This window comes from Lactuca saligna, chromosome 3 (genome assembly GCF_052625555.1).
Source record: "Lactuca saligna cultivar CGN05327 chromosome 3, ASM5262555v1, whole genome shotgun sequence".
Lineage (NCBI taxonomy): Eukaryota > Viridiplantae > Streptophyta > Magnoliopsida > Asterales > Asteraceae > Lactuca > Lactuca saligna.
Genome location: NC_136419.1, coordinates 74,835,775 through 74,907,863, shown reverse-complemented (window position 1 = coordinate 74,907,863; position 72,089 = coordinate 74,835,775). Strand labels below are relative to the sequence as shown.

Here is a 72,089-nt window from a genome sequence, read left to right as displayed (position 1 = left end):
TAATCATATGTAAATGTCACATAGAATTGATTGCCAACCCTTGTGGTTGATATGAAGGGGCCACACACATCTGTGTGTACGAGGTCCAACAAACCTTCAACTCTTTCAAAAGATCCAGTTAAAGGTGATTTTGTCATCCTACCTGAAAGACAAGACTCGCATTTGTTATTCGACCTTAATTTAAATGATTCCAACACTCCATCCTTTTGGAGTTGGGTGATGCGTTACTTGTTAATGTGTCTAAGATGACAATGTCGTGAGCATGCTTTGTCTATACCATTAAACAAATCAATATTTAACACACTATTGTTTAAGCTATCAATACAAATCATTGTAGCATACACACCATTACAAGGTAAAGCTTCAACCATAAAAACACCATTTATATAAGCTAAAGTTGAACCATTCATATCATTAAAAGAATATTGAAATCATTGTCTAAATAATACATGAAAAGAAACAATGTTTCATATCATTTCTGACGAGTAGCAACAATTTATAAAATCTATCCAAACATTACTACTAAGCATAAGACTATAAGTTCCAATCTTGGTAACAGGAGAAGATCACATATTTCCCATGATTAAATTTATTCTTCCATGTTCCACCTCCTCACTTTCTCTTAGCCCCTACCGATGATGGTTTGACCTTTCCATTCTTGATGTATTGTAAGTATTTAGGGAAATTTCTTTTCCAATGGCCCTTATCATTATAGTAGTAGCAAGTAACCTATTTGGGGTTACTAACAGTAGGAATATCATAACTGGGCTTTTTCTTTGATCCATTGCTAGACGATCTAGCTTGGGTCTTGCTCTTCCAGTTCGATTAAGGTGTAGTCTTTCTCTTCTTTTCTCTACTTTGCCTAATGGAAAGGACGAGAGTACTTCTAGTAGAAAGGACTTGATTCTTTTTCATCTCTGATTTAGGTTTCTGCAACAAGTTATGGAGTTGGGCCAATATGTTCTTTGTACTTTTCAAATGATAAGTCAGTATGAAGTAATCATAATAAGATGGAAGAGAGTTAAGGACTTTTTCAATAGCCAACTCCTCGTCAAAGTTCACATTGATCCTTTCAAGATGCTCCATATATCTCTGCATTCTCTACACATGATTGCAAACAGATTCCCCCCCCCCCCCCCCCCTCAACTTGCAGGCCATTAACACTTTGAAGACCTCATACTTTTCTTGATGTGCTCTCTTGTGGAACTTTTCTATAAGATCCAAGCCCATCTCGTATGGCCAATAGTCATCATAGAACTTTTTCAACTCAAGTACCATGGTTTCAACCATGATGCAAGCGATCTTTTTTGCATCGTTATAGTGTTTGTTATAGGTAGCAATCTCTTCTAGAGTAGCAATTGACTCATCGATCTCAACAAGAGCTTTGTCGAGGACATATTCTTTGCCCTCGTATCGAAGAGTCATCTTGAGATTACACATCCGATCCATATAGTTTGTACCATATAGCTTCTCTTTAGAGAGTATTGATAGTAGGGTGAAGTTATCATTGGTGGATGATTGCGTAGCAGAAGGATCTCCTGGATTAGACATCTATATGAAGGAAGTAGTTTTAATTAGTTGATATAATTCCTCAATATTTTAACCCATAATTAATATTTAAGGCTAGGATCCAGGATAATAATTCACAACTAAGAAGAGGGATCGTAATCTTATTATGAATTTATAAAGGAAGGTAAAAACAATTCACCAATTTCAAACTAAGAAACTCCTAGATCTTTGAGTTCCATTGAATCTTATCAATGACATGTTTAATATCATATTACGCTCTTCTATTTGTAAGTGGGATGCCTTGGATCACAAAAAAGATGTAAATAACCATACAAACATGGTTGGCACCTTCAATGTCATTTATCATATCCAATTAATGTGTCGGTTAACCACATGTGCTCCATTAAAAATGATAATATTCGAGATACCCATCATTTCTCTTTAAAGTTCGTATTAATGTGCCAGTTAACCACACATACTCCATTAATGATCTATTAAAGTATGGAGTGTATTTTTATGGATTAGCATACTATTTCATATTCTTCCTAAAGTAACTAGAGTGGGAAATTTTTATAAAATAGTTTTGTTACTTTATATCATTATACTTATTAATGAGATTATGTTCTATGAAACCCGTTCGGCTAACGAACCTCCACAGCACATGAGAGCGGTAGGTGATAGTGGATACTCATTCAACGACTATTTTATAAACCGCTTCCTTATACCTTCTTTATAACATGCATTCATGAATGAGGCCTACTATTTATTTGACTTACTTTTCTTATATATATAGTAGTTAAATTTTAATTTATATATATATATATATATATATATATATATATATATATATATATATATATATATATATATATATATATAAGGTATATTTTAAAACCTTTTAAATATGAGGTTCAAATATTAATTATTTAAATTAATATTTTTAATTAATTAAGATTAACCAGTTATGATTTATCTATATCTTTTAATTAAAAATTGAATTAAATAAATTAAATCTGTTGTGGATTAAATAATTATTTACAATTAACCATTTAATAAAATAATTCAAAATTAATCCTAATCCAAAACACCTTAATTTGCGAAACTAGGGTTTGGGTTTAATAGGTTTTAGTTATTCTAATTTTAAGGATCTTAAAATAATAATTAAGGAAACTAGATAAATCCTAATAGGGCTCCCTAATTATAAATAAAAAAAAATAAAAAAAAAAATTTGAAGGACGCTAGGGTTTGAAGAACCCTAGCAAATTTCGTAAACCTAAGGATGGAGGCTAGGGTTTCAAGAACCCTAACAAGTTTTGAAAATGCCTCCATAGGGTTTAATTTCTATAACCCTAATTTTTATCTATTCAACTTTATGGAAGATTAATTGAAAACATTGGCTCCGATACCACTGATAGGTTTTATAGGTTACAAATAAAAGTATAGCGAAAAAACTTAACGCTAAGTTCACATGCAACCTATTGGATCTAAGTTTTCTTTATTGATTTGCAACAAACAATTTAATGTCAATAACACTTGGAGTACTCTACTATTTTCGAAATTCAAAAAGGGTATTAGAGTTTACATACCTTTTGACTATTGTAGTAAATAATTAAAAATTCCTTCTTGATCAAGCTTCATACAGCAAGCACTAGAAATCTCGTGCCTCTAATAGTTTGTACCCAAACCCTAGGAATAGTAGACTTTAGAGGAGAAAATAGAGGGGAAGGAATTTTGGATCTAAGGCTCTTTGAAAGGGATGGCCAAAATTATGAACCCATAAGGGATTTATATAAGTAAGTAAGGGGGCTAGGATAAGGCAGGTTTCATTGGTTAATATTTATCCTTTTTCTTGCTCCTTAAGGTTTCCTAAGGCTCCCAATTAATTTTTTATTAACTATTAATTCAAAAATATTATTTCTAATTATTATATTCATCTCATAATATATTAATAAGTCATTTATTACTATTTATTAATCTTATAATAAACCAATAAATCAATCTCTTTCTCCAAAAGTCATTATGCTAATTACTAGTTTTGACGGAAACCCAAAGAAACTTTGATTTTAATTCAAGTACAGACCAATTTAGTTATTGGTTTAGACAACTAATCAAACAATGATGATGTTGGTACATTTCTTAATGATGTGGGTGCATGTGATGCTATTGAATGCTAAAAACAAACTAAGGTTAATGAGGTCGATTAATTGGATGAAACTACAAGCTAACAAATTCCATTTCTAAATAATGATAATCTAGATGGTTACAAGGACCGTGCAGATGTTCGTTTAGACATATTTGACCTATAAAGTAATTCTACTAGAGAAATTCCAAATAATAAATCTAAACATAGGTATTTAGTACTTTATTGTATGGTATGCCCCATTTACCGTCATTACATAGTATTGGTAATGTCAAAATTCCTCACATACGATGGACCCTAGTCAAAAGATCGAACTACTGCCAATATGCTGAAGCAAATATGATCTTAAAGTGGTGATTCGAGAAAAATGCCTTGAAGGAGGTTTTCATTGCAAGACAAGAAGATCGACTAAAAGCAAGGTTTGAGGTTGTTTGTTATGAGAAAAATGTTCTTCATGAATAAGGGCAAAGGGAATCAAATCTTGTGATGGACTTTTCTAAGTCACAAAATTTTTTGATGAACACACATGTTCTTTAACATATTTGCACCCTCGACATTGAAAAGAAAACAATAAAATAATGGGCCACTTGGTTGTTGGGGTTATGTCTATAGATTATAGTAGAGCCTACCGGGGAGGTGAGATTGTTAAGGATATGAAGTCAAAATAAAAAGTTAATATCACATACCAATAAGCTTGGTGGGCGAAACAACAGGCACTCATGTTGCGAACGGGTACTAAAGATGATTCATTTACGAAACTCCAACGTATTTCTACAACTTGGTCAAACATAATCTCGACACGTTGACACATATTAAAATAGACGGTGATGATTAGTTTGAGTTCTTATATATCGCAGTTGGTTGCTCGTTAAGTATTACTACTTTTTATAATTAAATTTTCGATGTACTGACAAGAATAAGTAATTGTAAATACACTTTCAATGTTTTGTAGGTACGCTCTTTCCTTAATTACTATAGTTTGACCCTTGTAGTAGATGTTGTCTACCTAAAAGGCAACTTTAAAGATACGATGTTACTTGCCGTTACCATGTATGGATAGAACCAAATATTATCGGTTTCATATTACATATGAAAAAGTGAGTATACAAATTCTTGGTCATGGTTCCTTCATAAACTGTATGATTATGTAGGTAATGTGTATCTTACATTTATATTTGTTATATATCCATCAATCAACATCCATTGCTAACATTTTTCCTCACGCCCATCACGGAATATGTGGTGTTCATTTGTATTTCAACATAGCAACTAAATACGGAAGTAGCGACATAGTTAATGGATTCATTTTTGGAGGGATTCAAAACCTATAAAGTTAAAGATTTCAATGATGCCATGTGTAACAACCTAAATTTCCTGTCATTGACAAGGTTAGTGTTGCATTTAGTTTTCTTCTTAAAATAACATTTTCCTTGCTTTAAATATGATTTTATGCGGGCTAAAGTGTAATAAAATGAACCTTGAACCTATACATGGGTCAAGGGGTCTTTTTATAATACTTTGAGGGCCAAATATGTAAATTATAAATAATTAATTGTGGATAACCCTAAAATCCGGGTTCGCAACCCTATCTGCAGCCAACAATTTCTAGATTCAAAGTTTTCTTGTAAGAGAGCTTAATTTCGCCTTTCCTGCTCTAGAGGTGCTTACGCTTTCCCTTCTTCCTGACCCAGTGCGTGTTGTAGCCATGTGAAGCATCTCCCCGCGACCTGGTGAGAGTACCACCCGTGCTTTCTTGCGTGCCTATCAACCTTATGCTTAATACTATCTCTCGGAGTGTCATTTAGCTCATCATAGGCTCTTGCTGCTTCTCTTCTATAGGAACGCTTGCGTGCTAGGAAGAGTGGCACTCTGCCTCTAGTTTTGGTGCTCCTGGTGTTTATCTTCCTTATTCCACAAGATTTTGGTTCACGTTTGACATTGGCCAAGGTGTGCTTTGAGTCCCAAATCGCTCTTTGGTTGGGCATGACTCGGCCATCGATTGTGGGCTAGAGTGGAGCCCTTGCCTGCGAGTAGGCACTTCTTTTCCTTGTGATTTTCGCTTCCTACTATGGTTGATCCATCCTTAGGTCCACGCTTGTTTCCTTTTGTGGGAGAGATGATGTGAGCTGACTGAACACATCTCTTTGCCTTTTCTTGGACTCGTGGGTCAGCACTTGTGCTATTGCAGGTCTCCACTGTGGATCTTCCACCTTCGTACAAGTTTCACTTCGACACAGTTGGGTTCTTTGCTTTGTTTCTCAACGGGCATCACATCCATTTTCTAGCTTGGTTGCCACTACCGATATTGATCCTTCACTTGCACTGAATTTGAGAATACCGTGGAGAGTGGACGAAATTGCTTGTAGCTGGAAAAGTGTTGGCCGGCCTAGTAAAATATTGTGTTCAGCCAGTTGGTCGACGACCAAGAATTCGAGCATCCTTGTGATCTGCTTTGCCTCACCATGACTGATCAATGTAAATGGGAGCTTGATTGTTCCGGTTGGCCAGATGTCGTGACCGGTGAACACGACTAGCGGGCCCTAACGTGGTGGTTGGAAGTGTTTTTTCTATTCAATTGGTAACCACCGAAGGCAGTGTTCATAAATTAACCTTGCTTCCGTTATCGATGTACACTTGTTCGACACGGTTTGGATGAGGAAGCCAAAAATGTACAATGGGTTATTTAGGTCTCAGTGTTCTGGCCTGGGATCATTCATTGAAAATGCTATGTTGAGTACATTTTGATGGTATACATTCGCACCCATGTGTTGGCCCTGCTGATTGCTGAATGGGTTGGGCGCAGTGATGGTAGGTATCTCTGCCCTCCGGTCATGATCCTTCCCCCATCCTTTCCGTTTTTAGGTTGGGGTTTATCCTCGTCAAATTTTGCCCAGAGCTCTTTGGCTATGTCAACGATGTTTCCAACTAGTTTTTTCTCATCGATTTCCCGCTTCAATATTGTGCATTCGTTGGTATCATCAGTTTTGCTTTTATGGTATTCGCAGAACTTCGTCTTGTCCTTGCTCTCCTTTGTTGGAGTTTTGTTGATTGCATGGACATTGTTGTGACCATTCCTGTTGTCATCTCTATTGAACGGTCGATGTCTCCTCGACATGTGCCTGGAGTGGCGATTGTGCCTTTGTTGGTTTCCATCTTGCCTCTCTTGCTGGGTTGGGCTCGGCCGAGATGCTGCTTCCTCCTACTTGATGTATGCATTGGCCACAACTTTGAGATTGGCCTCCTTTCGCTCTCCCCCCTCAACTTGTATCAGATATTTTCCACACGAAACTTTATTTTGTCCCTGGATCTAGGAACTGTTCCTTGCATTTTCCTTGATAAGTGTGACATCCCCATTTTCACGGCCAGAAAAGACCGATTTTGTTTATGCTTTATAAAAATCAGAGTACTTCTTTTCATAAAAATGTTGCGGAATTTGTTCCCAGAAAAATACGATAAATATGTTATCAAAATATTTTCGAAGAAACGTATTTTATTCATTTTAAAACGTTTGGGATGTCATCGTCAATACAGAAACATAAGCATATACAGAACTTACATTTATTTACACTAGTGATCTACATCTCTTTAATCTCTCAGTGTAATGTGACTTCATATCAAAACCTATGATATAAATAAATTGAGTGGGTCCGGTTGGGAAACCACAATAATATAATTATTATGTTTAAACAATCAAACAATCAACCCAATTACCCATCCCCATTATCTTCTTTAATCTTAAGGATCTATCCTAAGAATCAACTATTTCTCGTTCATTCATTCCTAAGGAATCGGCACAAAGTCCATCATTGCCACGGTTTACACAACGGGCACTAAGTCTGCATAGTCGTCAGGGTTTAGGCATCAAGTCTGCATGATCACCAAGGTTTAGGCATCAAGTCTACATGATCACCAGGGTTTAGGCATCAAGTCTGCATGATCACCAGGGTTTAGGCATCAAGTATGCATGATCACCAGGGTTTAGAGTACACCGGGTGAACACATCTTTCACAACACCTACAGGTTGCGAGCTTGCTAGTGTTCCACTGGACTATCTAGAATAGTTCGTGGTTGTCATCCATACTCTGCTGAATGACGGGGCCATCATTTGGGAAAAAGGCTTCTCACATCGTCCACCTCTCACCATCACCTCGTGTTCTATAACACCTCTCAACTCATCATTCAACTCATATTCCAATCTATTATATCTACCCATGTTTACCCCAATATTATCGTAGATATAAAATACATATACAGTTTAAATCATTTAAAACATGTATAAAATCGTTCATTTAGCATAGACAACAAGTACTCAGATAATATCCACACAGAGCACATAATTTATATAAAATACTTCATATCTATATGTAAGATGAAAGTAACTATGCACTCACTTGAAAAGGTGGTGATTCCCAACTCAGACAACGCTTCACTTCTTGAAAAAAAATAATTTCCTTCGACGAAACCTAGTATTATTACCACTAGAGTTTAGTCCATTATTCACCAAGACTAATTAATAGTCTAGCTATTATTACTATTATATAACCGTTAAATAGTACTTATATAACCCATAATAATAGCCCAATTACTTATTATATGTTCTTAATAACGTTAATATAATTAAATAAAAGCTATATTAAAAATAACGTAGGCGTAGCTCACTTACAGTGGGTTTTATAAAAAACCAGGATTTGCTTGGAGCAGCATTCCCGTGCGGAAAACCTCTTCTTCTCGGAGCCGTCGAGCACTCAGGGGCTTCCGCCTCGTGCTAGGGAGGTTCCCTAGGCCTTTCGGGGGGTTTCGGGGTTAGAGAGAGGTTCTAGAGAGAGAGTAAAGAGAAGAAATAATGAGAAAGGTGTGAAGAAAATGAGGGTGGGAGAGGTTCTATTTATAGGGTGAAAATGGCTGAACTTGGTGCCGCATGTCACCATCTAGTGACAAGACTTGGGGAGAAAGCAATGGCCAAGATTGTGCCACATCACCCATTTTCGCACATCACACTACCGACTTCTAAAATCCGTAACTTTCACATACGACCTCCATTTTTGATGTTCGTTATATCCATACGTAGGTAAAAATAAGATCCAAAACTTTCATTTTGACTGTGTCGTCTAATTCTCGACCGATCTTAAATTTAACACTACGAGGCGTTTAGACTGTTAAATGACCACGAAGAATTTGTAACTCCTTCATATGGACTCTGTTTTCGTCTGTCTTTTTACTGTTAAGTTCCTATTAATGAGATCTTCAACTCTCATTTAAGTCACGTAAGCCAAAAATCACTCGAACTAAAATTCGAGTTTTCGGTCGTGCACTGCTAAGCCGAATCTTAGAAAAATCATAACTTCTTCATACGAAGTCAGATTTGGGCGTTATTTTTATGGATTTTCTCAGTTTAAAATATTCTACGACTTTCTTTTAGATCACTACGGCTAAAAAGTCTTCCATCGTAAAATCACTATTTACGCTTCCCGGTGCCGTGTCGGTTCCGTCGCGAAACTTCGATGAGTCATAACTTCTTCGTTATAACTCGGATTTTGACGCTCTTTATATGTACGGAAACCTTGTGATATATTCTAAAACTTGGTTAAAATTATTTATTCTAAATAATCGTTTGTCAAAAAGTCATTTTCGACCCCTATTACCTCTAAATTGACTAACCCAGATCTACGGCCATTACAATAGGGGTCCAGGGAGCAGACCTTGGGCAAAGACACCTGTCACTAGGAACTCTTCATGTCTTGGTACATTCAAGGTAGCTAGCGTGAACCGTTCGTAATAGTTACGGATCGACTCTCCTTCTTTTTGCTTACACGCCATCACATAGTTGGCATCCCCTTCTCCTTTCCTCAACTGCATGAAGTTGTTGAGGAAAAAGTATTTCAGCTGCTCAAAACTTGAGATATTGCCTGGATTTATAGACTTGAACCACTTGCTTGCGTTTCCTGTTAAGCTGTAGGGAAAATAAGTGCAAGTGAAAAGATCATCCATCTTAAGAGATACCATCGTCCACACGTAGTTATTTATGTGGTCGTCTGGGTCTGTATTGTCGTCATACTTTAGCATATTTGGTATCATCACAGTGTGCGGGATCTCATACTGCAGCAGTTCATGGCTAAAATTGTAGCTTATGCTTCACATGGGGTTGTCCATGTACAAGTATGACATACCTCCATAAGCTATGTGTTGCTACATCTGGTAGGGGCTCGCATACATCTAGTTATGCTTGGCTATCGGGGAGATATACGGTTAATACTGATGTATGTTTAGCGGCAAACCAAATTGTTAGATTGCGTATTGTCCTATCACGGGAGGCATATTTAGGCTTGCTCATGTGTACTGTGGCATGTACGGATTGAACCGTTGAGAGGCTGTCATGAAGGGGTTGAATTCATGTGTTGCTGAGAACTAAACGTCGGGCCCATAGGAACTGGATCCTTGATTGGTCGAGGTCTACACGCTTGTGACTTGTGGCTGAGACAGTGCATGGGTTGAATTTAAGTTTTGTTGTACAAACGGGTTGAAAATCGGTGGTTGTTGTACGAATAATGGCATGTCAGGAAAGCCTGCCATGGTGGCGTGTGGGAAGACCATCGGGGGATATTGTGGTTGCAGCTGAATTTTGTGAGGGATCCAGGTTCTGGTACCAGAAGTTTACAGGAATGATTGTTGCTGCGAAACAAGGATATCTGTTTGTTGCGTTGCGATAATCTGCGGAGTTGTGGTCACGATTTCTACTTCTGGAACTGGGTTGGTTGTTGGGCGCCATAGATTGGTTATGTAAGTTGCCTCTGTTTTAGCTATAGATTTGGACAGTATCTGTGAGACTAGTGTGCGGTTTGAAGCGTGTTCTTCCTGAACGGAGGTTTGCCCTACATCTAGTGGTTGCATTGGACGCAACAGTCTTCTCTTAGTTGTTCCTGATGCCACTAGGATGTTGCCTGCCATCGTTGCTATCTGGGTTTGCTTCGTGGATGTATCATTCTAGAGATACGCCCGGATGGTGTCAAATGTTGTGATATGTCAGATATGGTTGGGTTGAGGGTACATATGAGATCCGCGCAGGTTTCTTCTCCAGATATCACAGTGCAAAAGAGAAAGATGATCGTTAGTCGACGTCCGGGAGGAATTCCCGGGACGAAGCTCCGACGATCAAGTTAGTATGAGGTCTGACAGAAATAAGAGTAAATCACAGGAAAAAGACTTCGTTAGATGGGCAATTTGAACTCTCTGATTGGTCCCACATTTTTTGGGGTGTAATTCCTTAGTGAAGGGGTTAAGGCGCAGTTATGCACCTTAATCACCATACATGTTAACTCCGTGTTGGCAAAAGCCTGGCCTTGGCCTTGGATTGGGTCCGACTGGATTCTGACCAAGCCAAGCCCGGTGTTAGTTTGACTTCTCCTTTTTTGACATTCTCCCTGAGGGATACTTAGCATTAAACATATTTTTAGGGATATTTTTAACACTTTTATGAATTTTTTAATGATAGAAATAGGATAGCGTAAACATAATAGTTTTTTATTTATGTTTTGTAGCTATAAAGGATATATTGATGAAATAGACGTTGAAAAGGACTTTATTGGAATATTTCTGTGAGGCCTCAAACAAGAACAATAGTTGGAGTTTAGCAAGGAAAGAAATAAGAACATTCTAAATAAAATTATCAAATTTATCATATTTAAGTCGGTCATAAAATCTATAAGCTGAACCATAATATTGGTTAGAAGCATCATATCAAGTAAGATACATCAAAATTGAAGAGAAATCTAGAAGATCACTACCAATGAGGGCCATTTTAAGGGTCCGAATTTGATATTAACCGGAAGGTTGATATGAAGTAGAAATCTGAAGATCAAGAGAAGAATCATTAGGTTATCAGTTTGTCTATTTTTTTGTCTATAATTAGCCAACTTGTTGATTTCTTCATTGTTCTTGTTGACATTTGGGATCATACCCTATATGAATATGTGATTTTTATGAAACCCTAGTTTTATTGTTGATTGATGATTTGGATATTGAGAAGCTGTTTAATCGATTATATTTTTGTAACATCCCGAAATATCAAGAGTAGAGTTGAAGGGCTAAAAGAGTAAATTGGGAAAGAGTGACTCGGCGAGTCCATGTGCGGACTCGGCGAGTAGAGTCGCGACTTGGTCGCGTGTTAAGTGGCCGACTCGGCGAGTCAGGGTAATGGACTCGGCGAGTAGGCGCTGAGTGGAGAAAACCTTAATTCTCGGGGTTGAGCCTTATATAAAGATCATTATGTTTCCCTCCCAACCTCTTTATCACCCCTTGAGCCCCAGAAACCCCTAAATCATGAAGAAGCACCCTTGTTGGATGGAGTGGAGCTTGGAGAATGTATTTGTGAAGGAATTTTGGGAGATTGAAGGCTTGGAGCAAGGGGCTTTGTTTGAATTCGAGTCTCATTTCAATTAGGGCATTCCTTTGAGGTAATATCTTGTTTTTTGAGCTGCTATTTCTTAGATGCATCATTTTGGGGATGTTGGAGATCATATCTTTGGATGTATTGGAGTTTAGAGGTTAGATCTGAGGTTGCTACCTCAGATCTAGAAGGGAGAAGGTCTAGAGTGCATGAAAGTCCCTGTTTGTGAGTGGTTGATGGAGTCATCTTGTCCCAAATCCTAGCCCAATGTGCAAATGGCTTAGATCTCTTTGGATTCACGTAAAGTTTGCCACTTTACGTGATGGATGGGTTGTAGGAGGCTAGATCTATGTTTTGGATCAATTGCATGGCCTAGAGTGCTTCTGAATGGATTCAGAATGGTGGTACTCGGCGAGTCACATGGGTCGACTCGACGAGTTGCTTGCAGATGGCCTGGAACTCGACGAGTTGGAAGAACAACTCGGCGAGTAGGTTGAAGATAGCCTTGGACTCGACGAGTCCATTTGGACTCGGCGAGTCTTGTCGAAGAGTCCCAAATATTCTCTGGTAGAGTCGAGAATCGGTGAGTTGAGGGATGACTCGGTGAGTCGAGTGCGAGTGGACTCAGAGTTGTTGGACTCGGCGAGTCTTGGGTTGACTCGGCGAGTTAGGTTGCAGATTGAATGAAGTTCTGATTATGGGAACTCGACGAGTCACAGAGTTGACTCGACAAGTAGGGTCAGTCAGGGGTTGACTTAGACTGAGGACTTTGATTTCGACCAAGGGTTGGTCGTTGACTTTTAGGGTTTGGTCAGCGATGTGGCCTTTGGGCCAAGAGAGAGGTAAACTAGTCTTTTACCCATGAGAGGGTGTTATGAGAGGATTTATTCTAGTCTCGAGAGTTATATTCATGAGAGTATTTGCTTTACGTGTTAGGCGGTGGCGAGTTTGAGATTCCAGTGTGGGGATATCTGCTTTCTGCTTGCCAAGTGAGTCTTCTCACTATACTTTACCTTGAGTAGGTAACCAGAGTTATGTGTTCAGAGTATTTGTATGCTATATGTACGTGATGTGTTGTACTGCATTATTTCTATGTGATTTATGTTGTGCATGTTTATAGAGTTGGAACCGGAAGGTTCCCAGAGTTAGAGTCTGAGGGTTCACAGAGTTTGGGTGCACGGACCCATAGAGTTATAGCCTCGAGTGGCTAATATGTGTTATGTGTGGTATTTTGGGGAACTCACTAAGCTTCGTGCTTACAGTGTTTTGTGTGATGTTTTTTTCAGGTTTCTTTCAGTATCACGGGACGGCACCGGCTTGATTGTACACACCAGAGAAAGAGTCATATTTTGGAGGATCCTGGTTTTCTATGCAAGTGAAAATGGAGTCATGTTTTGTAAATCGACTATGAATGAGATTTTAAACAAGTGTTTCTAAGAATAAAATGATTATTTTAAATGAAAATTTTGTCTTGAAATTTACGGTGTTACAAGCTGGTATCAGAGCCTTGGTTTGAGGGATTCGGATGCGCCTTCGGGTAAATCTGGACTCAAACTGAGGAAGTAAGAAAAGTTTTAAGGAAATAATTTTCTAAAAATGAATAAGGGTTCAAAGAGGAAGCAAGAAAGAGCAGTGTGTACAATCAGCCTGAGCCCGAACGGTGATTTCCCAAAATACCCTTATTTTTTTTTTTTTGTGTTATGAGATATTTATGATGCACCTTATGAGATAATATTGCATGCTAGAGACAGTCTAGGTATTTCATATGTTAGGACATGAGTGGCCTGATTTGTGATGCCTTAGTCTAGGACTCGTTGTTATATGTGTTATGCTTTTGAGTATGTGATGAGTGAGAGTATCCAGTTAGAACCCATGAGGGGTAGAGTTACAGAGTTTGGTGGTACTTTCGAGGATGAGCCGAGAAGGTGGAGTTATCACAGAGAGGGAGTCCTATGTATTCTTCGATGCTCGAATGCTGCTTGCTTTGTGCTTTGTGGAACTCTCGATGATGGGAGTCAGCTACCAAGTGAATATGACGATATTAAGGAGGTAGATGGCTGGCATCATTAGGAGCTCTTCAGCAGCTGATAGCAAAGAAGTGGGAGGACAATGAAAGAGCTTAGGGAGTAACCCGATCCAGGTGAGTGCGCTTGTAGAATAGAGAATTTCGCTGGGGAGCGAGCACGCGCGATGGGATTGGTGAAAGAGCAGGTCGAGCAGCTATTTAGAAGCTCTGGGATGGTCCGTGTGGAAAGTATGGGTAGATGTGGCAGGTAGTATGGGCCCGTACTACTAAAAGCAGAGGACCCATACTTGATACAGGGAGCATTCTGAAGGTTCTAAGGAGCGGATTGAGGAGTGATGTTATGGTTCGGGTACCATACATCAGAGCAGATTGAGGAAGTGATGTTATGGTTCGAGTACCATACATAAGAGCCGATTGAGGAGTGATGTTATGGTTCGGGTACCATACATCAGAGCAGATTGAGGAAGTGATGTTATGGTTCGGGTACCATACATCAGAGCCGATTGAGGAGTGATGTTATGGTTCGGGTACCATACATCAGAGCCGATTGAGGAGTGATGTTATGGTTCGGGTACCATACATCAGAGCAGATTGAGGAGTGATGTTATGGTTCGGGTACCATACATCAGAGCAGATTGAGGAAGTGATGTTATGGTTCGAGTACCATACATCAGAGCAGATTGAGGAGTGATGTTATGGTTCGGGTACCATACATCAGAGCAGATTGAGGAAGTGATGTTATGGTTCGAGTACCATACATCAGAGCCGATCGAGGAGTGATGTTATGGTTCGGGTACCATACATCAGAGCAGATTGAGGAAGTGATGTTATGGTTCGGGTACCATACATCAGAGCAGATTGAGGAGTGATGTTATGGTCCGGGTTCCATACATCGGAGCGGATGGAGGAGTGATGTTATGTTCCGAGTACCATACATCGGAACGAATTGAGGAGTGATGTTATGGTCCGGGTACCATACATTGGAGCGGATTGGGGAGTGATGTTATGGTTAGGGTACCATACACCGGGGCATATTAAGAAGAGATGTCATGAAATGAGTACCACGGGTCGTAGTGAAGTATGTTTGTGGTTCTCCGGTTATTCGGTCATGAGTAAGTTCGTTGAGGCGTCCCTTGAGAGGGAGATCGAGAGTCCCTCAGAGTATTTTAGTAAGGAGTCAGTGAGAAGGGAGAATTTCGATCTGTGTTGGGCAATCAGTCGATAAAGGAGATGTCACCTCCTATGATCTGGGAGGTACTGATTATGCTCGTGTGAAATATGAGAAGCATGATGTTTTGGTTTTGGGTTTAGGGGTAAACCCTGCAGGTCGTCATTGATGATGATTTCCCACCAGAGTATCAGGTAGCAGGTGTGCCGCGAGGCAGTGATTTATCATGAGCAGATAGTCAGTTGGGACTAAGATGTGTGAGGACCACACTACACCTATTTGAGCATAGTAGGAGGTATTGTAGTGGTATCAGTGGGGAGTTCAGTCGAGTTCAGCGGTGCAGAGAGTTTTCTATCCATGGGGTGTTGAATCTGGGAGTGAGTACCTGTTCTTGGGATGAACACGGTGTTGGAGTGTTGGTTGATGAGTTGAGGTGAGGGGTACGATGATTTTATGGTTCAATCTATGAGCCAAGGATGTTATCGAGCAGTTGAGCTGTTTGGTACTAAATTGGTACGAGATTTGGAATGACTAGAGGCAGACGTGATGAGAATTTCTTGAGGAGTTCACCAGAGGTTCAGAGTATATGAGGTCGATTCATTTCCTTAAGGGGGGGGGGGGATTATCGGGCGTTGTGTAGCACCTTCCGGGGGCCGGTGCGATTTTGCTGGAGAATATAGTTATGGGTTAGTTGCGTGCTATTTGGTGATGGTTCGAACCCTAAGTGGGGGAGAACCGGGTGTCGTATGTAAGAAAGCAGAGATTTGTCAAGAGCAGTTATAAGTGGAGTATAGAGATATGCGGTACGAAATCATGAGACCAGAGATGTCGGTGATTGAGGAAAGGGGTCAGAGTGAGTTAATGCGGGAAGTACTTGTTTGAGAAGGATGAATGTCTCCACGACAGGTGTTTTTTAGTCAGGAATCTGGTATTGGTCAGTGTTGGGGCAAGTAGATAAAGAATGATTGGGCAGCCAACTCCCGGGTCAGTATGCGTATCCTTGTTTGGATTTTGAGTGGCGGGAAAAAGGGTTTCGGAGAATTATCAGCGTATTTCGTAGTGTTAGCGTTTCTTCGTATTGCAATTGAGAAATTGAATACACCGAAGTTGCAACTTGAGAAAAATGAAGATCTAGTTATGGGGTTCAGAGGGAATGTATTATTGCATCTATATGGTGCTTGGGGCAGGAGATCTGTGGTTGTGGCGGGATCTTGTGATGTTCGGTGGGGGTGTTCCGAGGTATCCGGGTATTGATATCTTTATTTTGAAGTTATTCATGAATCTTGAGTTGAGACGACTTGTGGTATATCAGGTATCTATGGATCTAGTGAGAGCCTTCGAGTATGGGCATCCAGGGAGATTACTTGGGAGAGTGGATCTTCGTAAGGGTGGACATCTGTTATGAAGATTGCCTCCAGAGTCTGTGATGAATATTCGAGACGAGTATGGGTAGCCGCCTATGATAGTCTGTGGAGCACGAACTAGTGGAGTCAGAGGGTGTTGTGATACTGCGGGGAGCCGTAGTACTCACTAGTCAGAGAGTGTTGTGATACTGCGGGGAGCCGTAGTACTCACTAGTCAGAGGGTGCTGTGATACCGCTGGGAGCCGTAGTGCTCACTAGATGGCAAGAGAGTGTGATGATGGAATGTTCTCCGATCAGTGTATGATGTGGAAGAGTTTTGGGCTTGAGTAGCCCTAGTATTGAGTTTTTGGAGCCTGGATGTTAGACCGGGGGCGAGACTGGGGTCCCCGTCTCTGTCGGGGAATGTGGTGAGATGCGCAAGGGATATGCGCAGCTAAAACCAGAGATCAGAGTGGAGATGATCCTCGGTTGGATTGTACTTTCTTGCATAAGGAAAAGAGAATTTCGTGACTTGCGTGTCACGAGGCCGGGATAGTGGTCACGGGGAGGAAGTTAGTGGGATATTTGGATCATGATTTAGGTGACCTTTGGAGGCTCAGTTGTGGAGTCAAAAGCTGACCTGGTGACCAGTCTCGAAGAGGGATATGAGATGAGCTAGAGCCTATCATGATGATGTCTGAGGACACCTCAGAGGGAATGAACGATTCAGACGCTCAAAGACATGCTTCGGGCATGTGTATTAGATTTCGGAGGGTGTTGCGGCACGTATTTATCCTTGGTTGAGTTATCCTATTTCAACAGCCATCATTAGTGCATCGGTATGCCACCCTTTGTGTTGTTGTATGGGAGGAAGTGTCGGACCCTCATTTGCTGAGGAGAGTGTCGATTCGCGGAAGTGGAAGTTGTAGTGAGAATGGATGATTTGGAGTATGATGGTCGAACATTGTGTCTGTGGTAGTGGTATGGAATGACATTATGATGGGGTGTCTGCTGAGGATGCGGAAGGGATTCCGCGGGTGTAGAGCCAAGAGTCTCAGGATGGATGTAGGGATGGAGTCTGGGACTCCCAGCTTGATTCTGATCAAGGGTCGTGTGCATAGTGGTGGTGTCTCCTGGGGATGTTAGAGATGTCATCAGTGCGACGGGTTCTCCTAACCCAAGAATGCAAAGGTTGGTGCGGCTTGGGTGCTTGATTGCAAGAAGAGGACTCATGAGAGTTGCTCTGGGATTGAAGAGTGGGCCTTTCTGTCGTCACGGATTGGATAGGATAGGATTCGGATCGGGGATCCGATGGTTCATGGCTTCTAACCCTTATGGGTCAAGTGATTGTTGAGATTTGGGTCAGTGATGCTTCATGGGTAATTCTCGGATCGTTGAGTGTGGTTATCAGAGGGTACATCCGGTGCCCGGTTCGAGACAGTGGTCAGGACACCGTAAGGAAAGGGAAAGTGTGTTCGAGTTTCGATGGGTATGTCTTGTGAGATCCGGTCCGATTAAGGCCAGGTGGCACGTTGTGGGAGTATTTCTGGAGTTGAGTTGCTGTAGGCTTCGAGGGCGAAGCCTAATTTAAGTGGGGGAGAAGTGTAACATCCCGAAATATCAAGAGTAGAGTTGAAGGGCTAAAAGAGTAAATTGGGAAAGAGTGACTCGGCGAGTCCATGTGCGGACTCGGCGAGTAGAGTCGCGACTTGGTCGCGTGTTAAGTGGCCGACTCGACGAGTCAGGGTAATGGACTCGGCGAGTAGGCGCTGAGTGGAGAAAACCCTAATTCTCGGGGTTGAGCCTTATATAAAGATCATTATGTTTCCCTCCCAGCCTCTTTATCACCCCTTGAGCCCCAGAAACCCCTAAATCACGAAGAAGCACCATTGTTGGATGGAGTGGAGCTTGGAGAATGTATTTGTGAAGGAATTTTGGGAGATTGAAGGCTTGGAGCAAGGGGCTTTGTTTGAATTCGAGTCTCATTTCAATTAGGGCATTCCTTTGAGGTAATATCTCGTTTTTTGAGCTGCTATTTCTTAGATGCATCATTTTGGGGATGTTGGAGATCATATCTTTGGATGTATTGGAGTTTAGAGGTTACATCTGAGGTTGCTACCTCAGATCTGGAAAGGAGAAGGTCTAGAGTGCATGAAAGTCCCTGTTTGTGAGTGGTTGATGGAGTCATCTTGTCCCAAATCCTAGCCCAATGTGCAAACGGCTTAGATCTCTTTGGATTCACGTAAAGTTTGCCACTTTACGTGATGGATGGGTTGTAAGAGTCTAGATCTATGTTTTGGATCAATTGCATGGCCTAGAGTGCTTCTGAATGGATTCAGAACGGTGGTACTCGGCGAGTCACATGGGTCGACTCGACGAATTGCTTGCAGATGGCCTGGAACTCGACGAGTTGGAAGAACAACTCGGCGAGTAGGTTGAAGATAGCCTTGGACTCGACGAGTCCATTTGGACTCGGCGAGTCTTGTCGAAGAGTCCCAAATATTCTCTGGTAGAGTCGAGAATCGGTGAGTTGAGGGATGACTCGGTGAGTCGAGTGCGAGTGGACTCAGAGTTGTTGGACTCGGCGAGTCTTGGGGTGACTCGGCGAGTTAGGTCGCAGATTGAATGAAGTTCTGATTATGGGAACTCGACGAGTCATAGAGTTGACTCGACGAGTAGGGTCAGTCAGGGGTTGACTTAGACTGAGGACTTTGATTTCGACCAAGGGTTGGTCGTTGACTTTTAGGGTTTGGTCAGCGATGTAGCCTTTGGGCCAAGAGAGAGGTAAACTAGTCTTTTACCCATGAGAGGGTGTTATGAGAGGATTTATTCTAGTCTCGAGAGTTATATTCATGAGAATATTTGCTTTACGTGTTAGGCGGTGGCGAGTTTGAGATTCCAGTGTGGGGATATCTGCTTTTTGCTTGCCAGGTGAGTCTTCTCACTATACTTTACCTTGAGTAGGTAACCAGAGTTATGTGTTCAGAGTATTTGTATGCTATATGTACGTGATGTGTTGTACTGCATTATTTCTATGTGATTTATGCTGTGCATGTTTATAGAGTTGGAACCGGAAGGTTCCCAGAGTTAGAGCCTGAGGGTTCACAGAGTTTGGGTGCACGGACCCATAGAGTTATAGCCTCGAGTGGCTAATATGTCACTACAAATAAAACGATGTTTAGTGGCACAAAAAAAGTACCATTGAAAACCAAAAAAGTGCCACTAAAAACCTCATTGGCAATCAGCGACACAAAAAAAATGTCACTACAAACGCTCCCACTAAAAGATTTTAGTGGCACCTTTTTGTTGTGTCGCTGTAGCCCTTTTAGGTTTTAGTGACACTTTTTTTGTACCACTATAGTACTTTTGGTTTTTGTGACACTTTTTTTGTGCCACTATAGCACTAGATCCAATGTTTTTTTCATAAAGTTAAATTGAATATAAAATAATAAAAAAATAAATAAGATAATAAATGCAAAACACAAAAACATTACTTAAATTAATACTTAACTTGTCTTACTGTAATATTCTCAACATTTAATATGAAAATATATTCCAAAAAGCTATAATAAGTCTAAACATTGTGCTAGTAATTACTCTAAATATTAAACTATCAAACTTAATACTTGTTGGAAAGAAACATGAAAGTTGACATGAAGATGAAATTTGCATAGTTGCTCCTCTTGTTTATCCATCTTGAACAATTGCCTGTAATATAATCATAAAAAATCACATAAAAATATATAAGAATATCACTAATAATCACATAAAAATATGTAATAATATCACTAATAATCACCACACATAAAAAGAATCATAGATCAAATGGTTATGCTAGTTGAAAGTACTTACCATTGTAACAATTGCGTGTCAAAATGACGATTTTGTAATATATCCTTGCTACAAGGACAATTTTAACAGCTTCTTAAAGGACCATTTTTGTCATGTTTTTGCTGTAATAAGGACCATTTTTGTAACAGTTACCTGCCATAAGGACCATTTTTGTAATATATTCCTGCAACATGGACCATTTTTGTAACAATTACCCCAATTGGAGTTATTTTAATCAACATTAAAATTAAAACAATTCATCTTTTCTTTCATATTTCATAATACTATAACATTGTAGTTTTAGAAATCTATGCGAGTATAGCAATGTACTTTCACTGATTTGTTGATTATAGCAATCTACTTTCATATTTCATCATATTAGAGCATTAAAATGAAAGTACGATGCTATAAGTTATATGATTTATTGGATATGATTAACATTTCAGGTAGCTACCAAAAGACGTATTTGCCCTCATCCTTATTATCATAATGAATTCTATTAGGTTACGAGTGACCTAATCAATAAGACACTTACCAAAGAAACCAAGCCCAGAACTATGACAATGGAGGGCTGATGATCATAGCAAACAATGGTAACATATTATTGGTTTGAAAAAAATATATATATATATATAAACTACCAAAAAGGAAATCTTGAAGCAAAATCAATACACCATTGACTTATTTCTAATGTTAATAATGAGCAAACATGTGGCTTTGCACAAAATAGAAGATGTACTAACATCAACTTATTTGTAATGTCTTGATAATACGAAAATATGTAAATTCGAACACACATATATAGAAGAAAATGTTGACCTAACATCAACCTATTTGTAATGTCAAACATGGATAAACCTTCCAAAATTCAAAGCATGATTCCCAAGTAGATAGATACTATCAATTCATTCATAACAATGGATATGGGCATATAGGTCATTTAACATGAAAGCTTTCAAAAAAAAAACTAACCTGTAGATACTCCAATTCTGCCATGCTTTCTGTCTTCTGAAATCAGTGTATATAGAGATCGTTGACCTGCATCAGATGCAAAAAATTCAACCCAAATTTTTTTTTTTTTGTGTTTGACCAATTAGATAAAAGTCAACTATGGCATCATACTTTACCTAAAATAGCAAAGTTAGACCAATTAGATAAAACATTATTGATTTGACCGGAAATTTCAAACAAATATTATTAGCAGATCCCAACTTTTTGAACAGATTAGCCATAGAAAAATCAATATCAGTAACTACTCTCCTTGAACAATACCAGAAACGAAAAGGAATGTTCTTTAAAAAATCTACTATGTGATGACAGGTTTACAAATAAAGGAAACTAAGCAACTTTGTTAATTTATAATCTGATAAAAATAAATAAATAAATAACAGCAAAAGTGAGTAACGTTCATTCAGTAAGACCATACCTGCCAAAATGAACCACTATCTCTTTACCATCAACATTTCTTCCTGAAAAAATGACATAAAACATAAAAAGAAAAGATTGGTTTTTTAATTCATGAAATGAATTTTGTATTACATTAATGAAATATTGGCTCTAAAAGTTCACGGTTGGGTGTGTTTTCTTTCAACATTCAATGATTAGTAGAATGATTTGCAAGCTACAAATTCATAAAAGTTGGAACTAATGAGAAACACAAAATACAAGACACATGGAATGCTCACTTAAGGTAGGCCACATGACATAAATCTTGTTACCTTCTAGCTGGAACATCAAGGCTAAAAGGGTAAACTTAATAAAATTCTAAATTGTTTTCAGTTTACCTAATCAAAGAGTAGAAAGTTGTGGAAGTATATATTATCTAACGGATTACACTACACTAACAACAACTTGGATGAGTTCTATGCACACAAAAATATATAAAGACAAGAAGAATATTTTTTGTACTATGGATCCAGATAACTCTTTTAGATCAAATCATAAATGACAGATTTAACAATGATAAAAGGAAATGAGAAAACTGACATAATCATTTCATCAAATACCTGGTGGGTAGAACTTTAGCTCCACCACTGAACATGGTAGTTTCATGGGAAAATTCTCCAGATGTCATACCATTCACATTAGTCCTGTTTTTCTAATCATATAATGAAAAAAATGAAAATAATTAAACTCTTGTCAAATAGTTAAGAGTAAAATGTAACTGAAATAGTTAGAAAAATAGTAATATAATTTACTTTAAGGGCATAGTTGGGAAAGCATAACAATTTTAACAGATACATAAAAGACTTTCCAATCACCGATCAGATGCACTTGTCCATTTGAAATGGACTTTGGTTGGGGATTCTTATTAAACACATGGTATGCGTCCCTATCACTGTTTTTCATCTTCACTTACATCATCGTCTTCATTCTCTAAATGATTGAAAAATAGAAATAGATTTTGGGGAATAACATACCTTATAATCACCAACCTAGAATTCGTTATAGAATATGTCTTCTACAAACAATAGTTGTTGGAATTACTATCGGACCTGGACATTGTGATAGCAAAAACTTAATTAAAAAATAATTTGTGTAAAATTAGGGCAGCAAAATTCCCAAACATTGTCTCTTCCTTCAACACACGGAGGCCCATATCAAACATCATCATCAATGTAGAAGAAATAAAATAGGGAAAAAAAGAATACCATAAACAAATAGACACAATAAATAGCATAAATCAACATACCTGAAGTCTTTCATCTAAGGCATAGCCAGTGGAGAAAAGATGGATCCGACGACTGGAATTCGAGAACCTAGAGAAACCGAAAACTCATCGAACAAAGATAACAGAGAAGGCTACACTGTGAAGGTTGGAATAGCAATACCGACATGGATTATCAATGAAAAAAAAAGCAGAGATGACGTGAATTTGAAGAAGCGAAGCACCAACTTGAATTTAGGTTGATGTTCTGTCCAAATCCAGAGGTATTCGATGTTTCACAAATCGGAGTAGATAAAAAGAGTGATATGGAAAAAGGAGAGGGAAACAGTGGTAGTGAGGAATGATCGATATGAGAGGAGAAGCAAAGCAGTGGAATAACATCAAATGGGGGTAGTCATCGACGTGAAAGAGATCTCGGATGAATTGAGAAGGAAACGATAAGCGTAATAGGGATGAAGATGGACAAGCAGACGATGGAAATCAGTTTAAGAAACAGAGGAGAAAAGACCTAAAGGGGAATGAGGAACGATGCTCTTTGAATGCGATGGCGGTGGGTGGACACCCATCAGAAGATGAAGCAGTACATGTTCCATAAATAAATAAATAAAATTTAGTGGCATATCAAGTCATTATGCCACTAATAACTATGCTATTAAATGTATTAAATTTTTAATGGCATATAACAAGTTCCATTAAAACTATGATATAGTGGCACATTAAACATATGCCACTAAAAATGTGTGCCACTATATGTCATTTTATTTGTAGTGTGTTATGTGTGGTATTTTGGGGAACTCACTAAGCTTCGTGCTTACAGTGTTTTGTGTGATGTTTTTTTCAGGTTTCTTTCAGTATCACGGGACGGCACCGGCTTGATTGTACACACCAGAGAAAGAGTCATATTTTGGAGGATCCTGGTTTTCTATGCAAGTGAAAATGGAGTCATGTTTTGTAAATCGACTATGAATGAGATTTTAAACAAGTGTTTCTAAGAATAAAATGATTATTTTAAATGAAAATTTTGTTTTGAAATTTACGGTGTTACAATTTTCATGATTAAAAATCCACAAATATTAATATACATGCTTTTAAATCTATGTAATTAAGATTTATGATTTAGTTTCAAGTCATATTATGTTGCCTGAATCATAATTGCTCTATTAGCATATGCAATTCTAAATGGAGGATGGTATCACACGATTCTAAATGGAGGATGGTATCCCTAGTTTAGACATAAGAATGTTTATTTAATGCACATGATTGCACTACCTACGTAGGCAATTGAAAAGTTACAACTAGCACTAGGACCAATCATACCAACTAAGTCTTACATAATATGAGTTAACATAATGGATCTAGGAAAGTTATTCATGTTGGAAGATAACTTTGAAACATGTGATTAATGATATTAGCAACTGATATAAACATTTTAGGAATCAGTAAACAACAGACCAAAATCCATAATAGAAACCATCTGTAGAATAATGAATGATTAAGTCTAAATATGAATACTTTCGTATATGTTTATTTTAGTGACACTTATCATAAACTCATCTTTGTATGCTTTCTTTTTAAGGTTGATAGTCTTAGTTTGTTTTGTTTGGTTTCTTGAATTTAAAATTGGATTTCTATTTCAAGTTTATTAATATATAAATTATATCTATTGTACATCAATTTTATAGTGCTAGCAGGGGAATGGTTTTCAACAACTTTTAATTTATTTAATTATCGACCAAGTGATCCTTTCTGGAAAGAAAGTTATTGTTTTTCATGTGATGTTTAATTTTTTTTCATTAATAACATGTCACTTGTTGGAAAGATATTTTTTTTGGTGTACAAGAATTCAAAGATAGTCAAATGTGGGATCATAACTAAAGTAATCCAATTGGAAATGTGGAGAAATTTTTTTAGATAAAAATCATGCCGCATCTATCTGTAACTCGACAAGAAGAACCCTTTCATTCTCTAATCACGGTGCAATTTCACCAATCACGCTACGAATTTTGAAAAAAAAACGGATTACTTGATTTGTGTACTTGCATGGGTTTGGCGATGGCAAGCAATTTGAGAATTCTTGGTCCGATTTAGTCTACTAATTTGGTGATTCTTCAAACTAAATCCACGAGACGTATTGTGCTGATTAAGCTGAAAACCAAACTCTTGCTACTTTTGACTAGTTTAGTTGCTCTTGATCTGGTTGTTGGTTAATAGTGAGAAGAAACGGGGGAAGTAGCCTAAAAAGCATATTTGTTTTTTAACATCTGCATGTTGCTACAAATATTAAAAAATTGAAATAAATTGATTTTATATACTAAAATTAGTTTTTTTAATACCGAAAATTTAATAATGTATGACATTTCAGCAACATTTTATGATATTTTAACAACAAATAATGATCTTTCAGCAAAAAATTATCATTATTCAATATAAAAAAACGAAAAAGTAATTCAGTAAAAATTAAAAAAAAAAAAAAAAAAAAAAAAAACAAAAAAGAAGGTGAAACAATAATTTAACAAAATTTTAGTAACATATAATCAAGATTCATCAAGATTTCATTAATAATAATAATAAAAAAAAAGAATAAGTTGGAAGAGGTTGGACGAGGCAATAGAAGTGTTGCCTCAAACAACTGCGCATATGTTTTTTACTCCGAAGTCTTCTAAAAAAACAAACAACTGTGAGATGAAAAGTATTAAGTGTATGCTACATCGCACAACAATAAGAGATTTGAATAAGTTTTTTTATAGAAAACAAACAACACCTTAATCAACCATCCCTACTTAAAAAAATAATAATAAAAAAAATAATAAAAAAAAAATAGAGCATCAAAAGGGCCGTAGAGGTATGATTTTTTTTTTTTTTTTTTTTTTTGACAAGGATGTTTATTCTTTTATTTGGTTATATTTTATTTGTTTTCAAAATGATACTTCTAGTCTTTTTAGACTTTTTTTTTCAAAATATTTTGTGCCTTGCCTTTGTTGCATGCTGACACAAACTTAAAAAATTTGGACGCATTTAGAATTCTCAGAAAAAAATGCATACCTTATTTTTCAAAATATTTTGAGCATTTTATTTTTTCAAAATATTTTGAGCATTTGTTGCATGCGGACACTAACTTAATGATTTGCACGCATTTAGAAAACTCAAATACATGCGAACCTTATGGAAAAATTTTCAAAACAATATTGAGGAGTTGGCTTCATACAAGTAAGGTTACATCAATAGGAACATAATAAAAAGCTTATGAAGAAAAAAAGACTAGTTCTTAATTGACACAATTCGTTCTCGAGAATTTTGGGCAGAAAATAGTGAAGGCATTGTACAACTTATGTCGCAATTACTACATTCGCAAAGCTAAAAAGTGCCAAAACAAAAACAGAAAAATTATGTATAAACTTGTCATATTAGTCTAAACGTATTGTATGAATATGTCTTTTAAAATTTGTAGTTCAATATCTCTATATTCTAATCTCCATCTCCGTATTGTAATAAATTAATAAGTTTGTTCTTTTATTGACAAGTATCATAATATTAAAAATCATCAGTAATATTCTATGTTACATATAATACCACATGTTAACCTATTAATTTTTCATTTTAAATTTTAAAATTTGAATTTTGCATTCTAATTACATTAAATTAGTAATTGATTTTTAATTTCAAATAATAAATTTTAAATTTCACACTCTAATTACATACATTAAGTTGATAAAACTAGAATAAAAAATAAAATAAAATTAATATATTAAGGTGATATAATTTTATATAACTAAAAAGAATCTTTTAATTAAGAGTTTATTTATAATAATTTATTTGAAATAATTGATTAATAGTTTTAAATTTTTATTACGAAAAATTTAATTAATTTTATAACTATAATTCTCACATATTATAAACTAGTTAACAATATATTACTCATATTATTTAAATTTTGAAAAACCAAAAAAGTAAACTTAAATTTTTTTTTTTATGTAAACTAGAAAAATATCTATATCTATTAGGCTGCACGGTGTGGTGCAGTTTGAGGCCGCACTTGGCTGCCAACTCAGCAGGGAACACCGCCCCCAGGGTGCGGTTTCCTGCAGTTGAGATCGCGGTGCGGCCTTTGTAGACCGCGAAACGTGATTGGCTGGTCAAATTTATGACCGTTGAATGCAATTTCGTTTATTTTTTTATTTTTTTTCCTTTTGCTTTTTCTTTCCTTCCTATATATACACTCATATCAAACTTAATTTTTTTTCACAACACAATCTTCTTTTTCTCAAAAAAAAAATTTTAATCACCACTCTCCAAAAAATGTCATCTTCTTCTCCTTTAGTTATTTTATTTATGTTTTTTAAGTTTCTAGGGTTATTTAAATGTCATGTGTATGGTTTTTTTTTTTTTTTTTTGTAACGCAATGTACTGTTTTTTTATTTATTATTTTCAAGTAATGAAAAATTATGTTTTCTTTTATTAAAATAGAAGGTATATTAAATTAAATTAGTTTAAAAAAAAGTTATATTAAATTAAAATACTTAAAAAAAACAAAAGAATAAAAGAAATGAAAAGTGTGGCAAGAAACCACACTTGAGTGGTAAAAAGTAACATGGCGCTGATGTGGCGGGGAATGAAGTGTGGTTTCGATGACACCACTCCCTCCATCCTTAAGGCACGAAGGTGTAACCCTATAGTGTGGGATGCGATGATTTGGTATGAATTATATATAGGAATATCACACTGGGAATATCACACTTTAGGTGTTTAGCCACACGCAGAGTAGCTTAATCGTTGCTTATTTCTTCTTTTGATTGATCAATGTTAGAAAATGTTTTTCTTTTATTAAAAATATTTTTTATAAACTACTATAAAAATATATTAGTATAAATTATATTAAAACAAGTAAATAAAAGATAAAAATAAAATATTTCATAAGAAAAAAAACGAAAAAGAAAATACAAAAAAAAAAAAAAAAAAAAAAAGTAAAATGACGCTAAAATATCATAAGAAAAAAATAATAATAATAATAAAAAAATTAAAAATAAAAAAATAAAAAATAAAAAAAATAAAAAAAAGTGGAAGATGAACGTCCCGTTTAAATTCACACACAAAACATGTTTCGATTACAAATATATTTGGCAACTCGTAGTATCAAGCAATAATTGTTCACTGTTTATAAAAGCTAAATATCTAATAATAACAAAAGTTCAGTGGGCCCACAGCTTACCCTTGGTGGGCAAGCAAACCTAGTTACTATCCCTTTTATAATAATCTTATGCATTAAATTAATGAAGAATTACCAAAACGACTAAGATTATAATTGTTTCTAGAAAATAATTCAAAATTTTGTGTATCAAATTTCTTTCATGACAAAACGGAGTTATAAATACCAACCTTCAAATAAGGTGTTTAAAATTGAATTATTCAAATGTATAATTTGGTTTTAACAATTTGATCTAGATATTTGGATTTTTGAATTGATTTTAAATTAAACTGAATTATTATTTTGGATTTCAAATTTGTTTTGGTTTATAAAATAAACAAAAAGTAGTCTAAAAAACCCGAATAACAACTAATTATTTATTTTTAATATAAATCTTTAATCATTTATAAATTTACTAATTTCTTTTTTAAATTTAATAATATATAGTTTTTTATCAAAAGTTTTTTTGACAATGAAATATTAAACTATAATAAAATTTTCTTAATAATTTTTTATAAATTATAATTCATAAATAAAAAGTTTTTTTTATTTACTTTTATAGAGTTACTAATATTTAAGTTATATATATTTTAAAATGTATTGCCTCTTAAAAACGAATTATAAAAACCGATCAAACCGAATTGTAATTTGGTTAGATCAGTTTGGACTTTGAATTTAGCTTGGACTATTCAGATTCATGTTTCAAAAACTAAAACCTATTTAGATTTACTTGATCGGATTAGATCAAACCGATCTATTTAAACGAATACCCTTAAATCTACAAATAAATTCAAAACTCTTTTAAGATGACATGATGTTTTGTTCAACTTTGAGAAATATGTCACCAACTTTGAAAAGAAAATCTTTATATTTTGGTTCACCTGATAAAAATTTTACCTTTGATTTTTTTATTTGCTACTATTATTATTTTACAATTTAACTATTTAAACTGATAAACACTTGCAAAATAATTATTATAACCACTTAATGTCGATTTTAAGGGTTAAATTACAAAAAGAAAAAAATATTGATGAGTTTGTTTAATAAGATTAAGGTTTAAAGATTTTTCTGGAGATTTTTTTATATATACTAAATTTATTTGAATAAAACTTATATTTAAAAAACTTAAAATAAATATAATTTTTTTTATTAAAAAAACAATAATGATATATATATATATATATATATATATATATATATATATATATATATATATCATTTTTGGAATTTTTTTTAATTCTCTTTAATAAATATCATTACTACAATCATAAAGATGTCATTTATATCATATATAACTTAAGATGATTTTGTTGATTTGGCGTGAGAAGTGCATTTCTAAACAAAAATGTTACTTCATTGTTGAATTTCTATGCCGTATGTGTAAGACGTTTATCATAAAACTAGAACTTACCGAAGATCTTTTCATAATCGAACGACGCCTCAAAAATAAATGTTTATCTGAGACTGTTATTCTAAGATAAAGCTCCATTATACACACTATGTGGCCCAAAAACACACTTTTTACAACAATGCAACAAAAGTCTGTTTTTATGTTCATTAATGCCTCATATTTGACAAAAAAAATTCATTTCAACTTTTTTTTTTTTTCCAGATTTTACATCTTCTTACCTGGTCACCATTGCCATAAAGCCCTTATATTTGCACATGACTACCACCCTTTGCCACCAACTATATCATCTTCACCATAAAACACTAGTAGCCCCTTCGCCCCACCTTTTGCATTCTTCATCTCCGACCCACATTCATCACTATTGTCCACCTATTGTTCATTCTCTTCACAACCTGATAAAAAAACCCAAAATGACAGAAACTCACCTAAATGTGAGGCGTTATTGAATACAAATTTGGACTTAGAACATAACCACACATTTCCTATATATACCAAGGCTTTGATGGTGATAACCTTAATATAATAGCTACCATAGTTATAAGAACACATGCTAAATACAATTAATAGGACTTTTGTTGACTTGTCGTAATGAATGCTTTTCTAGGCCACATATATCATTAAGCACTATTTAGGAATTGTATTTAGATGATATCTTTATGATTGTAGTAATGATACTTATTAAAAAGAATTAAAAAAAATCCCAAAATGACATATAAATTATCATTATTGTGTTTTTTTTAAAAAAAATTTTAGTGAAAATAGTGTAAATGGTATCTTTGTTTTATGTTTTTGAATAAATAAATATAAATTTTCTTCAAATAAATATAGTATATATATATAAGAGAAAGTCCTAAGAAAAGTCATTAACCTGTTATTCTTATCAACAAAAAAACTCATCCATGTCTTTTTTTTTCCCAATTTAACCCTTAAAACCGACACTAACTAGTTATAAGGGATATTTTGCAAGTGTTTATCAAATTTAATGGTTAAATTGCAAAATAATAATAATAATAATAATAATAATAATAATAATAATAATAATAATAATAATAATAATAATCAGGGGTGACTTTTTTTTCAATAGAGCCAAAATGTTTGGATATTTTTGCAGATTTGAAATTTAGGTGTTTATTTTCTATATTTTTTAGTTCACAGGGTTTAGGGTTTTGCATAGTGTTTCTTCAAAGAAGTTAATGTGATATATTTAGAGGTGTTTTGCACAAAGAAGTTCATGTGATATATTTAAAGGTGTTCTGGACGCTATAAAGACTTTTCATGCACTAAATAAACCCGAAGAGTTATTGTCAACAAAATCCTATGAATTTTTTATTTTTCTTTTAAACGGTCTCAAAAAATTTTTTGTGTCTTCTAAGCCATTAAAGTAGAAAATATTAGGTAGAAAAACCATTTTACAAACACTGAAGGGGACAACCAATAATAAAACTAGTGTTGACACAACAAAAGTTATGTAAACTTTAAACAATGATTGATATGTCAAATGTCCTGACCTAGGTTTTTGTTTTTTCTCTAATCAACAAACCATGAAGGTTCACCTTGACACCCAATAGGTGAAATATCACTATTCGATATGATTTCGCTTGTCAATCCAACTCCACCAACTTCCTTTGTCGGCAAAAGAAGCTTTGGGGACCCCTTATATCTTTGCCAAAGTCATGGAGCTCCCTTTTACTTTGACGTCCATCCAAGAAATGTGTGATTCACTTAAATTTTTTGTCGATACAGATAATGACATACGATATCGATATTGTTACTTACACCTTCGAGATCTACCCGACGTTACTAAAATATTATAGGGGTGAGATTGGTTAATAGTTTTCCTAATCAGGTTAAGGAGCTTGAGCTTGAAATTTGGTGGTTTCGGCTTCTTGCAGCTATGTAGTTGGAGCTTGCGATGTAAAGCTAGTATTGTCATGCCAAAGGATGTTAATTTGGATGGAAATAAGGAAGATATATGGGATGAAGGTAATAGAACAAGACAATTTGTTCTTATCCAATGGCTTAACAAGATTTCACTTGATGTGTGATAGTTCACTCCACTTGCTTCACCATTATTCTTGACTTGTAACACCCTGTTTTGGGATGTTCCTTAATTCAGGTCTCGTGGACCGTAATTCAATTATCTGAAGGCTTTGGGCTTTGAGGAAGTGAATTTTGGACCTAATTTAGAATTTATAATATTTAAGCACTTGATTCGTGTGTGGGAATCAAAGGATAAAATAGGAAAAATTGTATGTTAGGATTCTTGCACGGATTATGATTTTTATTTTTACATGTGTTAATCCAAAGGTAACTAGATAGAATTGTGGGGCTCATCGATACCTTTCCATGCATATAAAGAACATCAAAATCGAAGTTGAGACGAAGAAGTTATGGTTATTTAAAACTGAATTGGAAGTTTGGGGTTTTCCCTACGTATGGCGTAAGCAAGTTACGCAGGGCGTAACTTGCTGAATGTTGATCGCGTTTTTAATAATATACACATGGCATACCTTAGGTTACACATGACGTATTTGTTGCTAACCAAAACCCTAATCCTAAGGTTTTGAGCCCTATTTAAGGACTTTAACTTCTTTGAACCCATCCCATTACCAACCTCCATCACATCATACCATTCTTTTGAAACCCTAGCCACAAATTATGAGTTTTAAAAACCTTTATGTGATATTGGGTTCATTCTTGAAGAAGGATTCTGTTGGAGAAGCAAGTGTGAGCTCCAAGCTTTGTAGATCCAGACATTACACTTCATTACCAATCTACAGAAGGTATAAATCTTGCATCTTGATGTTTCGTTCATTAGATCTAATTAGCTCATGGGTTCTATGCTTTTTTGTCCCTTAATCTTATTTCTTGTGAGTATTGGTTACTCCATACCATTTAATTTCCGCCTTCTGATGCTTTTGAGGTTACTAAGTCATAAAAATGAGACCTTGGGCACTCTCATCCATCTATGCATGAGTTTTTGAGCAATAAATAACTTTATGGACCTAGGTTTTGGTATTGTGCTCTTTGTGACCATGTAAATTAATAAAGTTAGAGACTTTACCATTAAGACATTCATTTAGATTAGATATGAGAGTTTGAGAGTTTTGCTTACTTATTAAGAGTTTAATAGGAGTTTTTGGGATCAGGGCTATTATGTTGGGCGTAATCTAAGTACGAAGGGCGTAGATTAGTTATGCATGGGGTAAGTCAATTGAGAGTTGACCGTTGACTTTTTGGCCTCTTAGACTTTTGGTCTTTATAGTAGAAGGAAAAAATGGTATTTTTTCTAAATAAGGTTTAATTATGAGCCTACACCTTTTGTGGGTCAGTCATTTCCTTGATTGTTAATTAGGGTTTTATTATGGTTATGTTTAGCAAGATAAGCCTTGATATCGTCGGCTCGAGTGGGTGGTTTATCTTATCTTTAGGATTGATGTGAGTCTTCTCAATATACTAGTGGGTCGAAGGCACCAATGTTGCCCACTGGATTGTGCTCATTGTCTTTGTGACTCTTGCTGTTATGATTATATATTATATGCATGGGGTGAAATAGACCCGTTCGGTTGAAAACATCGATTGAGTTGAATAGGATCGAGGATGAAATAGACCCATTCGGTTGAAAAACACCGATTGAGTTGAAATAGACTCGGGGTTGAAATAGACACGTTACAGCTTTTAGTTAATATATATGTATGGTATGCAGTATTTTGGGGAACTCAATAAGCTTTATGATTACAGTTTGTACTTTAACATTTTTCAGGTACTTCCAGTTCCAAGGGGAAGGGCTCTACTTGGTCGCATGGAACTCCCCGAGTTTTATTCCGCATAATCTTTTGATTATCACTATGTTTTGAGAATACATTTTATACTCTGATCTTTTGAAATGAATGAATGAATGATGGGTTTGATTTAATAAAAATGAAATTTGTATCTCATATTTTTGGGATGTTACAAGTTGATATCAAAGACTTGGTTTGAGGGATTCAGGCATATTCTCGGGTGTATCTGAACTCCAACTAATGAATTGGTAATATTTTTAACAGAAAATAAATTTTGTAAAAAGATTTTTTTTTACAAATGAAAGGGGTGTGATGCGTGTAATCAGCCGAGCTCAAGTAAGTGATTCCCAAAATACCTATACCTTTTTTTATGTTATATGTTTTGCATGTTATAAGATAGCATAGGGATATAACCAGGGTTGCATTCTAGAATGCCTATTAGAGGAGATGCCTATTAGGAAGGATGCCTATTGATGTTTTATGGCCTATAGAGTTCGACTGCTCGAATGTTTCTTGCTTTGCGCTTTGTAGGACTCATATTGATGTGAGTTAATTATTATATGAATATGTTAAGTTACATGATGCAAATGTTAAATAATCTTAGAGTGGTTGATTTGGACCTATTGCGCAGCTCCCATCTGCGTATAAACGTTGTAGGTGTGAGTCTTTTAATTGAAGAATTATCTAGGCTTTATTGCATGTAATTGTATTCATGAAGTAGTTAGCTGTCATTAATAAGAGTTTTCAACAGCTGATGGCAAGGTGAGGTGGGAATCCTAGGATAGCCTAGGAAGTGCTTTAGTAGGAATGGTACATTGTTCAACATGTTTTGGGAATACCAGTTTGAGAATGTGACTTAAAGGATTCAGGATGATTCTTGAGGGATGTATGGATAGGTGTGGAAGGTAGTATTGGGCCAGTACTACTCACAGGATATGTTCTTGAATCAACGAAAGTCATGGAGATTCTAGGAAGCCTATGGAATGAGGATTATTTGAGTATGTTCGGGTCATTTCTTTGGTTGCCTTTCAGTTTAGTGTTGAGCACTCATGGATAAGCTATTGGTTCTGGTTCAGGTTTAAGCTCTGGCACTGAGCCGATTGATGAGAGGATTCACGAGTTTGTTTCGTCTGAGATCACTCATGGTATTTTATATGTAACTCCTGGGATGGTTCGTGCATCAAGGAGGGGGTTATAGAGAAACTGGAAGAGCGGCTTGGAGATTTACGTGCTGAGATTGTAACTGGTAAGATTGGGGTGTGAGATATCTCTTTTTGGGAGTTCAAGGCTTGTGGATCCACAAAGTTCTTCAAGAAAAAGAACCATATTGCTAGTAAGAAGTTGATAGATGACATGGAGAATGCTCAATGGACTACTTTCTGCCCCGTGGGATCGAAAGTGAGATTTATGTCTTGCTTTTGATGGTTGGAACCTGCAAATGGAGGGAGAATGTTGGTTATTCTCTTAGAGATGAGGTCATGGCAGCCATGTCTTGGGAAGATTTCGTGTCAAGATTCAAGGTAGAGTTTGCACCAGCCATTAAGGTGCAGCAGCTGGCAGGGGAGTTTCAGGATATTCTCCAAATGACAAAGACTATGGTAGAGATCACCGCCAAGTTCAGGGAGAGGACATTATTGGTTCTATAGTATGCTACAGATGAAGAGATAAAGAAGATAAAGTTCCATTATGTGTTGCGGTATAATATTCTAAGTTTGTGAGCCTGTTGAGCTGCAAGACTTTTGATGGTATGATTGTTAGAGCCTAGGATCGGGAGATTGAATTACAACTTCGGTCGTAGCAAGCTGGATCAAATTCATACCACAATGGGCCATGAAAAGAGGCCCAAGATTCCAGATTCATGATCAGGAGTCCAGCAAGTTTAGGACCATTGTGTCAAGTGTGTGAGAATTCATGGGGCGAGTTGTTGTGAGAAAGGGAGGGGCTGATTCAGTTGCGGCCAGGCTGGTCATTTTAGCAAGGATAGTCCTCAGGTTTTGAGTCCGATTTTTTTTCACTACAGTTAGGTAGGTCCATAAGAAGGCTGATTGTTCGAGGTTGGCGAGTGGAGCAGAGAGGGCACCTAATCCAGCTACATTAAGGATCATAGATGGCAGTGAGGGCGAAGTGGAGGTTCCATTGGGTAGGAGTCCAACATTTCAGTTGTAGGTCGAGGAGACTCGAGTTACATCTGATGCAATTATGTAACATTCAGATTCAAGTATGTTTCCTTCTGGTCCTTGGAATGAAATTTTATTGCAAAAATGGTCCTTTTAGTACATTGGGCGTACGTCCATGTACGCTTAGCGTACATGCATATGCGAAGTCGGGGCAATGGGCCGCGTACGCTGGGCGTACGCAGCATACACGGGGCATATACAACCTTCCATTAAAACCCTAATCTTAAGGTTTGAGCCCTATTTAAGCTCACTTATGACCTTGGACCCTCTTTCTTAGTAGCCTCCACTACCTTTGAACGTCCTTAAAACCCTAGTTACCATTGAGTGTGTTCTTGGAACTTTAAAGTGACATTAGTGGTCCTTTTTGGCGTGTTTGCAAGAAGAAGAAGTTAGTGAGCAAGCCTTTGACGTGGTTGAGCTTCAAGATCCTGAGTTTACATCATCTAGGGAAGCTTTGAGAGGTAAAAAGCCTCGAACTTGCTGATCCTGTTGATTATTAAAGCTAGAGTTTGCTATAAGGTCATTTTTGGGTTCATGGAATCTCTTTTGTGAGTTTGGGCAACTCCAAAGTCTAGAAATGCTAGATCTTAGTCCCTTTGGCATGTTAGAAGCATAAAAGTGTAATTTTTTGATGGGTTTGATGCCATGCATGAGTTTAGGACCTTTAATTGAGTTTTGATAGACTAAAATATATATTGTGCTCCCTTAAATCATGTTGGAGCATAAAGTTGCCAACTTTATGCTCTAAGACCCTTATTCTAATTGAGATCTAGTATTGAAGTTGATTGTCTGCTTAGGTTAAGAACCAAATGGATATTCAGATTAAGTTGGGCAGTACATCGAGCGTATCAAGGTGTACACAGCGCGTACTATATGGCTGGCTTGTATGCTACGCGTTCATGGATTACGCCCAACGTACGCTCCTAGTGAGATTTTGGGCTCACGTTGGGTTGTTGAGTCATTTGGGTCCTATTTATGTAACACCCGGTTCCTGGTACGTATTTAAATTCTAGTAATTTCAAGTTTTGCCCTGGGACTCGGCAAATTGGAGGACCAACTTGTCGAGTAGAATTAACATCCATCGGGAGTTTAAGTGACCTACTCGACGAGTCGGGGAACCGAATCGACGAGTAGTAGTTGTCCGTATGAAACCCTAAAATTTACGGTTTACACTCTATTTAAACAACTTATCTTCTCCCCAACCAACATCCATCGTCCCTCTTACTTCCAGAAGGCCCTAAACCGATACCCTAGAATTATTTGAGTGTTATGAAGCCATTTTTGTGCATTTTTGGTGGTTGTGAAGCTTGAGAAGAAGGAAGGAGCTTGAGAGATCGAGTTGAAGCTAGTAGATATAGAGGTTTTGTTCCATTTCCAATTCATTTAAGGTAAAAAGCTTCAAACTTGGTTATCCATTTGATAGATCCTCCTTAGGGCTTGAATCTTGTCATTTTAGGGAAATTTTAAGTCACCTTCAGGTTTGGGGCATTATATGGAGAAATAGCTTCAGATCTGGATCATAGGGGGGCTCTCATGGCATAAAGATGCCAACTTTACTGCCATAAGAGCCCATGCATCTTGAAGACTCCATTTTAGATCCTTTTGAGCTAAATGGCCCATGCATGAACCTAAAGTTTGCAACTTTACATATAAAAGGGGCCCTAGGAGGCTAGATCTATGAGTTGAATGCATTAAGAACCATTATAATCGACTGTATAGTATTGGACAAGATGGACTCGGTGAGTCGTTCATGGGACACGGCGATTCAGGGTTTTTTTTCCCACCAAATCCTTTCTGTTATGGACCAGAAGTTAAGATTGAAGGTCCCTCAGTTGTTTGGGCTCATTAGGGACCTGGAGATCATAGAACTCCGCGAGTGTATGAGCAGACTCGGCGAGTTCAAGACAATGTCCCAACCATATGAAGACAAACTCGGCAAGTTCAAGGGGAACTCGGCACGTCATAGACCGAACACCTTGTTATGGATGATGATGGACTCGACGAGTTCAAGGACGAACTCGGCGAGTCGGTTGAAGATAGTATGATGTGTTGTTGAAGGCGAACTCGTACAGTTCTTGCTGGACTCGACGAGTATGGATGGGGTTTGGCATTATATGGATATGGGGACTCGGCTTGTTAGTGGACTAACTCGACGATTCGAGTCAACCAAATGTTGACTTTGACCAGATGATTGACCATTGACCATGGTGTTAACCTTGAATTTATCTGGGACTTGATTTGACCCTTGTAATGGTTACGAGTATGAATTGATAACTTAGAAAAGTTGTTGTGTAAGGATTGAGGATCCGAGGAGAGTTGGTTTTCATACCGAGATCAGTGCAGATACTATGCGACTTTGAGGTGAGTTTTTTCCCAGTAGGAGTGGGTCTACAGCCACAATGCTGACCTACACGTAAGAATGTTGGATAGATCATTGTCTTTGTGATAATTATCTAGCATGGATATAAGACATGATTATTATGCCTGATATTATTATTGTACTTGATATGTTTACTGTGCTTGATATGTGTTTGTGACATCCCCAAAATCTCGGCCAGAAAAGACCGGTTTTCATTTATGTTTTTAAAATAATTTCAGAGTAAATCCTTTTGATTTGAAAGAGTTATGGAATTTGTTCCCAAAAACAAACGTGATAAAACAATGTTTACCAAAGCATTTCATAAAAGAAATGTATTTTCATTATATAATCAAAACTCAGGATGTCATGTTCCGATACAGACCATAAAAGCATAAACGATAACATTACAAGTCATTCAACAAATATATACATATACAGACTTGCAAACAAAACAACTTGATGGTTCATCCATCTTCTGCCCTTGCGCCACTTCCTGTAATACAAATAAAACTGAGTGGGTCAGGGTTGGGGAGCCTGGTGAGCATATAGGGTTTTCAACCCACAATAAATAATTATATTTAATTCCACCAATCAACAACAATAACCCAATTATCCATTCCCTTTATTCTCACTTTACGTCCCTAAAAAAACTAACACAAGGGACCTAGTCTTAGAATATTTCATCGGGGCGACAACACATGCATTCGTGGGTTTCCCGACAATATATGTCAAATAAGGCAACCATGAGGGGGATGGAGTACAATGAATGAACACCCAAGTTCATTAACACCTACAGGTGGTGAACCTGCTAGAGTTCCACAGGACTGTCTAGAAAAGTCTATGGTCGTCATCTAAACTCCGCTAGATGACTGAATCAAAAACAACATCCGCCTCTCATCTGTTTATCACACGTCAACTATCTACCCATGTTCTATACGACATATTAGTAGATAAAAATATATATTTTTATACATAGTTTAAAACTTGTATAGCATTCTCATTCAATACATATTCCAAAACAACAGATGAGACACATACACATAACACGTATTTCATAGAGAATAAATCGTATCTATGAGATAGAAGAAAGTGAATATACATTGACACATATAACACAAAATATACACATAACACGTATTTCGTATAAAATACTTCATAATTATGTGTTAGAAGAAAGTAACCACACACTCACTTGATCAGAAGATGATCGGACATCACTACGACTTGCAGAATTAGTAATCCTCAGCAGATCTGGAAGATCTCTACAAAAATCGAACTTCTCACGGGCAGAGCTTCGGCTCGGGAATCGCACTTCTCGGGATCCCGGGAGCATGAAACTTCCTTCTTAATTTGGATATGAGATCCAGGGTGTCGGGATGGCTTTCGGGGGTTTACACGCAGAGCTTCGGCACAAAAAGGAGAAGAAATGAGCAAAAATACTCGGAACCCTCGCATCCTATTTATAGGAGGCTGAGGCCTCGAAGTACGCTGGGCGTATTGCCTTACGCGGGGCGTAGGCCTCTGAATGCGTCACTGCATGCATCATCCGAAGAACTTGAGTGCGAGGTGCGTCATGCTCCGCGGTACGCTGGACGTACGCCAGTACGCTGGGCGTACTTCGGATCAGATCAGTGACTCCTTCGGATATACATCCGAATTAAACATTAAATTTAAATATGAATTATTTAATAAACTTTGGAAATTCATATCTTCTTCATAGGAACTCCGTTTTCTACGTTCTTTATTTCCACACGTAGGTAAGACTACGCTCTACAACTTTCGTTTGGACTTCATCGGCTAATTTTGACTTTATTTTTATTATTTATTTTTACTAGGCCCGGACAGGAAAACTTCGTTATAATTCATAACTTCTTCGTTTGACGTCCGTTCTCGCCTAAATTTTCATCGCTTCGATACCAACAACGAGATCTTCGATTCTCGTTTAGATTGCTTCGGCTAAAAACCGCTTGATCTCAAATCGAGTATTTCGGGTTGCATACCGCTAACTCGAAACTTCAATAAATCATAACTTCCTCATTATAACTCGGATTTCGGCATTCTTTATATCTTCAGAATACTTGTTTCGACCACTACATCTTTATGCAAAGATATTGGGATTATCCCACACTTCAAATTTGACGCTTATTTTATTCTTAATTCATTAAATTATAATAATTAAGAAAATAAACACATAATTCACATAATACTCAAATATTTCATCATTAATACTTCAAAAAAAGTTACAAGGGTTAACCTAGACTATTACATCAATGATAATGTCTAGCCTAGAAATGCGGGCGTTACAATGTTAGTAGTAATAGGAGTGAAATAGTCCCCGGTTACCAGTTGAAAGATATTGAAGGGAAGGTTAGTTCCCAGTTACCGGTTGAAAGATACCAAAGGGGAGGTTAGTTCCCAGTTACTAGTTGAAAGATACCGAGGAGGACCCATCTCCTGGCTATGCCCGACAGAATCCGGTTGAAAGATACCAAATATCATGTATTATTTGGTATAAGTATGATGGGGGAACTCATTAAGCTTTATGCTTACGGTTGTTAGTTTTGGTTTCAGGTACCTCTTCATCGAAGGGGAAGGAGCCGGCGGGTAGCATCACATCACACATTCACTCATTATATTCTGCATTTGACATGTGGAATTGATAGTTGTCTATATGCTTGTCTTAAAACACCAGGGGTTTCCCGTGGCACTTGTATGGAAGACCATGGGGGTAGCCCATTGCATGGAAGACCATGAAGGTAGCCCATGACACTTGGATACCAGTCCATGGGGGTAGCCCATGGGATTCTAGGGGAAAGAACATAGGGGTAGCCCATGGAAATCATATGTATGTTGTGTGGTCTTTTGTGATTATATGTTATGTGGTATTTTGGGAACTCACTAAGCTTTTTCTTATAGTTTGTATTAGTGTTTCAGGTACTTCCGACACTAAAGGGAAGGGCCCGACTTGATGGCGTAGGATTCAATCTCCACTATTTTCCCACAGTTACTAATGTTGCTACTCTAATAACTGAGATGGTTACTATGTAATGAATTTTGGAATGCAAATTATGACTGTAATATCTATTTTTAAAAATGAAATTTTATCCGATTTTTGGGTCGTTACAAGTTACAGTTAAGTCTCCACCTAAGGATTGTAGTTTCTTTTTGGTTGTCTGGTTATTATCATTCGAGAGACTATCATATGCCATTTTGCATACAGAGATTCGTGCTTAGAGGGTATTTGGATGAGCTGGTTTTAGGCTTCGATGTGGGAGACGTCAACCAACGACAGGGTATGCCTTAAGGGGAGAAAGACTGAGTGTTCTGCTTGAAGGATCGACAACCGGACTGATTCAATGGTTTTAGTGCATTGAGTCCAAGGAAGTTGTAGTGTGAACATATTATATTTGAATGCAAGATTTTTAGGGATCGTTCTTGGTTCCAAGGCGATGAAGGATTGGTTGGATTGCGGGTGTAAGGATAGTTTCTGTTAGATTCATACCTTTAGGGCGTAGTTGATGTATGTTTTCTTAACTTTTGCCCGGTAGAAAGTGAGTTGTTCGATTGGTTATCTATATGTTCCGATACTGGGCTTATTTTTTCTTACTCATTAGATGAGGTTGTTCAAGGATTTAGAATTGTATAAGGAGAAGGTGCTTGGCATGCAACATACTTTAGTCAAGAGGAGCAAAGTGCTTAACCTGGTTTTAGGGTGGGTGTACCCTGGATTGTTTGATCTTGGAATCTTAGTTCTTGTAATCCCAGGAAAATAGTGGTGGAATAGTGAGGTTGTGAGATGATTCATAAATCCAATGGTCATAAGGTTGGCAGTACGCAACTGAATTCAAGTGGGGGAGAAACTTTTGGGAATTAAAGGAGATATTTCCAAACACGTGTCAACTTGGAATTCCATAAATAAGGGGAAGTGAGTAGCCAGTTAGGTTAGGCTATGAGTCAAGGACTATGCAAGGGATAATGACCGTGGTTAGTTGTAATCAACGAAGCAAAGGTTAAAGATTTAGGCTTATCTCGTTTGAGGACATAAAGCAACAGTAGTGGCACATGACAACTTTGATGGGTTTGAGCATTCTAACACTCCTATGGTGTGCATGCAACCCTATGTGCCTTGGATCTATGTTTTAACTATTATACATGCAAATATACAAAATTCCAACACATCATCCTAACTAGCATATTATGGAGCAACTATACTACAAAAGTCTAGTTAGATGACATACCTTTTGATGGAACTTGAAGTCTTGAACCTTTAAAAGCTTAGCCCCAATAGTGTGGAAGCCTCAAATGAAATCACACAACACCAACAACAAATGGAATAACTTGAGAAGAAGGTTACTTTGTTTCTCCCTATGAAATCATCCCTTGCCCTCACTATGTGTATTCATTAGTCCCATTTCATGAACCATAGGATACTTTATATAGTGTGGTTCATTAAAGTTACACTATGTAAACCCTAATGTGCATGACTTTCCATTTCCTTCTTGATCCATGAGTTTTAACCTCAATGGAGTATCCATGGGTTACCATATGGGTTAAGCCCAACATAAAGGTTAATGGATCACAAGCCCACACATATAAGAATGAATTATTTACATAATCGATCCATATATATTTAATTAGTCTCTTTTTATCACAAAATTAATTCTTGATCAATATTAATTAAATAATATGATTTCATATTAATATATTAGAACTTATAATATATTAATATAAATCATAAATAACCTTTTCTCACTTGTCTATCCAATTGTTCTGATTCCATGCAACCCAAATGGACCATGCTACTCTTGGGTCGAGTACATACCAATAATAGTTATGGGCTTAGACATCTAATGCAACATTCTCTCGCTTGGATAAGTCTAAAACTATTATTCAAGTATGACTCCAAGATACCGACTAACAATTGTAGCTCTTAAAGCCGTTGTCGAACTCTGACCTAGTCAAATGACGTGTCTATTAGATAAGGGATTATATATTACTCCATTTTAGATATCATATGGACTGAGACATGGATTATAATCATTCTTTCTTTCCATTTGTTGTTTCCTGATTTGCGATTTATAATGATTGACTAATTGAACAAATCAAATCAGTCCAGGCTTGGCCAAACACTTAGGGTTGTCATCACAAAATCACCGAGGGGCCCTCAAATAATGCTTAAGGGTAAAAGGAATAGATAAACTTTGACCCAAATGTTCGCTTGTACTTACTCATCAAAGCACACACAAGGATATATTTTATAACAACCAAGTTACTGGTTACGTTTACATATGTCAATGTGCAACTAATTCGCAACTACACCTCACACGTCTCCATTTGAAGAATATAAGATATTATCGTCTCATGATCACTCGTGATAAAATCCATGAAGTGATTCAAATGAGCATGGGTTGAATCCAATACTCGAATCTCATTCCAGGAGCACTCATGAACACTATAGCCACTTTGTCCCAGACAAACTATAGACCCATTAATGACAATCTTGCCTTAATACCTACTTCCAAAGTATGATCGACTATGGATGGTTTGAATAACTTAGTTATCCAGGAAGTCAAAACATGCAACGTGAAAAACATGGATAATCAAATCCAATATGGTCTCAGAACTTATGAATATAAATAAAACACCTTTTATTTAATCACCATATTGATTACACATTATTCATTACATAATGTTTCAAATAATCAACTTAATAATTGAATTAAAACAATAGTTGTCCCATGCTCCAAGCATGCACACTATGTTTTCTAAACAATAGTTATGCCATACTCCAAGTATGCACACTATGTTTGTCTATGATCGTTAATTTGTGAAAAATATCAATTGAACATGATTCCAATGATGCTCATTTCACAATCCCAAATCCTTACCGTAAATGTAAGAATATCAAATTCTTGTCATTTATTGTAATCTGTTAGATTTTAAACTCATATCCATTGGTCCTCTTGTAATGACTATGCACAAAAGTCACAATGACTTGGCAACAGACATTACAAAGTATTCCAATGGAGATCAATTCCATGGAAACGAAGTCTCACATTCAAAGTACATTCCTTTTAACATCCTTATTGCATTAAGTTTTTCTATTCTTACACAGATTTTGAAGAAAAACTTCCTTCTATGGAACCATTTCCATATTCCCATTTTGAGTCTTACTTCTGAACAAGAGTTGACTCTTTTTAGAATACGTCAATATGGTCCTTCTCCAAAATTTTATACCATACTTCCAACTGTCCATGAGAAACCAATCTTAGGTAAACCTTGAATTGTCCTCGATAATTTCTTAATCATTTTAGTCATATCCGGTTCTCTTCCTTTTTCCCTCTTAATGCCCTAGACATTTGAAAAAATTAGAACGGATAAATATTATAGTACATGTAATCGATCCTATATCTGAAGCATACGGGACACGATTCATGATGTCTCATATAAAGACATGATACTTGACTAGTCTTTTGCTACAATATTTTATAACTTACGATGTTCTCATAATTCGAATTATGAAGAGGGATATCGTAATCATAATCGAATTTTAGAACGCAAATAATGTAATCATGATTAAATTTGATTGAAATCTCACACTCCAAGCTTAGAGATTTGAAATGAAGTATGAATTCCTCTCCCTTAATTATAGCAAAAATATTTTTCAACCCCTACAACTTCACGAATTGAAACTTTTGTTTTCTATAATTAACATTGCTTACTTGCAATATTTACCATAATTAGTTATGCTCCCGCTAGCACAATAATTATTATCTTACCAGCATAACACTTATGCTCCCACTAGCTCTAACATGTACTCAGAAATCAACTGGACTTCTAGAAATCGATGCTTCATTGACTTTCATTACCAAAGTTCAGATTTCTGATACGAGATGCTTCGATAAAACTTAATCTAAGCTTCTCAAAATCATACACCTTTCCTTAGATAGCTCACATGTGTGTCTAAACACTTATAAAAATAGATGTACTAATCATAATTTTTAGATCTTTTGCCATTCTCACTATTCCATGTTAGTGTGCTGGTTAACCACACACGCTCCACTAACGACTTTGAGAATGCAAATATCACAATTGCTATCTACTTAAAATCTACTTAGTGAAAGCGTTTCCTCACCATCATTTTCATGAATCGGAGAAAACCTTATGACACTTAGATTTTATGGTGTTTGTGTTCCTATCCATATGAATTTGTCAAAACCATAATCACAAGACAAGGTTAGTGACAAATTCAACTCATATGGACTGAACTTGTTCAATCTTAATTTCTTGCCACCTGGCAGCACAAGGGTCGACCATTGCATCCAAGTTGTTATGCACGTAATTGAGAATTCATAGAGCTCACATACATAGTCAATTTTACCGGAATAGGCACAGAAACAAGAATTATTTCAGCATGCTAGGTTACAAACCTCAAGTCGTGTGCTAGTGATAAACTGCAGGTTTTATTATTGATTAGTACTTGAAACTCTTTCAGTATCTTTAAGACTCCCATAGACCTCTTGACATATAAGTTTCTCTTTGTCAAATACCATTACTTAACAACAAATATTCAAGAGTTAGTGCGGATTCTTATCAAGACAAACACTTCACACAATTGGCATTATTTGGTCTTTGTTTTACCCAAAACATCACAACATACCAATTTCAAATGTACAAGAGTAGAAAACATTTTACTCTATATTTGACAAGTGTTATATACCTTCTTTAAGATATGTCACTCAAGTTACAATCTTGGAGTATGACTCTAAGAATTGTTTTGGAACGAAGTATGACTCATCTTCTTGATTTAGCCGCTTCAACAATTCATGAATCCTCTTCTTAGTCATAAGAATGCACTAAGATTTCCTTAGAGGATCAATTGTGATATGGTTTCATAATCATTAAGATGATAATAAAACATGATACTAAAGTACTCTCCCATCTTTTCATACTTGAGAAACTTTTATCTTTCTGCCTAATTTGATTCTTCTCATTCGTTCTGCCATACATTGAAACCTTTCCAATGTTTCAGAATTATACTTAAACTTGTAAGTATAACCATATTTACTAAACTTCAGTACATCATGACGAATAGTCTTATCGATCTTTGTGGTGGACTTTGCCATTGCACAAGAATGTGTACTCGATCCCTTAGTCCTTCACTTGACTCACATGTACATGTGAACAAGGAATTAGACTTAATTTTCCAAACATGAAAATTCTCATTCATCATACAATACAACTTGCATGATTCCAAGTTTCTGTCCAACTGAAACTTGGGTGATGAGAATCTTTCCTTATTTGGTAAATTTAGACACTACCACAAATAAAAGAATCAAATTAATATTTCCAATATTGCTAGAAACATACAAACATAAATTTTTCATAAATGTCATTGCAAGGAGATATAAAATAAAACAAAAAATATATTTTATTTATTTAAAAAATGTAGAATAAACTTTTCCTTACAATGCAATTACAAATGAAAAACTATGATATTAAATATTTCCTAGCAATCTATCACAACCCCTAAGTAGTAGCTCATAAATCCGATCTTCGAACCATGCGATTGAAAATCATCTTCGCGATCAGATTCAACATACTCTTCTTTTAAGCTTCCTTCCCTTTGCTTGATCCTGCAAAACATCAAAATGCGACCTAGTCACATCATGTATTAAGAATCAATAATTAGGAACTTAACAAAGTTAGATAGTGTACTTACCTGAAGTAGAGTCAAAGTTTTTGTCTCTACTTTCTTTCAGATCTTTTAGGTACTCAGGGCAGCTTCGCTTCCAATGTCCCTTCTCTTGACAGTAAAAACATACATACTCTTTGGGAATGGTACACGAGACTATCACAGACTTAGCCTATCTCTCTACCATTTTGTCAACCGGGTTGACCACGGCCAATCCCTTTCCATTGGGAAGAGAAAACTTTTCCGGACTTCCAATGTTACCTTGAGAGGTAGACCTTCCAATCAAATTTGCTTGGCCATTGCGCCAAATCATTGCTGATTCAGCAGCAATTAGCAAATAAGTAAGATCTGTTAGGGTCATGTCGTGATCTGTCACATAGTAGTCTTTAATGAACTCACTATATGACTCAGGAAGTGATTGAAGAACCCAGTCAGTCGCTAACTTCCTTGGGACAACGACACCAAACATTCTTAACCAGGAAATGTGTGACTTCATCTCTAAGACATGAGTACACACAGGTCTTCCATCTTTATATTTCATTGCAAGTAGGGCTTGAGTGATCTTGAACTTTTCAAGTCTTCAAGCTTGTGGGCTAGGGAGAATAATTAGAGGAGGTGGAGGAAGAGAAGTATGATTTCCATGATCCATTCGCGGAACATCATCTTCATTAGGAAAGCTTGTTCCAAGAGATTTGGGGAGATCATAGTTGTCTGATCTAGACATCTACAATGATAGAAATTTCAAGTTAGTTGATTTAAATCCTTAATATAACACCCAATATGAAATATTAAGGCTAGGACCCAACACAACATTTTATAACTTGGAAGAGGGATGCCGTAATTCAAGCTGTAAAATATTTGAAGGTAGGTAAATGACGATTTACCAATATCCACCACGAAAAATAAAAAATAATTTTAGATCTTAAGTGAATTGAAGCTCCTAGATCCTTTGCGATTCATTGAACTTTTCAATGGCATGTTTAAATCTCGATTGTGCCCTCTCAAGTTTGTGACTGGGATGTTGAGGATCACAAACAAGGTGTTAATAACCATGCAAATTAACCTGGTACCCTTAATTTTTATCACCTAATCGATGTCCGGTTAACCACACGCGCTCCACTAATCTATGATAAACATTAAGTTACCCTTTGCCACTCTTACTAGTCCATGTTAGTGTGCTGGTTAACCACACACGCTCCACCAACGACTTAGTAAGGTACAAAGTGTAATTTCATGGGTTAGCACCAAGTTCACATTTTCCTAAAGTAACTAAGACTGGGTATTTATAAGTGTTTACTTAATTTATATTTATGATTATACTTTTAATGAAGTGAGAATTAGAGTCCTATCCTACCCGTTCGGCTAACGACCCTCCACCATCAAGGAAGCGGTGGGTGAGAGTGGACACCCATTAAATTGTCATTTTATCGGCAGTAACCTTATACTCCCTTATAGATCAGCTTCGTGAATAAGACCTACTAACAGTAATATTGACTTTTACTCTTATACATACATACATACATACATATATATATATATACACACACACACACACACATATATATATATATATATATATATATATATATATATATATTAAACCTACAATATTATATAGTATAAGGGTTGAACTTTAAACTACTTAAAATTCTACTGTTTGGAACTAAAGTATTCAAAGTGTAACTTTATAAATTCAAAAACTTGAGGGCAAGTTTTGAATAATTCAAAAACTTTTGGAATCTATAACATATGAGTTTAATATGGCTTTTAATGACAAGACTCTTGAAAATCCATAACTTGAGGACAAGTTATGAATGTCATAAAACAATTTTTGGGAAAAAAACTCTTCAAATACATAACTCATGAATTTTAAAGACTCATTAACAAGAAAGACTTTTGGTTTTCCATAACTTGAGAACAAGTTATGGAATCCATTAAAGGCCATTTAGATCATCTAATAAACAAACAAACATGTCAAGAAAAACTATGATCTAGATTAAACTCATATGAACAATATAATTCAAATCAAACAATCTTAATGTAATTAGCCTAACCATTAAACTAATAGAAAACATGAAACTTTTGACAACTATCTTTGGAATTGGATTAGCATGATCATTACCACATAAAAAACAAGTTTATAAGTTCAAAAACAGCTTAGGGTAATGATCCTAGTCCAAATCCATCCAAAAACATCGAAAATCTGCACTCAGGGTCTCCGACTCGTCGGGTACAGGAACAAACTCGGCGAGCTGGATGAATTCACTCTTGGACTCGGTGATTCCCCCAGTGGATTTGGCGAGTCCACAGTCTAGAAATCCATAAATTCGACTTTTACATCATTGCATCAAGTATAATTGAAAACCAAGCATAGGCGCTAATACCACTAATGGGTTTTGAGCATTCTAACACTCCTATGGTGTGCATGCAACCCTATGTGCCTTGGATCTATGTTTTCACTATTATACATGAAAATATACAAAATTCCAAAGCATCATCCTAACTAGCATACTATGGAGAAACTATATTACAAAAGTGTAGTTAGATGACATACCTTTTGATGGAATTTGAAGTCTTGAACCTTTAAGACCAATAGTGTGGAAGCCTAAAATGGAATCACACAACACGTCCAACAAATGGAATAACTTGAGAAGAAGGTTACTGTGTTCTCCCTATGCTATCGGCCCTTTCCCTCACTATATGTATCCACTAGTCCCATTTCATGAACAATGGGATCCTTTATATAGTGTGGCTCATTAGGGTTACACCATGTAAACCCTAATGTACATGACTTTCCATTTCCTTCATGATCCATGGGTTTTAATCTCCATGGAGTATCCATGGGCAACCACATGGGTTAAGCCCATACATATAAGAATGACTGATTTTCACAATCAATCCCATATATTTAATTAGTCTCTATCACACCCCCAAACCGGACGGCGGAAACATCTGAGGGCTCTTGTGACTCAAATTGAATACCATCACAATGAATATACATGAATCATAACATAATTCATCACCATGCATTGAAATATTACAACTGATATCGTTTACATTCAGTACATTTTTTTAGACGTTACAATTTCATAATATAAACCATTCGATAGTGAATCTAAGCAAAACACCATGACATCGCTTGGTACTTATTCTTCAGTTTATCTATTACCTGAGAATACAAGTTATTTTGAAAACGATCAACATAAAAATGTTGGTGAGTTCATAAGCATGTTTGTGAAAATGTTTTGTATAACTTTGAAAACCACCAGAAAATCCGATATTTTCTAAAAATAGTATTGTTTATAAAAAGTGTGAAGATCCGTAAGTATACTTGTCGATTTTTGTAAACATGTATAATTTTTGAACTTTGTACACATCACATAGGTAAAAGTGTTGAACTCCCCGGGAAAACCCGATGTTTTCCCAAGACATAAAATTACGTGTCTTATTTATTTATTGTTATACCGATACGACGATTGTTTATGATTACCCAGGTGACACTGGATTAATTATGGGTTGTGAGTTGTTATAATCACGCATTAATGAAAATGACTAGTTTATAACTACCAAATACAATCGATCCTTTAGGCGTCGTCCGTACTACTCACTTAATCCAACCACCCTGACTTCTCTTGATTTACGTCACGAATCTATCTACTCGATATTTCTAGGTGACATTGGATTAATTATGGGGTGTGAGTTGTTATAATCACGCATTAGTGAAAATGACTAGTTTATAACTACCAATTACAAACGATCCTTTAGGCGTAGTCCGTAAGACCCACTTAATCCAACCACCCTGACTTCTCATAGCCCCACAACCGAGGAGAAAGGAGGGTACGAAGCCCTCATTTGTTCCATAAGTTGTTCAAGACTATCGGGAATGCGAAAGGCACTTGGCCCGACTCGCATTTGACTTCTCGACTTCGCTAGCAGTACCAATGGGCCATTGGGGCCCAACAACACAATAGAGCTATTGAAAATCCTTTTACATGGAATTAGGTCATAGAAGGCCCATTAACATGTAAGCGTGTTCCCTTCGGGCCTAAAGATCATGTTATTAGGCTAGCTACACCCAACAAGCACGATTTGAAACTTTCAAGCCCAAAGATTGAATATTGACTCCTCGTAGATTTCACGTGTTTATTGAAGTACTAATGTTTATTGATTTCTGTTTTGTAATTAATTCGAGACCGAATCAAATCGTTTGGTAATGATATTGGTGCTGAAGGTGTATTTGTTATTACGTTTCACCGGCAGTCATGGATCTCGTGTTTTGTTTTAAGGGATTTATTTGTTTAAAAGTAAGATTTTTACCTTTTCACGACCCTCCTTTTTGTAAAAAGACGTTCTTGGCCCTATAAGCCAAAAGTTTAGGATTAAGGCTCAATTTTTCTAAGAATAACACTTTAGTCTCCATTTTGTTCAAAGCTTGTTTTGATAACTATTTTGTAGTAAAAATAGCATTTTAAAACCCCTTTTTGTCAAAAATAGCATTCTCGGCTAGATTTTTGTGAAATACACGTTTTCTGATTTTTGAGCTTTTCCGACCTAGTTGTTTGAAAATTTGTAGAAAAATCATCGTAAGTCGAAATTTGGATCCGTAAACTCTCAAAGTTTAGAAATCTTGTTTACTTTGTTCAAAAATTTTCTCATAATTTTTAATCGCTTCTAACAAGTGCGAAATTGCTCATCTTCATAGGTTGGTCCGAAATTATTTCAAATATGATAGGCAGTTTTGTAAAATTCACCAAAACTTATCGAAAAATTGTGTGAAAACGTGCGAGTAGTCGTTTTAAAGGTATAAACCTGAAATTTATCCATGTAAAACAGTTTTGAAAAATACTTCCATTTGGATGGTCAAAACAGTCTGAGATTAGACCAAAACTTTCCTGTCAAGGGCTGTTTTGTGAGTTTAGCTTATAGATCTTTGAACACAACACTTATTTTTGCTACATAAAGTGTACAAATCCCAGATCTACAAGTTTAAATGTATTATATGTGATAAAACATAATTTTCTCATGATTCATATGAAGATCCTAGTGATACACTTCAAGTTTCTTAACATATTTTTTAGATTAGTGAAGAAATCAACACATAATCACCAAATGTTTCAAGAAAACACACATAATCATGCATATATACATAGATCTACACATATGACTTGTATTCTCCCCCCAAAAACAAGTGAAAACAGAAACCAAGGGGGTATGAACTCACATTGGGGTGATGGATTGGTTTTGATGAAGAAGTGGAAGAAGGTTTTTGATCCTAGCAAACTTTCTTGAGTAGATCTTGAACTTAGATGGTTCTGAGAACATAATCCACAAATATATGGATATAAGAGGAGATATTTGAATAGATCAAAAGCTAAATCATAGATCTAAACAATACTTACCAAAGATGATGATCTAGGTGAAGATCCTCTTGAAACTTCCCATAAATCTCGAAAATTTAGAGGGGTAGAAAGGAGTTCTTGAAAGAGTCTTGAATGTGTTTGAAAGGAAAAAGAGATGGTGAAGAAAGAGGCCTTTGGCCGAGATTTAGAGAGAAGAGAGAAGAAGGAGGAAAATATGGAAGTGGTGGGATTTTTATGCATGTAATTTCCTTGGTATATGGTGGGTATTTGGCATGGATGACCACCATGCAATATTGAGGTGGCACATCCAAAAGTCAACCCCTATTTCATCTTGTTTTTCCATATTTTTTGTTAAATGGTGTTGGGCCAAAATTTTGGGCCAAGAAGATAGGAATTGGAATAGCTTGAGCCCATAAAACTTTAGTTAGGATTTTTGGAGCCTAATCATAACATCTTTCGGCCCATTGGGCCTTTAGGGTATCTCACAACCCAATAATATAAAAGAATGGGTTCTATAGTCCATTAAGGTTAACTGGAGTTGTTATGGCCCAATAAGGCCCATTAGAAATAAGATGGATCATTTTAGGCCCAAGGTAGTCAAGTTGAAAGTTTTATGGGTCCATTAAGTCCAATAAGAGAATTCTAGTTCATAAGGAACTAAAAGAAATCCCCAGGTGTTGCCCTGACGACTCCCTGAGCTGTTAGTACAAAATGAACACTCAATTCACACTTGGTTTCCAATCTATATCCCATAATACATACTTTGGGTAAAATGACCATTTTACCCCTAGCCTAGCTTGAAACAAAACCTAGGCACAAATCCATAAACCAAAAATGCCCTAATCTATAAACCAAAAAGCCCAAAACCAATACATCCACTAAGGTCACTTGTAGCCTAATTTTTGAAATTAGGCCTAACCCCCATATGGGCCTTACCCTAAAGCCCAATAAATTCCTTAGCCAAAAAGCTTGATTTCAAATGGCCCAAAAGGACCAAAGCAACAAATTCCAAAGAAGTAGCCCAACCGAGGCCCAAAGATGTGAAGCCCAAAATAACTGACTATGCAGGGCGTACTCAACTATACGCTAAGCATATTCACATGGCTTGTACGTTGCACGTACCGGCATGCACGCCCAAGGTACTCCTCTATTAATCCATTTCTTCCATTAAGCTCTTATTTCTCACGTCTAATGGTCCAAAACATAGATCTGAGTCCCAAATGTGACAACCTGAAACTTTTATTCTGTACGATTGGTCAACTTTATAAACATTAAACTCGATTTTGTTACCTTTTAACATCGTTTAAGGGTTCGTTTAAGTGTTCTAAGCCAGAGTACAGCCGGTAATGAGATTAGGAATGAGCCAACAAGTCATATATGGACGAAACTGGGCCATACACCCTCCTGAGAGGAGTGTACGGCCGCACACGTTTATGACTTCCCATTGCTAGAAAAGGTCCAAAAGCTAAAACCCTAACTTTTTAATCCATTAAGACATCATAACTCTTGCATGGAAGGGATATAAGGATCAAGATCACATTTTTATGGTTCCTAAGAACTCTATATTTAATAAAGTTTCCAACTTTATCCATTACATTGGCCCAAGCAACCAAGATCTAGTCTTTTAAGTTTCCAAGGGACCAAAAGTGCATCTTTCTTACTTAATCCATTAATTCCAAGTTCCAAACCTTTAATCTGAATCAAATAATGCTACATTGATAAAGTTTCCAACTTTATCCATAATAAGGTCACAAACATTCAAGATCTAAAATTTATGCACTAAAGTGACCAAAAGCTCATAACATCCAAAACTAGCTAGATCTAACAAAAACATCATCTATATTCAAGCTTTATGCCTCTAAAACAAAGATCAAGGTGAACACAATCCGGATCTACAAGCTCCAATGTAACCATCATTTCTCCAATGAGATCCTTCTTCTCCAAAATGCACCAAGAACACTCTAAAGTACTCAAAAATATCTTCTTTTGCTTGCAAGGCTCAAACTAGGGTTAGAGTTTCAAGGGAGGGTGTTGGAGAGGTGGATGTTGAGAATGGAATGGGATTTGGGAAGTTAAGCAGCTTAAATAGGTCTTAAACCATGAAAATATGATTTTGGCACTGATCGCATATGCCCAGTTTACTCCTGGTACGCCCAACATACTCAGGGATACCCTGGTATGCCTAGCGTATGTGACTTAACCCAAAACTGTCCTAAATTCAAAATAGTCATAACTTCTTTGTTTCAAATCCAATTCCGACAATCTTTATATCCACATAAATGTGTTGAGGAGCCCCGCAGTATTATCTAAATATCATGGACTAAAAACTTCACAAAAAATATCCATATTTCATGCAAGGACATAGACTATGACTTTTCCCTTTTTACGCTTCAATCCAAAACACAATTAAAGGGTTAAATCTCTTCAATATCACTACCTCCTTCCACAAGGACTAAACCTTGACTCTTTAATGCCTAAAGCCTTACACAATCAACTTTCAGTCCATGATCCTGAAGAAGAAATGACAGGAAACATGATGTTACAATTCCCCCCCCCCCCCCTTGTAAATTAGATTTCATCCTCGAAATCATCTCTCGCTTCCACTTCATGATTCAACCCCTCATAACAACCAAGTCTTTCGAAAACCCGCAGACTTGATTGACACAAAACAGTTCTCGTCCAAACTGCATCATGCTAATCCACACATAAATGCACCATCGCAACAAAACTAAGATCACATACTAAACTAGACCACACTCATACTCATCCCCGACAACCCAAATCAGCTATCCACTAACAAGAATCAAACTCACTCCCGATGCACTAACCAACCACAACACTCATGCTTACATCCAATCTACTATAAACCTAATTCCATCAAATCCTTTGGAAGTCCGAGGTAACTTGGTGAGGAAATCCATGGTAACAAAGTACATAAGGGTGGTCAATCCAAGAATTCACACGTTGTATCAAAATCCCTCATCACCTCAGGTGTACCTCCTCTTAACAAAACACTCAAGATATCTACAACAAACTTCATTACTCGAGATTCCATAAACGATACCCAACCTTGGTAACCAAACTCTTAATACATAGCCCGGAAGAAAATGGGGTTCAAAATGAAAGCACTATGCAAGGACTTCTGACACACAACTATTACCGCCAACAACCTTTAACTGCCCACATGATCCAAATTAGTTGGTCAGCGAGTCTCCCGACTTCCAACAACACGCTATCATCAAAAGTACATAGAAAAATAAACAATCATGATCACTAGGCCCATAACCTCTTTCTGGAATACCCCTACAACGTCCTCAACATAATTCTATATTACCTCCGAGCATATAAGATGAGTCTGGAATGTCCTTCCTGACCCTCAGCCCAGCTCTAGAATGCTACCGGTATCACACCGATCTCGTCGTCATTCCATCACTCGCCTACAAACTCACGACCAGGACCACAAGGCCTAAAGACACTCAACCTCATTCCACCGCCTTATAGAAACCCAATTAACGTCCCTTTTAAGGCTGAGTGATCACAACACCACCATACTCTTTTACCACATACAATTCCTTTCACATATGCTTCCTTCCACAGTACCGGCTGCAATTTCTCTCTTTTTTATATAACTCTCTTTTTTCGCTCAAATAATACATGCTTAAGCAAGGGAGATTAACTTCAACCATTATTGGTTAGATGTGTCAGTCTAAGTGCAATGACTACATAAGCTATCATGGATAGATTGTAGGTACTCGCTACAAAACCTTTTATGTCTTTCAAACTAATAAATTACCATTCATATCTCATGACTTTTCACTAAGACTGGGAAGCCACAAATATACTATAATATATGTTGGATCAATTAAACATTTGAGATTGAATTGGATCATCCCACTCAACACTAGCAACTTAAGTTTTTAATTATCACTATATTTAATTTTTAGATTATTATTTCAAATTTATTAGAAGATTTTATTTTCTAGAAATTTTATTTTCCAAAATAAACTTAAATTCCTTTTTCAACCTCATACCCCACACTTATTTCATACAATGCCCTCATTATATGCATAAAACAATAAAAACAGTAAAAAAGGAAAAAGAGGAACAAACGCCCCTGAGTGGTAGTGGCGAGATCGAAGTCTTACAGTGTGGAAAACTCGAACATCTTGAATATGTTACTAAAATTTTGACTTTTCTGGTACTCGTGAATGTGTCAAATGATGTATGAATCATAAACTTTCATCTTCAAAAAGTGTGGTGAAAAAAATCTTTCAAGTAAGGCATCTCAATGTGGGAAATCATACGCCACATTGTAAGGTTGAAAGAAAAGAGTGTAACGTGTGATATATGATGACTCATGACGTGAGAGTTGCTAGGTCACAACGTGAGCATGGTTCAAAACGAATTCCCAATTGTAGTGGTATCTGCCACACGAGGTGAGAAATAGAAGCTCACGTCGTGAGAACTGGGTCCTAGCAGAGTGCATTTTTTTTCAACATCCTTCTATGTATGATTGCCCTCTTAATTCATTAAGACTTATTTTCCGACCATTAACTTTTATGTAACTCTTCCTTTTATCTAATCTATCTTTGCACATAAATGTCACCCCATACTAATCAAAGATTATAGTGTCCGAATTTTATCTCTAACTCTCAGAATTTCTTTTCTCTCGACATTCTAACAATTCTGCGAACAAAACAAACCATTGGTTGCAAGAAGAAAACCAACATCTACCATTTGGTTACATGTATTTAAACAATCCAAATAAAAAAAACATACATTAAAACACACCAAAAGTAAACTAAGAATAAATATAAAAACTAAAATAAATATAAAATGATAGAAATTCTTCAAACACCAGGTTACCTCTCAATAAGCGCTTCTTTTGTGCAAGTCTCGAGTTGGAATCTCATCTTAATAAACTGTCAATCCGCTCATTATTAATTCATCTGTTTATCAAACACTATTTTCAAACCAACTTGTAAAATTTGACTTCTCGTTTTTATTTTTTGTCAAACAAGCGAGCATCTATTTAGTCCAAAAAATTAAAAATTATGAGGACCGGTTGGTCTCTTATCAAAAAATGATTCTTCTTTGGAACCTTCTTCAAAGATGGAATTGTCACCTCATGCGTTGAAACACAAACCGAAATATCAGGAGCTTGTGTTGTGGTAATGATCATACCATGACCATGTTCTTGAAAGTCTGGTTGTTTTTGTTCTTCGCCCGAGCATTCTGCTAGCAAACTTTCCAGCTCCTCCAAATTTCTTTCTGGATAAATTCCTACTCTTCCCTCTTTAGCTCAACATGTTCTTGTTCGTGAGGAAGGATGTCATCCATCCATCTTTTCAGCTCCCTTAAATCTTCATCTGAGTCACATCCCTCATCTTTCCGTGCTAATTCATGTTCCATTTCATCAAGAAAAGAGTCAAAAGCGTCGAGATTAGGAAAATACATAAAAAAACTAAAACAAAATAAATAAAAACTAAAACAACTAAACTCATGCCGGGATAGGTGAATCTCATGACTTGAGAACAATAAAAATGAGAAAAATTAATTCTTTTAGAAAATCAACTTTTGCAGTTTTTACCCAACAAAAAAGATCAATTAACCTAAAGCAATTAAATTAACAACTGAAATAGTTGTTCCCCGACAATGACGCCAAAAAACCTGATGCGTAATATTATACCTAATAGTTTTAACAACTATTTAGTCAACTAACATAACTACTAAAAGACTAATATAAAAGCAAGCAAAATTTAAAAGAGGTTTTAATCTGATTTTGCAAGTTCATACTAACTTAAGCACTCGACTAAAAAACAATTCTAATTAATATATTAAAAACATTTTTTTTAGTTTTGAATCAACCTTTTTCCTTTAGTTAGCTTTTATTTATGGATTAATAAAATTGGTTACCAATTTATAATAAATTAGCAATCTTGGTCCAATCTACTAATATTACTACCAATTTATATGTAATTAGCAATCTTGGTCCACTCTATTAATTATAATTGGGCTATGTAAGATATATCTAGATAATTATCTATAGTCAAGATAATTAGTTAAACACAATTATCATCACAATTATGTTCTCCAACACAGCTATAGTTGTGATTTTTATTACTTATCAAAGATGTGGTCAATCCTGACTCTAGTAGTTTAATGGTCACTAAACTACTAGGTAACAAGTTCATGCAATTTAATAGTCACTAAACTACATTTAACTTGATTAAAGCAGCAAAGATGAACACTTTAACATGCTAGGTAACAATAATCAAACACATGCATAAAACCAACTTCATAAAACCCATAAAATAATAAGCTAACTCATTTTTAAGGTTTCATCTAGCTAAACGAAAGTCAACTAAATTAGCTTCTTATTAGTGGAAGTAAACACAAAAGTTCACAATAAATTGATATGATATTAATTAAAACCAAATACAATTATTTAATCTTCAAATTCTCGATCTTCAAACGGTTTTTCCTTTAAAAGGATGTTTTTCGCTGGATTCTGACCTTCAAACTCGAGTATCTCTCTAAAATATGTCTAAGCCAACCTCCTAAGTTGAATGAGCAAATGGATATATATATATATATATATATATATATATATATATATATATATATATATATATATATATATATATATATATAATTTCCAAAAATCATGTCTGAGGACGTAAGAATTAAGTTCTTATGTCGTGATCTCAGTAGAATTCGTGTTCGTCAAGGAAACTACATTTTGCATAGTTATCTTCTAGAAGAATCAATCGCACGTCTTGATATTCTACTCCTCACGTCGTGAGAACTAGGAATTAGAATTTCGCACAAAACCAAAGTCGTCCGAAATTTTGTCTAGTTTTCAAATCATTTTGAATCTCGTCAATCGGAGTTACGAGTCAAGAGATGTGGTTAAAATACCGACGAGGGTTCAAATTGTCCATCAACATCTTTTTTGTATATTTTTCAGCTCCAGTCCTGCAAGTATCCAGCTTTTGCCGGTTTCAATCCTTTTCTTCAATAATGTCCACTTTTGGTTGAAAAATACAATTTAAACATTATAAGTACCAAATATATTTGCAATTAATCAAATTATAGCTTAAAATGTATTAAAATACTACCTAGAAATGTGTATAAATATGGCACTATCATACTGCTTGGTTAGTGTTATTAGCATGATTATCATTCAGGTTATAGCCTTCAATTTGGAACAAGCGTTTGACAGTCTATCTCATTCTCTGGTTGTGTGCGACCATGTTTTCATCTAGTTTTACGTTGATATCATTATGTGATGTGAAAATAATTGTGCGTGATAGAAGGGTATGGCCTATGTTGTGTTCGGTTAGGATTGAGAGGGATCTTGATTGGGCTCCTGAAAGTTGGTGGACTGATGGTTGGGTATCTTTAGGCCTATATGGTGCTGGTCACGAGACTTTCGACTATAGATCTGATGACAGTGAGATCAGTTCAGTGCCATGAGCTTATCGTTTTGTGGATAGCAGGTGTCACAATGTATCGTGAACCAGTGGTTGTATCATTTATATAGAAAAGACCCTATATTCTTTTGATTGAAACTCTTAGTTCTCGTATTGTTAGATTTCTTGCCTTATTTTGGGGTTAGTGCATTGTGGGAGTCGAGAGATTCAGTGACCATCTGGTTTAGATCATGTGGGCATATAATAGTTGTGCATTAGTAGCCTCTTGTAGAGTGTTTTCATTATGAAATTTGTTTGCTTGTAGGTTGTCTATTAGGAATTCGGTTATCAATGTTGTGCATTGGTTATGGAATCTCGATTCATGAAGTTTATTGTGAATCTCTTGAGTGATTTGTTAGGTGGGGGTACTCCTGAGCTTACATGGGATTTGGATGCAACGTGAGAAATTTTGGATTGACTATCCTTATACTCGTGGGATCAGCAGGTTGGTGATGACTTGTCAGGAAGTCAAGTGCGTATTTAAGATTATTATGTGTAACCTTCGAATTTGGGATTTGGTGAAATTCACTATGGGTATATTTTGAGCATTTTGTCTACATAGTAGAATGGTCTTCCTAGTCAGAGAGTAAGGAAGGGTGCGATGAATGAATGATCAGTAGACCTAGCGAATAATTTTTAGGTTTAAATTGATGGTTTATGTTTTCGGGAAATTTCCTACCTTGAGTGGTTATCATTGTGATATGAGGTCTTCCAGTTGCCAAGAGTAAGGTAGTTATTTCAGTTCTCAGGTAGATCAATTGGGCTTCCTTCTTTGGCTAAGGGCAGAGTGTTAACGTTCAGTCTTTTGGAGGTATACATGATTTATGCTAAGATGGGGGTGGATGGCAGGTTTGGGAGACGGTCTTCGGTATGGGATAATTCTTCAGTCTTAATCGGAATTCAGGAAGTTTGGGAAGGATCGATTAGCATGGCAGAGGAAATAGTAAGGAATGATTTTGAGGACGAACTCTAATTTAAGTGCGGGAGAGTTGTAACACCCTATTTCAAATCGTTTCATAATTTTCATCCGTGACCCAAAGATCAGTTATCATAAGGCTTAGGGCCTTGGGGGGGAGAGATATTTAGGCCCCTTTGGATGTGGATAATGTAGATTAGGTGTTCGAAGAGTTCGGTTGATGCTTTGGAGCCCATGGGTATAACGTAAAGTGATAGTTTGGGCCTTTTATGGATTTAATTTCGGAAAGTTTTAAGGCAAAGGAGAGTTGATAGGATTGTAGAGCTTCTCATTATCTTTCCGTGGATATAAAGATCAACCAAAATGTAGTTGGAATGATGGGATAAAGAAGTTATGATCGTATGAAGTTAGGATGATTTAGGGCTTAGTCTAGTACGTTGGGCATACCTGGAGTATGTTGGGCATACTAGGCATACATAGAGTATGTTGGGCATACACGATCAATGCCCAAACCCTATTTTTTGTGGTTTGAGACCTATTTAAGCTCCTTAACTTCCACAAACCCATTCCATTCTTAGCCTCTACCTCTACAATAACCTCCCTTGAAACCCTAACCCTAGTTTGACATAACATCCCAAAAACATGATCAAAAATTTTATTTTTAAATTAAGTAAAATAGTATTCCAATCATTATCTATACATCCCAAATAAAACAAGTGTATCAAATATCATAAAATTAGAGTGAAATATTAAATGTTGAATCAATGTGGTGTGTACAATGCAGTCACCCCGAGCTCTTCCCCTTGCAACTGGAAGTACCTGAAAAATAAATTAAAAACTGTAAGCATAAAGCTTAGTTGATTCCTTAAACTACCCCATACCATACATAAAAAATAATATACTAGGCGCCCGCTCGGCATCGGGCCTCGCCCGACATCGAGCCCCACTCGATTTACAGATTTGTTATTCTCAGGCATTGTCTATCACTGTGCCTCGCCTGCTATACACATACAATATATATCATATAATCATGCTAACACATATAATGATCATAAACACTAGCATATGTTCCATTTCTCAAGCCTTGCCTGGCATCGAGCCCCACCCAATATACATAGCAGCATATAACACATGCAAGGGTCACGTAGACTCCTAGCATCCTAGCATAATCAATAAGGGCCATCATTGGTGCCTTAGACCTGCTAAACTCAGTGAGGAAACTCACCTTGAATGCTGAAGCTCATTGAAAGAAATCTCCAGGTGTTGCCCTGATGACTCCCTGAGCTATTAGTACAAAATGAACACCCAATTCACACTTGGTTTCCAATCTATAGCCCATAATACATACTTTGGGTAAAATGATTATTTTACCCCTAGCCTAGCTTGAAACAAAACCGAGGCACAAATCCATAAATGAAAAATGACCAAATCTATAAACCAAAAAGCCCAAAACCAATAGATCCACTAAGGTCACTTGTAGCCTAATTTTCCAAATTGGGCCTAACCCCATATGGGCCTTACCCTAAAGCCCAATAATTTCCTTAGCCTAAAATCTTGAGTTCAGATGGACCATAAGGCCCAAAGAAACAAATTCCAAAGAAGTAGCCTCACCGAGGCCCGAGGATGTGAAGCCCAAAATAACTGACTATACAGGGCGTACTCAGCTATACTCTAAGCATACTCACATAGCTTGTACGCTGCACGTACCGGCATGTACACCCAAGGTACTCCTCCATTAATCCATTTCTTCCATTAAGCTCATATTGCTCACGTATAATGGTCCAAAACATAGATCTGAGTCCCAAATGTGACAACCCGAAACTTTTATTCTGTATGATTAGTCAACTTTATAAACATTAAACTCGATTTCGTTACCTTTTAACATTGTTAAAGGTTTCATTTAAGTGTTCTAAGCCAGAGTACAGCCGGTAATGAGATTAGGAATGAGTCAACAAGTCATATAGGGACGAAATCGGGCCATACACCCTCCTGAGAAGAGTGTACGGCCGCACACATGGGTGTGCGGCCGCACACCCATCCCCCAGCCGCACACTCCCCTCTGTATATATAAAGGGTGACCCCCTTCACTCATTCCTTTCCTTTGGCTGCACTCTACTTTCTCAATCTACTTTCTCTCTCTAGAAACTTCATCCAAGAACACTCCAATACTGTCCACCATCCAAGATTGCTAAACTGAAGAAGGCAATAGCCAATTTTGAGCAAAACCCAGGGGAGTCACTTTACGAAGCTTGGGAATGTTACAAAGGGTTGTTAAGGAATTGTCCTCAACATGACCTTAACATTCAACAAGAGGTGTCCATATTCTATGACGGGGTCAATGTGATGACAAGACAACTCCTTGATTCTCAAGGACCACTTACAAAGAAAAATACAGGCGAAGTCAAGGAATTAGTTGAAGAATTCGCAAAACACTCTCATGAATATCATAGTCCAAGGAATGAAGGCATTAAAGGAGTTGGGGTGCACAAACTGAAGAGATGGCTGCTGTGTTGGCAATGCTTAACACTATGGATAGGAGATTGACACAAATAGACTAATTAATTCATGCAATTAGAGTTGGTTGCGAGAGATGTAGTGGCCCATACTTGATAAAAGATTGCAACCTGGATGAATATGGAAACAAGAAAATTCAAGTTTGCTATTAGAGTGGGGACAAGTATGATGAAGACTGGAGGAAACCAAAGAAAGAGTGGCTGCCCTATAATGAATACAAGAAGCAGAAGAAAAATATAGACAAACTGACAGAGGCTTCTACCAAAAAGAACAACCACCAACTAAGAAGAAATCAGAATTAGAGACCATGCTGATGAAATTTATGGAAGCTTCAGAAAAAACATATGATGCTACTAACGCTGCAATGGAAGAACAAAGAACAATAATGAAGAATCATCAATCAATGATGATAGATCAGAAAGCATTAATAAAGAATCAGCAAGCCTCCATAAATAACCTTGAAGTACAACTTGGTCAACTTACCACTTTGGTTAATGAGAAGATGTTCCCGAAAGATCCTGAAAAGAAGACCCAATCTCATGTAATGGCCATAGATATAGAAGAAGAAGCAATTTCTGAGTTCCTAGAAGCCTTAGAAGAGGAGCCACATCATCCTGATCCTAAGCCAAAGAAGCCGAAGCTCGAATTTGGAGAATCTGCTGGAATACCCAGTTCACGTCATGAGCCCGCTCTACTCACGTCGTGGGCCCGGTCAGAACAAAAAAAATTGCGTATCTGTTCCAGCTTATAAACCACCTTTTCCATTCCCGTCTAGAGCTAATCTCAGTCCACTGGAGAGAGAACATCTGGAGTTTATCAAGCAATTAAAGGGTATTCCTATTAATACTCCCTTTATTGATTCACTTGCAAAAATTCCATAATATGTTAAGTTCTTACAAGAGTTGTTAGACACTCGTTAGCAATTAAAATAGAATTCTAAGGTGATTGTAAGTGAGCAAAGCTTAAAAGTGTTATTGGGAGAAATACCTAAGAAGATGGGCGATCCTGGACGATTCACTCTCCCATGTGAGTTTGGGAATAATATGAAGATTTATGCCTTAGTTGATTCTGGGGCTAGCATAAACTTGATGCCTTATTCATTTTATCAAAACTTAAATATTGAGAAAATGAAAGGTACAAAGATGAATATTCACATGGCGAACCATTCAGTGACACAACCCCGGGGCATTGTGGAGGATACTCTCGTGAAAATTGGGAAATTCGTTTTTCCAATAGACTTTGTGGTTTTAGATATGAAAGAAGACCCCAATGTACTGATTATTCTTGGTCACCTATTTCTTAACACTGTTGAAGCTTTGGTTGATATACGCGAGTCCAAGCTCACCTTGAGAGTTGGGGATGAGAAGGAAATTTTTGGAATAGAAGATGGTTTCCAAGGGAATCTTGCTCAAGAAGAGGTTTTTAACATTGATGAAGAAAATGAACTTGAAGAATTAGAGAAGCTTATGGAAGAAGAGTTCAAAACAATTCAATAAGTTAAAAGAACAAAACCAAGAGCATCTATTCCATTTCTAGTTGAAGTCATTGCCTACACGAATCTAACTTCTTGGGTAAGAAAGGAAGATGATGAGATGTCGAGTGATAAAGACGTGGTTACTTCAAAAGCAACGAGTCCATTAGTGAAAGAAGAGAAGTATACTATGGAGCTTAAAGATGATGAAGAATTGAAGATTCAAGGGATCAAATGCAAGGTTAATGGAGACGAGATCAAGGCTAAAAAGGAAAATTTGAATAAGGCGTATAAAAAACGTGTGCAAGCGTACAAGAGGCTTTTCAAGGAGCAAGAGACCCTAGTGGTGGACTCTTCAGAAGATTCAACGTAGGAGGCACGGAGTCCAGCTCAGGACTCCTCAAAAAGAAGCGCTTCTCGGGAGGCAACCCGAGTTTGGTTTGCATTTTCTTTCTTTTTCTTTTTTTAGTTTTTAGCATGCTTTAGTTCTTAGGAAGTTGATCATGTCATCCGAATTATTATCTGCCTAGGGAGTCATTAAAACAAAGTGGTAACAATTATTACATATCTTACAAAAATTAAAATTGGAGAAATTAATGAATTTCATGATCAGAGAGAATTCACGATGTCAACCATTTTGGATTCACAATGTGAATTCAAATAAAATACGGGGATGGTTGTTTTATATGATAACTATATTTTTGTAAGCCTTCCCGATTTTAGTAATTACCCAATATATTCCTTATTCCACTTCCTATTTAATTGGCCCAATTTTCCAGTTCATACAAAACGCACGACGTGAACCATTCCGGATTCACGACGTGACTTGTAAATTATTCGGGACCACAAATTAAAAGATAAAGCATCAGTTTAACCAACCCACACTCCCAACCTCACGAAGTGAAGATCGTTTTCTGGTCCCACACCCGATTTTGATATAATTTTACTTAATTTACTCCTTTTGCTTACGTAATCTTCATCACAAAGGTAATTGTCTCTTATTTGTTTTGGTTAATTTTCACTAATTTGTTGATTTAGGGGATAGGGTTTTTCATATGTGTAAATATAAAAATTTGGCCTAGATTGTTTTGTTCATCCACCATTTGTTACTCGATTGTGCTTGGAAATGGTTTACGAGTAAACCCTAACAAAAAAATTTAGTCCCGACCTGTGATTTTTGAGACCATTCCTCGCTGTGTATAGGGAACTCACGACGTGACTTTTGATGTCACTCACGACGTGAGTCCTATGCAACAACAAAATAGTTCTGTGGCTATCTAAATTATTGGATATTTGGTTTTGTGTTTGTTGCTTGTTTGTTTTTGCAGATATGGGTCCTAGAAGGGAGGCACCTCTTGGAGTTGTGGGTTTACACCCGTTTTACAATTTTCCCATAACAATTTCCCGCGACATCTTAACTCGATGGAACAACAAATTAGGGTGGATCTACAACCGAAAGATTGCAGTTGCTCCTACAATTAATTGGATACGGTTGAGGGAAGTCGGGCTCGTGGACAGGCTGTCCCCGTTTTTGACAAAAATGTTTATTGGAGATGGATATTCATTCACTTGTTCTAGATGGCGCAACCTATTTCGGATCCAAGAGCGCGTGTATAAGGAATTTTGTGTTGAGTTTTTCTCAATAGTGACATTCTAGGAGACTGTCCAAGACCCGCGTTGGCCACAAGCTTTGGTATTCCGGTTAGGGAGTGAGTATCGGGAGTGCAGCCTCGTTGAATTCTCTTGGAGGGTTGGAATATATGATCGACAAGAGGCAATGACTCCTGAATTTGGTATGTTCTTGAGCGAGGCAGCTAGAGGGTAAACGGAGGGTGTCACTAGATATGCTTTCTGGCATGGTACTGCATCCGGGATTTTTAATTCCAGAGTGTCTCCCGAGAGTAGTATTCGGTCCCCTATCCACCGTTTAATACACCCTTTCATCACATTCTCCATCAATCATATGAGGCATGGAGATAAAGTAACCAAGCAAATCCTATTCTTCTTATGGTGTATCTTGCAGCCTGAAGTGTGTTGCAACATTCCTTATTTTTTGGCACATTTTTTGGTCGGGTCTGCAGCTAGTTCTCGCCTGGGGAGCCCTATTTGTGGAGGGAAATTTATTATGCATTTGGCCTGCTCATATCATTTTCTTGTCCCTGATATTACTCGTTTTATGACTTGTGTGGATGAGCATGATTTTGGCATGGGGTATTTGGAGACCATGCGGGTTGTCAGAAACTTTGGATCACATTGGGGGATAGTACCTTCCGATGATAAGGGTAATGAGGGTGATGAGCAGCCTAATACATAACCAGAACAACAACCACAGCCACGGCCGAGGCGCAGAAACGTGAGAGGAAGAGGAGAAAGGGGGCAACCAATGCATCCACTGGCACCCATGGTAGGATCCCATATTGGGGACAATATGGCTGGGTATTTTGACCAGTTATCATTGAGCATCAACTAGATTAGGGGTACTATGGAGAACATGGTTCAACATTTCCATGTGGAGTAGCCGCCTCACCTTGGGTATCATTACCCAATTTTCCCGAGGTGGACAGAGTATCGAGGACATGGAGGAAATGGGGCGGGCACTAGTGGAGCAAACGAGGAGGATGAAGATGATTGATCGTTTGGTTTTTATTTTGTTTGTTTTAGACTTGTTTGGTTTTTTTGTTTTTAAATTTGTTTGGATTGTAAGACTTTAGATATTAAGTTACTTTTCTTTTCTTTAATTGTTAACTTTCAGTTTGCTAAGGAGTCATAGGGAAGGTGTAAGGCCAAGTAAAAATTTGTATTTGTTTCGACAAGTGTCGTTCAAGTCTAGAAGTTGAAAGTCGAAACCCACAATTGGAAATAAGTGTGGGTGAGTCGAGAGAGAGGTTATAGTTAGAAGAGTCGTCAAAATACACTGAATTTAGAAGGGTCTTAATTCGTTAAGATGTTGAGTGGCACATATATATTTACAAGGAAGAAGGCAGTTTTAATTTTGGTTTACCCAGTTTTCACGTCGTGAGCCCGTACTTATTCACGACGTGAGTTATGAATTTCCACCATATTCATTCCGTTTCGTTCCTCTTCCTTATACGGTATTATTACCATTCGTTATGACACTTTTGTGATGATTCGATGATTTGTTTTCTTTAAATATACAATGTGGTGTATGCTTTCCCACATTGTCTACACGATTTGGAGGCTTGCACCATTCTTTTTGAAGATTGAAGTTTTGATTGATGGTTGGTTTCGCAAGTTCAAGTCCAAGTTCTTATTTTTTAAGAGGTCCAATATTCGAGATGCATATTTCAACCACACATTTGGAGATGTTCACGCCGCTATCCCAGGGGAGTCTGTTCCTTTTTCTCCCTTCTCTTAATTTTTATATTATTTTTAGCATACAATGAGGGCATTATATGAAATAAGTGTGGGGTAGGGGGTAGAAAAGTAAATTGCTAGATAATTTGGTAAAATTTAAAAATTTTAATAATTGAATCTAGTAGTAATAGTTTGAGCTGCAGTTGCTAGTGTGATATGGGATGATTTGATGAGAGCTCAAATGTTTAGTTGAGCCAATACACGTTATAGTGCATTTGTGGCTTCCCATATTCTAGTGAAATCTTGGGACAAAAACATAACCCTGCTTAGTTTGAGGAATGCAATATGTGTAGCAGCCTAAACTGAAATGTATCCAGGAACGATATGTCTTAACCAATAAAGGTTGAAGTTAAGCGCCCCTGCTTAAGCATGTAGGTTTTTGAGTGATATAAAAAAAGTGAGATACATGTAAAAAAAGAGAAATTACCAAAAGTAAATAAATGGAAGAATTTTGGAGCATAAAAGTATCAAGTTTGAAGAACAAAAAGATCAAAATTCTCAAAGTTGAAAGTTTAAGATGCCAAAAATCATGAAGAAAGTGAATTCAAAGAAGTTAAAGATCAAACATCAAAGAAAGAAAAATTCAAGAGCTCCAAGTTGTGGTATCTTCTAAAAATTTGCAATTCTCTACTTTATGTATGCTTGGGTAGCTTTAAAAAAATACTTTAAGGTTAAGTAGGATTTCCGAGGATGGATTCGGAGGGTTGCATAAAATGAACATTGTTCAAAAGAAGTGGGCAAATGTTTATGAGGATTGTGAGTATTTAGAATTGGGAGGGGTTACTTAGGAAAATTTTAGACACAAATGCATGCGTTGAGGTCTTGGCATAATGGCTGAGCTGGAATTGGATTGTTCTATGTAATGCAAGTGATGAAGGTTTAAGTTTAAATAAGTAGATTTGCTTGAGGGCAAGCAAAGTCTAAGTGTGGGGTATTTTGATATTGCCATATTTATATACATTTTTAGGCAATATTGATCTACATTTTTATAAATATTTTGGTTATTTTCATAGAATTATGGTACTTATAAGGATAAATTGTTATGTACAGCCAAGTAGAAGTATTTTTGAAGAAAGGGATCAGAAGTGACAAGACCTGGAACTTTGGGGCGCTTGAAGATAAGAAGAATGAAAAAATCTGAAAAAATCTAGTTCACAACGTGAGGAAGTAATATTCATGATGTGAATATGGAATTCTAGAAGATAAGTATCCAGGTGAAGGAATCCTTGCCGATCACGATTATCACGAATTCACGACGTGAGACTCAAATTCTCATGACGTGAACGGTAAATTTGGAGATATTATAAATACCCTTGACCATTATGATTGAGGGACTTTTGGCTGACCTAGAAGGGTTCTTGGTGACGAATTTCAGAGGAAAAGAAGATCTGGAAGCTGGTTTTAACATCAAGGAAGAAAAAATTCATAATTTGGTTTATAGATTGGTACACTTAAACATGTCTTTGATTACAGTTTTTGTTTGTTTAGCTGTTAGGATGTCCAGCTAAATCTAGCTGCTTCTATTAGCTAGATAAAGCTGGAACTCATGGTTTTAATGCATTAGATTTGACTTTACTTGTTGGTGATATGCTTGTGTTGATTGATTTTACCTAGCATGCTTTAATTAATTATTTGATTGCTTAAAATCCTTGTTCTGTGTAGTTAGTGTACGCAAATCTGCATGAATTTGAATACCTAATAATATAGTGAACACTAGTTTATTAGAGCTAAGATCAAAACAATCTTAGATAAGTAATTGAATCATTGAATTGAGTTGTGTTAGAGAACTCATATTATGACTGTAATTGTGTTTTGATTAATCAATCTTTCATGGCTCCAATCTTATCTAATAATTGACGATGTGTTAACTATTGTGTGACCATACATAGATTTACATGAGTTGATGTCGAGACAAAGAACATGGTTTGGCATGCGGAATTAAATCTAGCACAATTGAACATGGTGATTTGGGTGTTTAAGAGATATATTGAATGTATATGATGTTACAAAAAGGATCTAGATCTAGACTACATAATTAACACACACTTACACACTCACTTCTACATCTCTCAAAGCACACCTCTACAAGTGGACAAACCCATTATTTATAGAGGTGTTTACATGTCTCTCTCTCACTCTAACTACCAAACGGGTCTAAAGGCTAAAGCACCACATGCAAGTGGGTTTTACAAAAGTCAAACATTTACAAAATCATGAATGAAGAACTTTGCACCCCAACATTCTCCCCCTCAAAGTTAGGAATGAATGCCCCACTTCAAATCTTCCAAAATCAAGCACTACGCGGTTCGAGCCTCAAAGGTGACACATGTCGAAACGAACTTCAGTCTTCAATTCTTCCATGACTCTTCAATTTGGGCTCTAGGATGTGAGACCATACAATCCGAGCAGCAACGAATGATTAAGAGTATTCCAAACTCCAAATAATCACCCAATAGTTGCGCATAAAAACACACCCCAAAAATCTTCAATAAATCCAAACCCATTTCGAATACATCACTTCCGAGCTTCCAATTGCATCATCTCATGGCTTCAAAACTTCAAGATCACTTCGGTCTTCAAATCCGCGTAATATGAAAAATTCAAGTTCGAATTTCCATATAAAACTTCTCCCCCTTTTTATAATCGAAATTTGATTATAAAACTTCAAAGGAAAAAGAACGTGCTCTATTTGGAATTTTTCATGTCAAAACTCCCCCTTAACATGTGGCATAAACTTTGTGCTTCAATCCGGAAAACCCAAAAAATATTCAATTTTTATTGCCGTTCACGGATCGCCTTTGACAAAATTTCTCAAAAATGGGTAGAAATTCTCAATTTCAAAATTCTGCAGTGACTCGTTGCGCCCAAAACAGCAAAATATGCAAAACTCTCCCCCTTTTCCAAAGCTGGGTAGAAAGCGTCAATTTGCACAAACTGCAGGGGCCTGAAATGCACTTCTTCAATTTTCAGCAAAAATTAGTCTTTTTTCGAATTTGAGTGAAAACTGCCAAAAAGTCGAAGTTTCAGGGACCATCTTCGTAAATTCTGCCCTTGTTGCTCAAACATACGAAGACTAGTTCAAATATACGAAGCCTTAACCAATTTTCGAAGTTGGGTGAAAAGTGTCAAATATTCGAAACTTGAGTTAATTTGCGAAGTGACAAAAATTTGAAGCTTCAGGGGTTGTTTTTGAAACTTTCCTTTTCTTTTTCAATTCATACGAAGACTTTTTGACAAAACATACGAAGCATACGAAGAGACTATTATGAACAGTGATGAACAGTAATAGCCTTCGTATGTTAACCCAGTTCCAGTTCCAGCTCCCTTCGTTTCTTACTGATCTTCATTACACCCATCGATTCCAATACCCAAGGCTTCGTTATATCAAGATCCAGTTCATCAACATCAACCATTTCAATTCTTCGCATATGAATCATTCGAAAATCAACACTATACCTAAAAAATCATCAGTTCATTGCCTTCGTTCATCAACATTACAAACATAAACCCCCTTCGTTCATATTCTTTATACCCCTTCGAATGAAACAAATCCATTCTTCGATATCAAAACATTCGAAATCAACAACCAAATCTCTTCATCTGTTCGTTCTTCATCCTTCGCTTTTTGTAACTAACCCACAATTAAAATCTTCGATTTCCAGGAATCGAAATCAACAATCAACAATCAAAAACGACTCCAAACATCTGTTCTTCTCTTTTTAATCTAACCCAAAACAAACGAAATTGATTCTTACAGTTCTTCATGTTTGACCTCTTAATTTCAGACAATATATCATCAATCAACATTCAAGAACCTGAATTCTGACTTTTTAGTTTGACTATTCATTCATCCGTTCTTTAATGTTCTTCATCAATTCATCATCAAAATTGCATAACATCTTCAAATCGATGATCAATTGCATAAAAAAAATAAGATTCAAGACCACACAAAATCAAGAAATCGATCAAATGAATCATAACTAAGAAAATCGATTTTGTTTAACAGGTAACACATCTGATTCATAAATTGAATCATGATAAAGAACTAACGGTATAATAGCAACAATCGAGACTCAAGATCAAGAAATCGATTACGATTTTCAGTCAATCAACCAATTAACAAAAATTAGGACAACAAGGTTGAAGAATCACATGCCGTCACACAACAGATGAGTTGAAGGTACAAGTGAGATATGTGTGTGTATAAGTCGATTGACGAACAAGATTTTCTAGTGAATCGTATTTCTTTCGGGTCTTTTAAATGGACGATTGGGCCCAAATGATTTATCAATGAACAGTAACAG

General features: G+C 36.5%; 1 protein-coding gene, 1 long non-coding RNA gene and 1 other non-coding gene across 6 annotated transcripts; 1 reads left to right on the top strand and 2 right to left on the bottom strand.

Moving 5' to 3' along the window:
* Positions 1-20,042: 20,042 nt before the first annotated feature.
* Positions 20,043-23,648, bottom strand: LOC145036887 (uncharacterized). Of its 4 annotated transcripts, XR_013678577.1 has the most exons (8): positions 23,093-23,648; positions 22,821-22,895; positions 22,407-22,498; positions 21,827-21,869; positions 21,373-21,438; positions 20,554-20,584; positions 20,422-20,469; positions 20,043-20,277 (listed from the first exon to the last, which is right to left on the bottom strand). It is a non-coding gene; the product is annotated as an uncharacterized LOC145036887 (long non-coding RNA). The 4 variants fall into 4 exon arrangements; XR_013678576.1 differs by lacking the exon at positions 20,554-20,584 and having other exon boundaries at positions 20,422-20,553; XR_013678575.1 differs by having other exon boundaries at positions 20,422-20,584; positions 23,093-23,647.
* Positions 23,649-62,615: 38,967 nt separating this feature from the next.
* Positions 62,616-62,722, bottom strand: LOC145038210 (small nucleolar RNA R71). The gene has a single exon (XR_013679274.1). It is a non-coding gene; the product is annotated as a small nucleolar RNA R71 (small nucleolar RNA).
* Positions 62,723-63,934: 1,212 nt separating this feature from the next.
* On the top strand, positions 63,935-64,435 carry LOC145035698 (uncharacterized). The gene has a single exon (XM_078984206.1). It carries the CDS (start codon positions 63,935-63,937, stop codon positions 64,433-64,435), a length of 501 nt encoding a protein of 166 aa, XP_078840332.1.
* Positions 64,436-72,089: the final 7,654 nt, after the last annotated feature.

What these genes read in the sequence shown, in the direction of transcription:
- LOC145035698 (XM_078984206.1), top strand. Translation starts at nt 63,935, where the DNA reads ATGGGCGATCCTGGACGATTCACTCTCCCATGTGAGTTTGGGAATAAT.